Here is a 60,948-nt window from a genome sequence, read left to right as displayed (position 1 = left end):
GGAGGATGGAGAGAGATCATCTAATATGAAGGTTCTCTCTCCTAATATGGATGCCATATGATTGGATGACCGTTCTGTTAGAGCTCAATTTATAGTTTTCATCCTCTATTTTCAGGATAGAGGATGTGATAGATGAGCTGTTGGAATGCTCTAAGTCTAGAATTTTTACCCGAGAGGTCTTCTAAAGTCGTGTGGCAATAGGGAGTCAAGAAACTCCCTCCGGTTTCCTTGTTGGTAGCAGTTGACTTTTTATTTACATTTGACCCTCCGTATTATTAAACTTTTTTTTGTCCAATATACAAAATTATAAATCATACTTAAAATTACTTTACTAATAAATCAAATCACAATAAAATAGTCAATAATTATATAAATTTTTTAAATAAGATGAAGAGTCAAAAAGTTAACAGCGTCAAAAAAGAATCGAGTAATAAATATGGATGTATTGACCTAAGTGTGTAGAATAACATTATGGGTTATGTTGTTTTGTTAGATGAAGATGAAAGATTATTTATTTTTATAGCTATTTTATAAATAGTAATATTAACAATACAAAATTAAAAATTTATTTTAGAAATATAAGATGGACAACTTCTGTATAGAAAAACTTTTATAAAAATACATAGTTTAGCAGTTGGGAAACGTGTAGCAAAAGCCAAGTAATAATTATGGTGTAATGATAGTATTATAGAAAAAGTTTAACCATTGATTCATAATTTTTACTCTTAGTAGAAAATTATATTTTACTATTAATAGTTAATGTAGTAGGGTAAATTGATATAAGACTATCTAGCATTGTTAGATTCATATATATGCTAATAAATCTAGACATGTAATACAACTAATATAAATTGAACAATAGCTTAATTTAGATATAGCTTAAAAAAATATTACAATACGAAAAACGGAATGAGCAGGATAAATGGTTTAGATTGATTATACTACCCATATAAAGCATTCCAAAATACCACAAATTCCAACCGTGCCTATCCATTCTCATAAATTTACACTCATATTTTCTCTTTTGCTTATGCTTATAAGCCAAAATATAAATTTTATACCTTAAATTTGTAGTTATTTTTGTGATTTTTTCATCGTAATGTATTTTTCGGTGTTGACTTTTAGATCGCTAAATACTCATATATAAAAGGTTTATTCATAAACTATTTGTCTTTTGTAAATATATTGTTTTGGTAACCACCTGTTAAGCCAGATCGTTTCGTTTGTAATGAGCATAAACGAAAGGATATATTTATAGTTAAAGGAATAATTTATAGGTAAAAGTTTTATATTTTCTTATAGTCCTACGAGCAAATACTCTAAATTAAACTACTATCTATACTACTCTCTCCATTTCCTAATATAATAATATAAGATTTTGACTTTTTTTGCTTTTAATGTTTGATCATTTGTCTTATTCAAAAAATTATGGAAATATCATTTATTTTGCTTGTGACTTACTTTATTATTAAAAAACTTTAAGCATGACTTGTTATTTTTTATATTTGTACTAAATTTTTGAATAAGACGAATAATCAAACGTTACAATCAAAAAATCAAACATCTTATATTATTAAACGGAGGTAGTATTATAAAATAATAGTGGTGACAGTGAATCTGCCATCCACCAACTATAGTATATTTCATCCTACCAATTACCTTTCTATGTATATAAAATATTTCAAAATAGTCATGTATACGTTAGTTCTATTTTTCATCTCCTAAATACAAGTTTCGAACAATACTAACATACGTATAATTCATATTTCTGCATAGTAAATTACGTGTATTTAGCTAGTAACAAAAAAAACTCAAACCTATTTCAAAATCCAAGGAGACAGAGAACCAACGCTCGCTTGCTCAGTTGCTCACAGAGGGGGCACGGGCACCACAGACGCGGCACGCAGCCGCCGCACACCGCCTTTTCAAAGAGCTCTCTACAAATACTTCGGTAGTAGTATGTTCGATAGCTTCGATTCTAGAAGAAACCCCGTTCCACCGCCACCGCAGGAGGGGACGGTAGCGTCGTCGGCAAGCCACCGCCACCGCAGGAGGGGACGATAGCGTCGTCGGCAAGCCACCGCCACCGCAGGAGGGGACGATAGCGTCGTCGGCAAGCCACTTCGATTCTAGAAGAATGGCGGTCTCGGGCTCCTCCTCGCCGTCGTCCCCCAAGCGCCGGCGACTGCTCGCGGAGGAGGCGCCGCCGCCGCCGTCGCAGGAGGGGACGACGGACAAGCTGATGTCCCTCCCCAACGAGATCCTCGACATTATTCTCGCGCGGGTCCCCTTCGAGAGGCTGGTCCGCTTCGGCTGCCTCTCCCGCGCGTGGCGCCGCCGCTGGGAATCCGTCCCCGAACTCCGCGTCGAGCTGCCCCCGCGGCTCTCCTCCGCCCGCGCCCTCTGGCGGTGCGCGGCGCCGGTCCGCAGCTTCCGCGGCCGCTTCAGCCACCTCCTCGGCACCACTACCTCCCGCTGGCTCCGCGCCCTGGCTCGCAAGCGCGTCCAGGAGCTCACCCTCCAGTTTGAGAACATCCCCTGGTTACTACTCCCCAAGCGAGACGTCGTCCTCGGCCCCGCCTTCTTCTCCTGCGACTCGCTCGTTCATCTCCACCTCCAGAACTGCCGCATGCCGCCCTCGCAATCGGGATTCCCGGGCTTCCCCAAACTCGCCTCGCTAACCCTCGTTGATGTCGCTCTCCTGTTCAAGGGCGGCGGCGTGCAGCTCCAGCACCTGATCGCTGCGGCGCCAGACCTCGTTGTGCTTAAATTGGAGGACGTAGTCGCCCAAGCCTCGGCCGACCGCTTCGCCGTTGAAGAGTTTGTTATTCGGGCGCCCAAACTTAGAAATCTCTCGCTCACCTTCTTTTCTCTCTGCGAAGACAACGGCTGCCGGATTGCGCAGGAACTCCCGTTGCTGGAGGAGGCGTCCATCTCAATTGATTGCCTCGTCGGGAGTTTCGGTCCCCAGGACTTCCTCGATATTTTCAGACCAATTGCTGCTGTCAATACACTTTGGTTCGACGCAAAGGCAACCTCGGTACGGAATCAAATCCTTGAAACAGTTGGTTAAATTTCAATCACTGTTAATTATACACACCTATCAGTAGTTGCATTCCTTTTCAATCACAACTACATTCTCATCCAGCTTTCCTAACTATATTACTGAAGGGATTTTTAAAGGTAACCTTGAATGATTATGAGTCGTCAATTAGTTTGAATCCAACTTTTATTTGCAGCATTTCAGTCTCATGTCTTTGACGGTCTGATCTGATTGTTTTGTCCGGTATTAGAACTTGAAGGCTGCCCTATGCTCAGAAAAAACTTGAAAATGTTCTTCTATGGAATGGGACTGATGTTAGGTGCTTTGCCTTTTGTTCTGAAAATACGGTAGGAGTCTGTAGAGAGGTCTCTGTTACAGATGAAATAACCAGATTCAAGACATGCATTCAGATACACTGCAAACAAAACGAAACTTCTAAAAAAGTCAGCTTCAAGAACACTTATAACTACAACACTACGGTATCCAAGTATATGATTCTTATGTCAATGTATGTATGTCTCAATATAAACTTGCATCATGGACCATATGTCAATCCTAACCATGTTCTTATGATTTTCAGTGTACTGTAAATCCATTGGAGGGGATTACATGGAGGTTTGAGAATCTGAGGAAGGCGTCCCTGAGAGTTACCTTTTGCAGACTCCCAAGCTTTATGGCGATAGTTTCTTTACTGAGATGTGCTCCTCACATTGAAGACCTTGATATTGAGGTAATATTTGCTAAGCCCCTTCATTGTCACAATTCGAAGCATTTCTTGGCTGATTGAATTAATCAATTGCACTGCAATCTTTGGGCTTCATTTTGTAGACATGTGATACTAAACGGTCCACAAATGAAGTTGAAATTGATGAAGATTTTCTAAATTCGGAGATACAGGATGACTTGATTTCAGGCCTCAAATGTGTGTCTCTGAGTGGTGCCAAGTACTTGTCAAATCAGATGTGCTTTATGAAGTTTATACTGTCCAAAGCAGGATCTCTTCAATCATTTGTTGTCACTTTCGACTACCCTGAAAGAAGCAGACGGTATAAAAAGGCATGTAAAGAGTTAGCAGAATGCCAAATAGCATCGCCCCAAGTTATAGTCAGACAAAATTTTACTGATGACAAAATTCAGCAACAGATGTGTCAGCAACGGATGATGACCCTTAAGTAATATTTTTTCTGTTGTACAAACAGCTGCTATTGCTCCTTCTCGCAGCAGAATGCCTCCTAATTCAATCTATCAGTGAATGATTTTAGAGTTGATTGAGATGAACAGTTCCATCAAAGTATGATTGGACTTGTTATGGAACACTACAGATTCGGGATAAGGTGGTATAGAGGATGGTATTTTTGAATGACTGGCTGATCCAGTATGATACTCATCAAAGGGAGTTGTGAATGTACCTAACTAGAAATGTATCTCTCTTTTTCCCTTGATCATACAAACCTAGCTCTAGCCTCTTGATGGAAATGTTGTCAATGTATTTTAGAGTCTATTAAGGATGTTGCAATAGTCAGCTTTCATGTCTGTCGTTTTGATTATAAATCAAACGGCTGCATTTCAAATTGCATAACTAAATGTTGTCAACAGCCAGGGTTCAGAATTTGGTGAGTTTTTTTTAAATCTTGTGGCAATTGGAGACGTCAGTGTGCTACTTCAAATCACCGCATGGCTTTCTTTGCTGGGTTGATGTATCCTCCTGAGTCCTGATTCACTTTTATGTATAGCCTCTTGACTCAAAATATGAAAATATAACTATCTAGCATAATATTTGATTCATATTAGTACTATGAATTTAGATAGAAGACATATCTAGATTCGTAGTCATATGATATATTAAATTTTATTCTAAATAGCTATATTTTTGGACGGTGGGAGTAGTAGTTAAAATGTGATATAGCCCGGTTGCCATCGGGTGATCGGGATTAGGATGTCACTGCTGGACATTGGGTTGGACTTGGAGCCCGCAACATCACATGATTCCGTTACGATGTGTTCTAGAATGGGAGTAACTAGAATTATCCTCGCAAAAAGAATGAATTATATTAAAATTTCATAAGTTTTTCTTTTTTTAAGTAAATTCCGATAAACCTTTTCCCCCTAAAATTTGGTGTGCCATTAGGAATTTTTATAGCTTTTGAAGACTGATAAATGTTGAAATAATTTTATTGGATTATTTATGGTTTGTCATGGTTACCACCTTTGCCAGGGTTTAAACGCTAATGCTCCAGGTGACTTTTCGTAAGCAAATGCATGTTTGTAAAATAGTTCTTTCAGTCAAAAAATAATTTATCTATCTTTTAGCGAACCTAAAACCTCATGTGCTACTAAAGCCCTTGTAACTACTAGACTGCATACTCTGCCCTTGTAACTACTAGACTGCATACTCTTTCGCTCATAAGATCATCCTTGACTATGAGAATATCAATACTTCCCAATATATTTTGTACAATCCAAACGATATATTTACAAATAAAAATAATTTGTAAATAAAAATTTTATATATGAATTCTTAGTTGTCACATCCAAAAATTACTAACACGAATTTTAGAACTTAAATGTGTATTAAAAACCCCTCTCCAGGACTAGCCATGGTATACAAATAGATAATGTTGATTATATAACCATCGTTCTTAGAAACAACTGAAAATGAATAAATAATCTAGTCTCTAATTGTGTTTCTTGGAGTTGGTAGCTAGTTGTCTGCTTCTGGTTGTATGAGTTGGAGGTAAAATCTTGTGATTGTTCTGTAGTTTTTGGACACCTCGCTACATTGTAAGATGGTAATCCCAGCACAACCGTCTTTTGCTTTATGAAAAGCAGGGCTTAAAAAGCCTTTTCTCAAAAAAAAAATATTCCCTCCATTTCATGCGTTAATTTTTTAGTTATCTATTGATTAATATATATTAGTTATATATATATATATGTCTAGATTTATATAACATAGTAAATTCTAGGTGGTATGTTTTTTCATGAAAAAACCAAACGACATATTTGCAAACGAAAAATAATTATAAATAAAACTTTTATATTCATGTTCTTAGCGATCACAAATTCAAGATAAAAAATAATTATAATGAAAAAGTTTAGCCATAGATTTATAACTTTTACTCTCAACTGAAAATTATATTTTACTATTAATAGTTAATATGGTAGGGTAAATTGATAGTTACCACTGTTTCATATTATAAAACTTTATAGCATTGTTAGATTCATATATATGCTAATGAATCTATATATATAATATAACTAATATACATTGAACAATAGATTAATCTAGATATATCTTAAGAAAATCTTACAATATGAAACGAATTGAATAAGATAAATAGTTTAGATTGATTATACTATCAATATAAAGCATTCAAAAATACCTCAAATTCTTACCATGCCTATCCATGCTCAGAAATTTATGCTCTCATATTTTCACTTTGGGTTATGGTGGTAAGACAAAATTTAAATTTTGGATCTTAAATTTGTAATTATTTTTATCATCGTAATTTATTTTCCAGTGTTAACTTTTAGATCGCTAAATACTCATATATAAAAGTTTTTTTAACAAACTATTTGTCGTCAGCAAATATATTAAATATATCGTTTGGTAACAGCCCCTTAAGCCAGATTGTTTCGTTTATAATGAGCATGGACGAAACTGCGAAAGGACACATTTATAGTTAAAGAAATAATTTAGAAGTAAAATTTTTGTATTTTCTTATAGCCCTAAGAGCAAATACTCCAAATCAAACAACTATAGAAAAAAACTCAAACCTATTTCAAAATCCAAAGAAACGGGGGAGTCAACATGAGGAGGCACCACATGAGGGCTTGTTCGGTTGGCACGCACCCGCCGCACACCGCCTTTCAAAGAGCACTCTATAAATATTGCAGAAGTTTCTTCGAAAGCTTCGATTCTAGAAGAAACCAAACCCCGTTGGATGATACATGATAGCGTCGTGCGCAAGCCACCTCCAAATTTGCGCAACCTCCAAACAATGGCGGTCTCGGTCCCCAAGCGCCTGCGACTGCTAGCGGAGGAGGCGCCGCCGCCGTCGCTGGAGGGGACGACGGACAAGCTGATGTCCCTCCCCAAGGAGATCCTCGACATTATCCTTGCGCGGGTCCCATTCGAGAGGCTGGTCCGCTTCTGCTGCCTCTCCCGCGCGTGGCGCCGCAGCTGGGAGTCCGTCCCCAAACTCCGCGTCGAGCTGCCCCCGCGGCGCTCCTCCGCCCGCGTCCTTTGGCGGTGCGCGGCACCAGTCCGTAGCTTTGGCTCCCGCTTCGGCCACCTCCTCGGCACCACTACCTCCCGCTGGCTCCGCGCCCTGGCTCGCAAGCGCGTCGAGGAACTCACCCTCCAGTTCGAGGAACTCGCCTGGTTCCTCCCCAAGCCAGCCGTCGTCCTCGGCCCCGCCTTCTTCTCCTGCGACGCGCTCGTCCACCTCCACCTCAAGAACTGCCGCATGCCGCCCGCGCAACCGGGATTCCCGGGCTTCCCCAAACTCGCCTCGCTAACCCTCTCTGATGTCGCTCTCCTGTTCAAGTGCGGCGCCGTGCAGCTCCAGCACCTGATCGCTGCAGCGCCAGACCTCGCTGTGCTTAAATTGAAGGACGTAATCGCCAGACCCTCGGCCGAGCACGACGCCATTGAAGAGTGGGTTATTCGGGCGCCCAAACTCAGAAATCTCTCGATCGACATCTTTTCTCTCTACCGAGACAACGGCTGCCGGATTGCGCAGGAACTCCGGTTGCTGGAGGAGGCGTCCATCTCAATCGATTGCCTCGTCGGGACCCAGGACTTCCTCGATATTTTCCGAGGAATTGCTGCCATCAATACACTTTGGTTCGACGCGGAGGCAACCATGGTACGGAATCACTGTTAGTGTTACATTCTCATCCAGCTTTCCTAACTATTACTGATAGCATTTGTAGCATTTCACAGTTCATCCACCTTTTATTTGCAGCATTTCAGTGTTCTTCTGAGTTTCGGTCTCATGTCTCTGACGGTCTGATCTGAATGTTTTGTCCGGTATTAGAACTTGAATGCTCAGAGAAACTTGAAAATGTTCTTCTATGTAATGGGACTGTGATGTTAGGGGCTTTACCTTTTATTCTGAAAATACGGTAGGAGCGTGCAGAGAGGTCTCTGTAATAGATGAAATAACCAGATTTTGCAGTGTGATCAAGACATGCATTCAGATACAGAGCAAATAAAACGAGACTTAACACCTAAAAAAGTCAGCTTCAAGAACACTTGTAACTACAAGATTACGGTATCCAATATATGATTCTGATGTTAATGTATGTCTCAATATAAACTTGAATCATGAACCATATGTCAATCCTAACCATGTTTTTACGATTTCCAGTGTACTGTAAATCCATTGGAGGATATTACATGGAGGTTTGAGAATCTGAGGAAGGCATCCCTGAGAGTTACCTTTTGCAGACTCCCAAGCTTTATGGCAATAGTTTCTTTACTGAGATGTGCTCCTCACATTGAAGACCTTAATATTAAGGTAATATTTGCTAATCCCCTTGATCTTAACAATTCGAAGCATTTCTTGGATAATTGAACTGATCAATTGCACTGCATTCTTTGGCCATCATTTTGTAGACACGTGATACTAAATGGTCCCCAAATGAAGTTGAAATTGATGAAGATTTTCTAAATTCGGAGATACAGGATGACTTGATTTCAGGCCTCAAATGTGTGTCTCTGAGTGGTGCCAAGTACTTGTCAAATCAGATGTGCTTTATGAAGTTTATACTGTCTAAAGCAGGATCTCTTCAATCATTTGTTGTCACTTTCCACTACCCTGAAAGAGACATATGGTATAAAAAGGCATGCAAAGAGTTAGCAGAATGCCAAATAGCATCGCCCCAAGCTATAGTCAGACAAAATTTTACTGATGATTGGATCTATCCATTCGCTGATTCAACAATAGATGTGTCAGCAACGGACGATGACCCTTAAGTAATATATCATGCCTACCTTTCGGAGTATTATGGAAGAATTTCTTTTTCTGTTGTACAAACAGCTGCTATTGCTCGCAGCAGAATGCCTCCTAATTCAATCTATTAGTGAATGATTTTAGAGTTGATTGAGATGAACAGTTCCATCAAAGTATGATTGGACTTGTTATGGAACCCTACAGATTTGGGATAAGGTGGTATAGAGGATGGTATTTTTGAATGACTGGCTGATCTAGTATGATACTCATCAAAGGGAGTTGTGAATGTTCCTAACTAGAAATGTATCTCTCTTTTTCCCTTGATCATGCAAACCTAGCTCTAGCCTCTTGATGGAAATGTAGTCAATGTATTTTAGAGTCTATTAAGGATGTTGCAATAGTGGGCTAGTGGGTACTAGCAGAGTAGCAGGAGCAGTTTTCATGTCTGTCGTTTTGGTTTTAAATCGAACTGCTGCATGATCAAAATTTGATGACAGCCAGGGTTTCAGAATTGCATAACTAAATGTTGTCGACAGCTAGGTTCAGAATTTGGTGAGGTTTTTTGAAATCTTGTGGCAATTGGAGACGTCAGTGTGCTACTTCAAATCACTGCATGGCTTTCTTTGCTGGGTTGATGTATCCTCCTGAGTCCTGATTCTCTTTTATGTACAGCCTATTGTCTCAAAATATGAAAATATAGCTATCTAGGATTGATCCATAGTATTATGAATTTAGATAGGAGACATATCCAGATTCGTAGTCATATAATATATACTCCCTCCGTTTCATAATGTAAGACTTTCTAGTCTTGTCTAGATTCATATAGATGCTAATGAATCTAAACATATATATAAATTATACATACTTATCAATCGATGAATTTAAGCTAGAAGGTCTTACAATATGAAACGAAGGTAGTATTAAATTTCATTCTAAATAGCTACTATCTCTGTTTTATATTTTAAGACTTTTTAGTCTTGTTTAAATTTATTAATTAATGAATATATAATTTATATATATGTTTAGATTCATTAGTATATATATAAATATAGACAAGACTAAAAAGTCTTACGTCGTGAAATGGAGGGATTATATTTTGGACGGTCGGAGTAGCGGTTAAAATGAGATATAGCCTGGTTGCCATTGGGTGAGCGGGATTCGTGATGTCACTGCTAGACATTGGGTTGAACTTTGGAACCCGCGACATCACATGATTCAGTTACGATGTGTTCTAGAATGGGAGCAACTAGAATTATCCTCGCTAGAAGGATGAATTGTATTAATATTCATAAGATTTTTCTTTTTTAAGTAAATATCGATAGATCTTTTCCCTCGAAAATTTGGTGTGCCTTTAGGAATTTTTATAGCTTTGGAAGAGTGACAAATGTTTGAAATAATTTTATTGGATTATCTACCAGAATGTTCTTAGTCGGCAACTATTTCTAGAATTTCTTTATCCAGTTATTCATGGTTTGTCGTGGTTACCACCTTTGCCATGTGAGTACCGTGCTTATAGCCAAGGTGTGATTACCCAAACCCCGGCGGGAAGCTAAACCCTGGTTTAAATGCTAAGGCTCGAGCCTCCAGGCGACTTCTCCTAAGCAAATCTGCAAATGCATATTTGCAAAATAATTCTTTCAGTCAAAAAATAGTTTATTTTTTAAGACATTGATCAAACTTCTAAACTTCCAAATAACTGGATACGAGTGGCTCATTTACTTTGTCGCCTAGCAAAAGAGCCTGGTTTGTAGTCAACAGTATCACGGAGAGTCTCTCTTCATAGTGTTTGTGAATCACCTGCATAAATAAGATCATACTTGACTATGAGAATATCAATACTTCCCAATATATTCTGTAGAATCCAAACCATATATTTGCAAATAAAAATAATTTATAAATAAAAAAAATAATATATGTATTCTTAGTGATCTAAAAGCTATGGCTAAAAAATAAACTTCAGTGAAAATATGCCACGCCCTAAGTTTTATCCTAGCCAGAAATCAATTAAATAATACATTGAAAAAAAATTGTTTAATTAAGTTCAGGAGAAAAACCCAGTGCAGTTAATTTAATTTAATTGGAAGCTCTTTGGAATATTTTAAAATATCCAAAAAGCGTTTAAAATAATTAACAATATTTAAATTTGAATTACAAAGTATAAAATTTGCCTAAATAATTTAATAAAAATCGGTAAAAATTGGAGGCAATTTTTTTTTCCTTTTTTCTTTTTCTTTTTCTTTTTCCCCTTCTTTCTCTTTTTTCACTCTTCCTTTCTCTCTTTTCCTTTCCTACCCTTTCGGCCCAGGCCGCCAGCCCAAGCTCTTTGGAATATTTTAAAATATCCAAAAAGCGTTTAAAATAATTAACAATATTTAAATTTGAATTACAAAGTATAAAATTTGCCTAAATAATTTAATAAAAATCGGTAAAAATTGGAGGCAATTTTTTTCCTTTTTTCTTTTTCTTTTTCTTTTTCCCCCTCTTTCTCTTTTTTCACTCTTCCTTTCTCTCTTTTCCTTTCCTGCCCTTTCGGCCCAGGCCGCCAGCCCAATCCCTCTCTCCTCGCCAGCCCGCCCTTTCCTCCCTCCTCTCGTTCCGTCGCTCCCAGCTAGGCCGACCGCAAGGCCGCGGCCCAATCCCTCTCTCCTGAAGTCCAGTCTCACCCCCTTCTACCGGTACTCCGACATGTGGGCCCCACATGTTGGAATCGTGTCACGCCTAGAAATTTACACCAATTTCTGAACAATAGCATGTAGTAAATCTCGGTCCAGAAATCAGCCCGAGTACACACTATGACAAATTAATACATAGTTCCATGACTTAAAAACAAATAAAAACAATTATCTATCGAAATGCAGTGGAAAAAGAGAAACAAGACTAGAACCATCTAATCTTCAGCTTGGCGATAATGGCTCCACTCCACAGTCATTCTTGACGGCGGACTGAACCTCACTTCATCCTTCGGAACAACCCCCTTCTGATAAAGGCTCTAGCTCTTGCTCTGGTGAGAAAAAATTAAGCAAGCCTGAGTACAAACCACGGTACTCGGCAAGTAACACCCAAGAGAGGAGAATAATGAATGCAATAGGGTAACAAGGATAGGCTAAGGTTAAATTACACAAAGCAACATTTATTTAACAAAGTAGTAAACAGACTAAATAAGAAGTAAAGTAAAGTACTTGAAAATAATGTTACACCATGTTGCAACAGGCCTAAACCGCTGTCGAACATCACACCACGTAGCGATAGGGTCGACCCTTTGCCCAACGTTACACCATGTTGCGGCAGACCCAAAGCACTGCCCAATGTTACACCACATTGCGCAGTTTCAAACCAGTTCCAAGTTCATCAATTTATTAAAGATTTGACTAATCCTAGTGAATTTGGCAGTTCGCCCCATAACCACGGGCACAGCTATTTGAATAGTTTTACTCTGCAGAGGTGTACAACTTTACCCACAAGACACATCTCCACTACACTTGAACGTGCGCCGGTGTATCACTACGATACCACGGAAAGGAAACTGTGATAGGACCCGTCCCATAACCCTCCCTATTCAATCGCACGGCACTTTAGGTTTCACCCCCTTCTTTACATCAAGTCGGGCAGTCCCCTCTTGTGCCTTGGTGAATCCGAAAGCATCATAGGCCATCATTACACCATGACTCCCATCCATACTTTATCATGCCCACCTTGCCTTGGTACGTCAAATAGTTCGAAGCCATGCTTTAAATCCCACCTTACCCATTTCGGCATGTGGTTAGTACGTGTAAGACCTCCAGGATTTCCCGAGAACCAGCCCTTAATTGCCATAGGCGTGACTCTCAAAACCATGCACCCACAGCCCACCATAAGCAATATTTTAGTTATTATTAATCCACATCAGGAGATTACTCATGATCACAACCATTAAAGGTCTATCAAGTCTAGCAGTAATTAAATGATAACAGGTAAGCTAGGTGAACTAAGCATGGCTAAGCATTTCGTAAACCTATTTCTAGTCAAATTAACCCTAGGGTAACAATAAGAATAAAGGGTAATCAACGGATATAAATAAAGGTAAATGCCCAATAGATAAATAAATAAAGTAAAGTAAATTTGCTAAAGTAATGCATGTTTGAATGTAAAGCGGGGGAATTTTATAAACATAGGTTCAATATGATCAAAGAATGGTGTCACTTGCCTTGCTCTGACCCACAAGAAAATTCGGCGACAACTTCGAGGAAGATCAGTGCTTCGACGGGCGAAAAACCTACGACAAACAGAGCAACAGACAAAAACAAGCTATAAAACTACTGAAACAGAGAAAGAGACTATTTTTATTGGATTATTGGCATTTTTCTAGATTTAATGAAATTTGAATGGACCTAAACAGGGATTAGATGAATTAGTTATGAATTAAACTAAACAGGAAAACCTTAATTGATTTTTCGCGCAATTAATTGGAGGCGCTGACACAAGGGGCCCACTGGGAGGGAGAAAGGGAGTGAGTGGGGGAACCGGCTGACACATGGGACCCATGAGCCGGAGAGGGGAGATCGGGCTGCCAAGCAGGGCCCACGGCTCAGAGGGAGGTGGTGGCTGGTGTGCGGGCCCGTCTGTTAACACCAGATTTTAGCAAATCGCCGCTATGGATTAATCTGTGATTAAAGACCGAATCAGACAGGAAGCAGTGCAATCGGATAGAAGGCCAGGAGGAATACGACTCGCATTCAGCCGATGGAGTCCGGATCGGATAAGAGGTAGAGTCCGATTAGGCCTCGAATGTTACAGATAGATTCGAGAATAATCAGAGTCCGTGTAATTTAATTTTATCTGTTAATTAGAGTTAGTTTAGATTATTCCTTTATCTCTAAGGTTGTTAGAGTCCGATCGGGACTTGTGTGTTAGAGATAGAGTCCGCATAGGACTAGTTTGTTATTTCTTTTTATCTATTAAGAGTTGTATGTCGTGTCCAACACGGCCTAGCCTCAACCCGAGGGTATAAATATGTATGCTCGGGGTCATTATTTTTCATCGACATCATAATTAGATCAAATATTTTCGGTGCATCGCCACCCTCTTGTCCGAGGTTTTCAACTCCGGCGGAATTTGGCACCTGACGCGGGGCTGCATCGTCTCGATATCCAGTGGAGGGGTAAGTCCATCGTTCCGCCAGACCACGGCAATCGTTTGGCTAGATTAGAACTGTCTCGGTTCAGTCTGATCTTCTAATATAGTTATGCGATTGCTAGTTATCGTATCAGTTTCAACTTAGATCACTTTCGTTGATCTGGTCGACCACTTCGGGCGATCTATATTGGTTTGATATTCGCTGTTTGACATATTCAATCTAGTACTGTCTCGGTTCGGTCCGATCTAGTAGATTGCGTTTGTCAGATGGTTTATATCATATCAATGTATTTTGTTCATTGTTCTATCGGAGTACCAGCCGATAGGTTACCAGTCATCGGCCCATTAGCTTGATAGCAATCTAGATCTGTTTAGTATCTATCTTGAGATTGCTAGGTTTAATCTTGAACTGTCTCGGTTGTGTCCGATCTTGTATGATTATTCTTAGCAATCTGGGCTAGATATTTTGTAGATCTTGGTTGTTTGTCCGCCGTCTATAGCCGATGATCTTTGCCGATCTACATGTTTATCATATTTACATCAATATAGTAGCCAATTGCTTTACTACATTATTTCTATGCCCATCGGCTTGATTTAGTTAGATCGGCAATTATTTATGTTGCATCGGCTTATGAGAATTACATGCAAGTTGGGTTTAGCTAATCGTAACATATGATTCATTGTTTAGTCCAAGTAAGTCGTTGGTTTATTTATTAGCCTTATCGATCTTCATGTTTCCTATAATCATATTGTGCTCGACTGCATACTGTCTTGGTTAAGTCCAATCTTTGTATGTCTGGTTCGATCTGGTTATAGGGGCTCATCCGATCGACTGAGATTAATAAGTAATTTGGCGGATTATGTTGGTCTAATATTTAATTTAATTCTATTTCGGTCGAGTTTCTAGCCGATCCATGCTTTTTACAGCCGATTACTCTGCCTATCGGCTAACCGTCGCAGCACCTACATCCGATCGGCTGGATATTTATTCACCTATCGGCTCGATAGCCGATCAACTTGCTTTACTGTTTATCTTATCAGTTGCAGGATCAAACTGACTGGCACACCCGTGCATCATTCTAAGAATTTAGGTCCTGCACTGGAGCTGTCTAAGATTGACTCCCAGGCCTTCGTGTGTGACACGTCAATGTTCACATTTTGACGTCAACACCGTCATGGCAGTGACAGAGAGGGAGGAGGGGGATGACATGTGGGCCCAGGGCGGCAGCGAGAGAAAACAGAGAGGGAGCAGGGACGGCTCGGCTTCAGCTGGAGGTGAGGAAGGAGAGGGCGATCGGATGGCGGAGCCACGGCTGGCGACGGCGTCCCAACGACGACGAGGGAGGCGAAGCGGGGAACGGCGGCGCGGAGGCACGGCCAAGAGGGAGAGCGGGGCGGCGACGCGAGGGAGGGAGACGCGACCACGTTGGCCAAGTGGCACAGCAAAGGCAATGCCGCCGAGCGGCGGCGGTACAACTATAGCAGCGGCGACAGCGCGGAGACGGCGACACGCCCTAGCGGTGGCTACCGAGCGACAACTGCTCTAGGCGACGGCAACGGCGACATGACACCACGGTGGCGCGGTGGAAAGCAGCGGTGTGGCGGCAGCGGCTTAGCCGCGTTGGCGAGACGGTGAGGCGGTGCGGCGTGGCGAGGCAAAGGCGAGCGGCGGCACGACGAGCAGACGGGCAGACGGGCGGGCGTGTGCAGCGGAGGTGCGACGACGACGAAGCACGGGCGTGAGGGCGCAATGCGGTCGGCGGCGGTGCGGCGACGATGCAGGCGCACCGCGGGCGAAGCGGCGCAGCGGCTAGTGCGGGGCGACGGTGACCAAGCGGGGCGGCGACGCGGTGCAGCGGAGAGGAGGCGGCGACGGCGGTCGGCGAGAGAGGCAGCGACGGAGCGGCGCGGGGGCGACGCGGTGGAGAGGAGAGGAGGCGAGGGGATCAGGGAGAGGACGCGGCGCATTCCGTTGGCGGCGGCGACGGCTTGCGCGCGCGGAGGCGATAGGAGAGAGGAGGGAGGAGGAAGGGAACGGGAGACCGAGGCGGCGGCGAGCACGGCCGGGGAAGAGCAGCAGCGGCGGCGCGGCGCCGGTGCACTCGGCGACGACGCACGGGAGCGGTGGCATGTGCGGTGGTGACAGCCGAGGGAGGGAGATGCGCAGCCTCGGCCGGACGGCGGCCGAGCGCCGTGGGATGATGGCGCGGCTGCGCGCGCACAAAGGCGGCATACGGCTGACGGCGGCGGTCGACGAGGAGAGGAGAGGCACGCAGCTGACGACTCGATGGCGCGGCACCGCAAAACAAAGGAAGGGAGAGAGGAGGAAGGAGAGAGAGCTCACCGGGGTGGAGCGGCGGCGGAGGGGACAACGGCGTTGATAGAGGGGATGACGGCCAGTGGTGGTGGAGGAGACGGTGCCCGGCGGCGGTGATTGGCGACGCGATCTCGACGACGGTGATCCGACGGTGAAGGGACCGGCGGCGGACGACGGGTTCGACGATCGCGACGTTGGCAGCGGCGGCTCGGGTTGCGGTGGAAAAGACGGCAACGGCGAGCGGCAAAGGGGTTTAAATAGGAGGGGGCATCGCTCATTTGGAAAGTGTGGCAAACAAGGAAAGCGGATATTTGGGCATGATTCGGAGCATGATTTGTGGTGGAATTGGTGGCGGAAGTTATGGCACTGATTGTGGGCTGTTGCGCGGCATGGCGATCGCAGCGCCAATGTGACAGGACATGGGCACGGGCGCAAACGCGGTCGTGCAAGCGCAGCATGGCAAGGACGCGGGATGGCTGGGAATACGGCGCGACGTAGGGAAGCGGCAGCGAGGGGCAGCGCCAAATTTTTGGAAGGAAGCGGGAACATGGAAAGCGAGAATTTGGGCAAGGTTTGGGGTAGTGATTGGTGGACTCGATTAGGCAGGAGATGGAGCAATTAGTGGAGTGGTGATTAAGGAGGGGATTGCGGGATGCACGCCGACGATTGCGGGCGCGGCAGAGACGCGGCGACCATCGGTGCAATCGCACGGGTAACGACGCGACACGGGTAAACGGGTGGCGCAGCTGCGCGGGGAGGCATTGTCTTGGGAAAGCGTGAACAGAACATGTATTCACAAAATAGAACCAAAACGTGTACGAATCAGAGATTCGCACGACGAATTAGAACCGTGAAGCGAAACCGTGAACTGTTAGCGGAACAACGGCAGGAGTTAGCGACCCATTAAATCGAGATTTAATGATTCGCTAAACAGAAACTAAATGACTTTAGCGTAAAATAAATCTTACACGTACAAAATTAAACCCCGCACTGTAGATCGATGTAGATCGATCTCACGCTAGCTAATTAGATTAGAAAACCTAAAGACTTACACGGTAGATCAAAATAGATTGATTCACATGAGTAGAATGTATGCGAAACTAAGATTCGGTGGAGAAAAATAGGCGGACCGCTGCTTACTGTTTGGCATGGCAGAACCACGCCGAAGCATGGCAGCGAGGGAGGATCCGCCGGGATTTGCTTGCTAGACAGAGGTGGAGAGGTGGGACTTACGGAAGGGGGAGGAGTGCGTCCACGAGGGAGGGAGGCAGAGATCGCACAAACCAGGGAGGGGAGAGGAAGTGCGACCAGGGAGGAGCTGGGGGGAAGGATGTGCGACAGGGAGGGGGAAGGGGTGGAGATCGTACAGGGGAAGGAGGGAAAAAGGAAGAAAAGAAGGAAGGAAGAAAGAAAAGAAAGAAAGAAAGAGAGGAAAAAAGAGGAAAAAAAAAGAGAGGGGAAAAAAGGAAGGAGGGAAAAAGGGAAAAGGAAAAAAAAGAAATTACCTCCAATTTTGTTGATTTTTATTAAGTTTGTTTAAACAAATTTTACTCTGAAATTCAAGTTTAAATCCTGTTAATAATTTAAAATACTTTTGGGAGATTTTAGAATATCCAAAAAGCTTCCCATTAATTAAATTAATTTATACACGGTTTTCTCTTGAAATTTAATTAATAAATTATTTTTAATATATTATTTAATTAATTTTTAACTACGGTAAGACTCTGGTCATGACAAATCGTCCCCAACCTCCGCCCGCATCCTCCGGCCTCGCCCGCGCTCGGGGCTGTCGCGCCTCGCCCGTAGTTGATCTAAATTATGATGTAGATCATTTAAAATGACCCTAGACATACATATTTATACCCTCGGGTGGATGCTAGTCCACGTTGAACACGACATACGACTCCTAATAGATAAAACAGTTAATTTGATTCATGCCATCGTAAATATGTGAAATTAGAAAAATTCCATTACAATTCGTTTATTTTTAGCCGTGCCACTCAAATTTTATGAAATTAGAAGCATGTCATCGCCGTCACGTTTTCCATCTTGCCATCTGCCTTCCCTCCCATCTTCACATGCGGCATGGGAAGATCTATGGTAGTGGGAACCAAGGGATGTGCGACACACTGGTAGGGCAATGAGGTCAAAGGCCTCGCCTTCCAGGTCGGCGACGAGCTTGAACCCAAAGGCAGCCTCGAGCAGGAGGCCATGGTCCCCCGCGGCGTCAACCATGACGACGGTGATCCACGCACCGGTGCGGTTGAGGATGTCAGCGGTGGCTGCCGCCTCCACTTGCTCCGTGCCGGCGACAACCGGCACGAGCACCCGCTTCGGCGTCGCGGCACCGACGCAGAAGGCGTGAGAGAGGAGGAGCCTAGGCAAGGACGTGGCCCACCTCGCCATGGCCAAAGTCCAACCGGCGGCCATGATCCCCGGAGATCTCCTTCCGACACGGCCGACGCCGCGGAACAACGGTTCACCACTGATCTGCACGGCAGCCTCTGCTGGCTTCCCCGGCTGTCGCCGCCTCCTCCTGCCGCCGAACCACCGGTTTCACCGCATGTGAAGGTCCCATCATCACAGAGGGGTGGGGAAAGTGAAGATGGGAGGGAAGAAGTTGAATTTGACGAGTGGGTCCCACGTGCAGATGGCAAGAAGATGGAAAACGTGACGGCGATGGCATCATTCTAATTTCGTAAAATTTGAGTGGCACGGCTACGAATACACGAATTGTAATGACATTTTTCTAAAATTCACATATTTGCGATGGCATGGGTCAAATTAACCCTAGATAAAAAGAAATAACAACTCTTATGTGGACTCTATCTCTAATTCCTACTGAATACAACACAACTTCCAATAGATAAATGGAAACAAATAAGTCTCGATTAGACTCTAACTCTTTTAGAGATAAAAAAATCCTAACAAACTCTAATTAATAGATAAATTTACGTCGTCATGCCTTGATCTTCATGATTCCCTGTTGAATTCGAACTGCTCCAGATAAAATTTATGTTGGTGATTGTGCCTTTCTTTATCCGAATCTAATAAGGAAATTTATCAAATTTTGGTGTTAACACATGCCCCCCAGTTTTGAAGTATGAGAACTCATGCTTCAGAATTATTTCTCTACTCCGACTTTGACGACTCCAAAATTTTTCTTCTTCAGGCTCTTGTAATCGGCTTTCATGAACCGATGTCGTTTGAATAAGATGGGCCAAACTTGCAAACTCGTGACAAAAGAATTTGTCTTCGATAGGTTCTAGCAGTCCTTCGAATGCAAGCTCTGCCAACTGTTTATCATTTAATCTTAAACAATAGCATCGGCTACGAACATTACAAAACCATTGTATGTATTCCATAGCCGATTCTACTTCCTGCTGCTTAACAAGAATTAAGTCTTTATGTTTCATCTCATCCGTGCTAGCAAAGAAGTATTTGTGAAATTGTTTCTCTAGATCGGCCCAACTTCTGATAGAATTTGGAGGTAATGATAAAAACCATGTGAACGCCGATCCAGATAGTGACAGTGGGAACAACTTAACCTTTAGAGTATCATGGGCGATGCCTCTCCACACTATGTTAGGAATCGACTGACATGTTCAACTGTAGAAACATTATCCTGCCCTGAAAACAAGGAGAATTCTTGGATCCTATATCGGTGAGGCAACGGAACCCTATCAAACCACTCAGGATATGGTCGCTGATACATATATATCTCCTCCTTTGGCCTGATCCCAAATTGTTCCCTCATGATCTCAAAAACTCTATCGGCCCACTCATCGTCCCTTGAATTGTCTTTATTGTGCCAATACTGATAAGGTTCTTCTAGCCGATATTGCCCCTCGAGTCGAATACCTTGAGCAATGAATCCATCGAGTGTTATCTTGATTAAATGTTGCAATGTACTCACCAAAACTCCAGATCGATCGAACAAGGCAGGGCAAACCGATTCATCAACTGTATCTTGAAGTGTCTTAACCATCGTCTTGGGGAATTGAATCTTCTGAATTGGTCCTTCTTGTGTCATGACAAAAGATTGAAGGCAACGCTTCTCGAAATCTGTCACATGTTCCTCCACCAGTCGCCACTGTTCTTCTGTCAAATCCTACATCATGAGTGAGTTCTTGGCATCTATTTCTTCGGAAGACATCTCTGGCTTCTGATCAGACGATTGCTTGTGAGTAAATTTTAGCACGCCTAGTCCCACCAGGCGTGCCAAAAATGTGTTGATGTCAAAATGTGATCCGATGACGTGTCACTCACGAAGGCCTGAGAGTCGTTTCTCATAATGCTCCAGTGTAGGACCTAAATTCTTAGAAGGTGCACGGGCGTGCCAGTCAGTTTGATCCTGTAACTAACAAGATGAAGAATAAAACAAGCCAATCGGCTATCGAGCCCATAGGTAACAAAAAATCCAGTCGATCGGATGTTGATGTAGTAGCTTTTAGCCAATGGACTAAGCAATCGGTTCTTGAAAGCTTGGATCGGTTGGGAATCCGATACAAATATACTTGAATAATAATTAAATAAACAATTAGTACTTTGCTGCGATCGGCCAAAACCAACTTGCATGTGATTCCTCTTAAGCCGATGCAACACAAAATAATTACCGATCTAAATAAATCTAGCCGATTGGTATAAAAATAATGCAGTAAGGCAATCGGCTACTCTATTGATGTAAATATGATAAGCATGTAGATTGACAAAGATCATCGGCTATAAATGATTGACAAACAACCAAGATCTATAAAATATCTAGCCCAGATCGCTAAGAATAATCATAGAAGATCGGACCAAACCAAGACAGATCAAGATTACGCCTAGCAATGTCAAGATAGATACTAAACGGATCTAGATTGCTATCAAGCCGATGAGCTGATGACTGATGTAAATATTGATGTAAACAATGAGCAAAATACATTGATCTGATATAAACCATCTGATAAATGCAATCTACTAGATCGGACCGAACTGAGACATTATTAGATTGAATATGTCAAATAGCAAATATCAAACCAACGTAGATCGCCCAAAGTGGTCGACTAGATCAACTCAAGATACAGAAGTAACTCAAGGTGAAACTTATACGATAGCTAGCAATCGCGCAACCAAATTAGAACATCGGACCCAACCGAGACAGTTGCTAATAATGAGTCAAGTTGGAGATAGCTTGGTCTTGGAATATGGTTTCTTTGTTTGATTCATGTGTAGGTGACTTCATGCCTCGGGAGAGTATACCGGTGATGGATCGGGAGTCAACTTGGAGATAAGGTGACGTCCAACGGTCGAGATATCATGCGGGATATTTAGGCTAGAGTTCAATGCACGTGGTTGGTGAAGATTCCATATGGCATACGATGGAGATATTGTGTGCGTATGGGATATGGAAGTTGAATTGGGATAGAGTCCGGATTTGAGAGATTTGTTGTATTAGAGATAGAGATATGGTTAGTTACGGATAAGGATTGCTTTCCCACGAGATTGGGAGTCCTAATTCGTGCTAGATACGTGGGCTTTGCATGGCCACGTTGAGGTTATAAATAGGTACCGAGGGGTATGCCCCCGGTGAGCTTTTTGTGCCGTTTGAGAGAGAAAATTAGGTTTTCGACTCTATTTCGATATTAGATTAAAAGTTTTGTTAGGAGTGCTTTCTATGCACTTTGTAAACACTGGTTGATCAATAAAAGTCGAGAGATTCAATCTACATCTTGAAGCTTTATCGATTGGCGTTTTTCTAGGATCCCGATGGTCTAACCGCAGGTAGGTTGGCGGTTTGACCGACCACACAACGTTAGTCTGACCGAGGTTATGCGAGCGGTCTGACCGGCCACATAACGGCGGTTTGACCGGTGGTACATTCGCAGTGCGACCGGAGGTTTTGGTAAGGCTTTTGTGAAGGTAATCTTTTATTTCCGTGAAAAGATTTGTGTTTTTGATCTACCTACCATTCTCCTCCTCTCTGGTAGTTGTGTTACTCTGTTGCCATCCTACATTTACATCCATCTATTGATCAATATATACTAGTTATATATATATATATATATATATATATATATGTAGATTTATATAATCTAGTCAATTCTAGGGATGTTTGTTTGTCTTTTCAGGGAAAAAACCAAATGGCGTATTTGCAAAAAAAATATAAATAAAACTTTTATATTCATGTTGTTAGCGATTTAAAAGTCAAGATAAAAATAATTATAATAAAAAACTTTTAGTGTTGATTTATAATTTTTACTCTCAATAGAAAATTATATTTTACTATTAATAGTTAATGTGGTAGGGTAAATTGATAGTTCAATTGTTTCATATTATAAGACTTTCTAGTATTGTTAGATTCATATATATACTAATAAATCTAGACATATAATACAACTAATATACATTGAACAATAGAATAATCTAGATATAGCTTGAAAAATATTATAATATGAAATGGATTGAGTAGGATAAATGGTTTAGATTGATTATAAGCATTCCAAAATACCTCAAATTCCCACTATGCCTAAAGAAATTTACGCTCTTATCTTTTCACTTTTGCTTATGGTTATGAGAAAAATTTTAAATTTTGAACCTTAAATTTGCAGTTAATTTTGAGGTTTTTTCATCGTAATTTATTTTTCAGTGTTGACTTTTAGATCGCTAAATACTCACACACACACACACACACACATATATATATATATATATATATATATATATATATATATATATATACACCCCTTAGAATAATCTATTGTATGACCCCTCTCCTCATAAGGCCCAAACCATCTTCCACCCCCTTCCAAACGCCCAAAACCCCTCTTCTAGTCTAGTCAAAGCTCTCTACCACCGGTCAAACCCGTTATTCTACCGTCCTCCACACCTCACCTCTGTCAACTCCCGTCTATCTAAAAAGTACGGCATACAGTAACATGCCTTATAAAATATAGTAACAACGTCAAAATATAGTCATGACGGATCTAGTTTTTCAAATCATATTTTTTAACAACTGTGGTGAAATCGGTTTTGAAAAATAATATAAAACACATGAGATATTTCTCTCTAAAGATTGGGAATATAATCTTTTTGCTCTCTCACATGCATTAGTTGTAATGTAGCAACATTATGCAGTCATGATGTTACTGTAATTCTATCTTAATGTTACTATACTTCTATCACGACGTTACTGTAATTGTGCAACACACATGTTACTGCACGTATACCGTGATGTTACTGTAATTATATCACGACGTTACTGCAATTGTGCAGTAACTATACACATATTTTATAGCAACATAGTGTTATTAGTACATAGAACACATCGTTACCGCACTTATAGATATTTCTTATGATTTTAAACTTTAATCAACTTTATCTCTCACCTCATATATCATTTTTTAAAAATGTTTGTACCACATTGTTAGAAAACAGTGCTTTAAAAAAGTAGATCCCTCATGGGTATGTTTTGACACTGTTACTGTAAATTAGTTATCGTGTTACTATATTTTTGCCTTCGTGTTACTATAGAATTTCTATAAGTCGAGTGCTGGGCTTAGATAGATATGAGGGAAAGCCCAAAATGAGGTTGACCCACGGTGGAAACTTTTTGACCAACCTTTAATTGAGATGGAGGTGATTTTTGGACCTTGGAAAGAGAGTTGGGTGATGGGATGGGCCTTGGGAGGCATTCAAAATGAGGGATATAAAATAACTTATACTAAGGGATGCACATATTATATATATACTAGAAAAGTGCCCGTGCATTACAACGGGAGAAAGCTAAAATTAATTCATATTTCAACATCGGTCGAAAAAATTACGGAAGTTATAACCACCAAATATATTCCCTTTGTCTCGCTCTTCTATTTGAAGCTATTAAATTTTGGATTTGCATTTGACCGCTCGTCTTATTCAAATTTTTTTCATCCAAATATGGAAAACTATACCTTATGCTTAAAATTTATATAGTAATAAATCAAATCATAAAAATAGTTAATAATTACGTGCTTTTTTGAATAAGATGAATGATCAAACATAGACTTAAAAGTAAACAACGCCAAATAAAAAAAAGATGGGGTATATGTACAAAATCACTATCGGAAAAATATCCATATGTATGTGTACATGTTAAAATAGATTGATTAATGTGGTATTAGCATCACAATGAGATATATGAGTAAGAGTGAATTAATAACTTGACAGGAGTTTAGATCGACTCAGTTCTGTGAGAAACGTGTAGTGAGAAAAAATCAACCTGATCATGCGCTCACGGATGACAGCGCGTAGCCCACTCAAGCGAGGCTAGCCCTGTGCTCACGCGTGGCCCACTCGGGCGACGCAGACTACGCGCATGGCCCACTCACTGGTCTTGCGCTCATGTACGACGAACGACGCTCGCAGAGAACGAACAAAAATTTTCTAGCAAAATTTTTACTCTTTTTTTATAATAGTAGAGAAGATATATGAATTCTTAATATAATTATGGCTACCTTACTGTATATTAATTACGATCTACTCACCTCTATTTGGATGGTGTGTGATCTAGGTCAGCTTATAAATAATTTAGATCGCCAAACATAATTACGGCTACCATAATATATATTAATTACGACTTACTCATATCTGATTAACAAACAAATCCACCTATAATAATTAGGATGTGTGATCTAGGTCAGCTTTATAAATAATTTACCGATCACCCAACTGTGAAATTTTAGCAGAAATCAACGATCATTAATTGGACCTCTAAACTACATACAGAGCTATATATGCCAACAAAATAACACGAACTGCTTAATTAGTTCTTTTCTTGGCGAACAACTATATTAGTTACCTTATCTTCCATATTCACGGCGGCATTACCTTGACATTGAGGGCAGCCGCGCCTTGATCATAGATGATATATTATTTATAAGTAATACTACTACATATATATTGATCTATATATAGGTAGGTGATTTGGTATGTGGGCAAAAATGATCTGGTTGCAACGATTGATCGGATGGCGGGGGTGAGGCGGTACGGCACCGGCCTGGTGCAAAGCACGCGAGCGTGGCTCAGCGTGGACAAAAATAATATAGTTGCACGTGATTGATTGGACGATAGGCCCATGAGTCCAGGTGAGGCGGTACGACACTAGGGCGCCAGCCCAGCGCAAAGTGCGCCCGAGCGTGGCCTAAAGCAGATGACGTCAGCGACGGACGAAAAAGTTAGACAGAATCTTTACCCCTTTTTATAGCATAGATATAGATATAAAAGGTTTATTTATAAACTATTTGCCTCTGCAAATGTATCAAATATATCGTTTGGTAACCATCCCTTTGTTTTGTTTATAAGAGGGTGAACGAAAGGACATATTTATAGTTAAGAAAATAATTTATAAGTTTCTTATAGGCCTAAGTGCAAATACTCTAAATTAAACTACTGTAGAAAAAACACTAACTTATTTCAAAATCCAAAGAAACAGGGAATCAACGCTCGCTTGCTCGGGGGTGTTTTGTTGGTGAAATAAAAAATTTTGCACGTTATATCAGACGTTTGATTGGATATTGGAAAGGGTTTTTGGACACGAATGAAAAAACGAATTTCACGGCTGATGTCGAAACCGCGAGACGAATCTTTTGAGCCTAATTAGTCCGTCATTAGCGCATGTGGGTTACTGTAGCACTTATGGCTAATCTCGTAGTAATTAGGCTCAAAAGATTCATCTCACGATTTCTCACATAACTGTGTAATTAGTTTTTTGTTTTATCTACATTTAATGCTCTGTTTAGGTCTCTAAAAATTTAATACGATTTTTTTTGACAAAAACTTTTGCTAACTAAACAACACATCAGTTGCTCTGCTCCTCGGGGCAAACCTCGCGACGGCACACCGCCTTCCAAAGAACTCTATAAATTCTCCGGAAGTTTCTTCGAAAGATTAGACTCTAGAAGAGACACCGTCGGATGATAGCGTCGTCCGCAAGCCATCTCCAAACAACGCGAAAACAATGGCGGTCTCGGGCTCCTCCTCCTCCTCCTCCCCCTCGTCGTCGTCCACCAAGCGCCTGCGACTGCTAGCGGAGGAGGCGCCGCCGCCGTCGCTGGAGGGGACGACGGACAAGCTGATGTCCCTCCCCAAGGAGATCCTCCACATTATCCTCGCGCGGGTCCCCTTCGAGAGGCTGGTCCGCTTCTGCTGCCTCTCCCGCGCGTGGCGCCGCAGATGGGAGTCCGTCCCCAAACTCCGCGTCGAGCTGCCCCCGCGGCGCTCCTCCGCCCGCGTCCTTTGGCGGTGCGCGGCGCCCGTCCGCAGCTTCGGCTCCCGCTTTGGCCACCTCCTCGGCACCACTACCTCCCGCTGGCTCCGCGCCCTGGCTCGCAAGCGCGTCGAGGAACTCACCCTCCAGTTCGAGGAAACCACCTGGTTCCTCCCCAAGCCAGCCGTCGTCCTCGGCCCCGCCTTCTTCTCCTGCGACGCGCTCGTCCACCTCCACCTCCAGAACTGCCGCATGCCGCCCGCGCAACCGGGATTCACGGGCTTCCCCAAACTCGCCTCGCTAACCCTCTCTGATGTCGCTCTCCTGTTCAAGGGCGGCACCGTGCAGCTCCGGCACCTGATCGCTGCAGCGCCAGACCTCGCTGTGCTTAAATTGAAGGACGTAATCGCCAGACCCTCGGCCGAGCACGACGCCATTGAAGAGTGGGTTATTCAGGCGCCCAAACTCAGAAATCTCTCGATCGACATCTTTTCTCTCTACCGAGACAACGGCTGCCGGATTGCGCAGGAACTCCCGTTGCTGGAGGAGGCGTCCATCTCAATGGATTGCCTCCTCGGGACACAGTACTTCCTCGATATTTTCCGACAAATTGCTGCCGTCAATACACTTTGGTTCGACGCACAGGCAACCATGGTACGGAATCAAATCCTTTGAACAGTTGGTACCTATCAGTAGTTGCATTCATTTTCAATCACAACTACCTTCTCATCCAGCTTTCCTAACAATTACTGAAAGCATTTGTAGCATTTCGCTGTTCATCCACCTTTTATTTGCAGCATTTCAGTGTTCTTCTGAGTTTCAGTCTCATGTCTCTGACGGTCTGTTCTGAATGTTTTGTCCGGTATTAGAACTTGAAGGCTGCCCTCTGCTTAGAGAAACTTGAAACTGTTCTTCTATTGAATGGGACTGTGATATTAGGAGCTTTGCCTTTCGTTCTAAAAATACGGTAGGAGCCTGTAGAGAGATCTCTGTAACAGATGAAATAACCAGATTTTGCAGTGTGATCAAGACATGCATTCAGATACAGTGCAAACGAAACGAAACTTAACTCCTAAAAAAGTCAGCTTCAAAGACACTTGTAACTACAAGATTATGGTATCCAAATATATATATTTTTTGAAGTAAGGGTATGCAAATATATGATTCTTATGTTAATGTATGTCTCAATATAAACTAGCATCATGGACCATATGTCAATCCTAACCATGTTCTTATGATTTTCAGTGTACTGTAAATCCATTGGAGGGGATTACATGGAGGTTTGAGAATCTGAGGAAGGCATCCCTGACCGTTACCTTTTGCAGACTCTCAAGCTTTATGGTGATAATTTCTTTACTGAGATGTGCTCCTCACATTGAAGACCTTACTATTAAGGTAATATTTGCTAAGCCCCTTGATATTGTCACAATTCGAAGCATTTCTTGGCTAATTGAATTAATAAATTGCACTACAATTTTTGGGCTTCATTTTACAGACACGTGATACTAAATATTCCCCATTTGAAGTTGAAATTGATGAAGATTTTCTAAATTCGGAGATACAGGATGACTTGTTTTCAGGCCTCAAATGTGTGTCTCTGAGTGGTGTCAAGTACTTGTCAAATCATATGTGCTTTATGAAGTTTATACTGTCCAAAGCAGGATCGCTTCAATCATTTTTTGTCACTTTCGATTACCCTGAAAGAAACATCTGGTATAACAAAGCATGCAAAGAGTTAGCAGAATGCCAAATAGCATCGCCCCAAGCTATAATCAGTTGGATGTTGTCATACGCTGCTGATTCAACAACAGATGTGTCAGCAACGGATGATGACCCTTAAGTAATATGTCAAACCTCTTGTCTTTTCCATGCCTACCTTTCGGAGTATTATGGAAGAATTTCTTTTTCTGTTGTACAAACAGCTGCTATTGCTCCTTCTCGCAGCAGAATTCCTCTAATTCAATCTATTAGTGAATGATTTTAAAGTTGATTGAGATGAACAGTTCCATCAGAGTATGATTGGACTTGTTCTGGAACACTACAGATTTGGTATAAGCTGGTATAGCGGATGATATTTTCGAATGACTGGCTGATCTAGTATGATACTCATCAGAGGGAGTTGTGAATGTACCTAACTAGAAATGTATCTCTCTTTTTCTCTTGATCATGCAAACCTAGCTCTAGCCTCTTGATGGATATGTTGTCGATGTATTTTAGTGGTCTTAGAGACCCTTTAATGGTTCAGCCGTTGAGGTATGCTTTTACACCATGCTGTATTACCAGCTTTGTCTGCTTAGATTAGTTTTGCAACAAACAGTTAGTTTTTTGTTTTATGGAACTGGTCTGGGACATTAGGCTTTCCCTCTTCCAAAAAAAAAGCTGGAGATTGTGGAGATGATATGCCGTGCTTTTCCAAAGTTATATTACATAAAGACATGCATTCTGATACAAATATTGTTAGCAATGCTAACAATACTAGCTTCTAAAAAAGAAGCTGCAAGAACCTTTGCAAGCTCAAAGATTATGGTGTCCAAATATATGAACAATTTTTTATGCTACTATTTGGATGTAAACTCTCATCATGGACATATGGCTAGGCTAACTATGTTCTTATGATTTTCAGTCAAATAATAATCTTCTTGAGGGCATTACCTGGAAGTTTTAGAATCCGAGGGAAACTCACCTGAACATAATTTTGGCAGACACTTAAGGGAGTGATCATTTCGCTTTTTCATGAAAAAACCAAATGACATATTTGAAACGAAAAATAATTTGTGTATACTTTTTTTATGTGTTTTTAGTGATTTAAAAGTCAAGGCTAAGAAAAAAAACTACGATGAAAAAAGCTCAAAATCTACTTTAAATTTAATGCTAAAAAAATTAAATTTTGATTTATAGGTATAAACATAAACGAAAAGATAAGGGGTTCCCTGATTAGTTTTTGCTTTATTTGGAAGAACAACTTATGTCTTTATGCATAGGTTAGGACCGTGGAATGAATGAATGATCTAGGTTTTGTTTCAACTGAAAGTGGTTTAATTTCAGTACCGTCGGTAGCTTCCAGATTACATTACGAGCAATTTCTAACGGATGCTAACGGTAATAAGGGGTTGGCTTCACATTATTAGCATCCCAACACATTGGCTAGCTTTTCTCTCGATCTTTTCCACCCCGTCGATCAACATGGGTTAATTACTCTCTTTTTTAACATACGTTGGACTTTTTGCGCAATATTGGATCATTTGGCTGAATTAAAAAATAACACATATATGAAAAATAAAAGTCATATTTAAAGTCCTTTAATGATAAAATAAATTACCACAAAATAATACTAAGGATTAAACATCATGAAAAAAAGTTAATGAAGTCATGAAAAATTGTACTTAAGTCTACCAAGAACAATTGAATGAAAAAAAGTTTGTTTTACTCCCTCAGAATATTTTACAAAATCACCTAGCCCCTCAAAAAATAGGTACACCTATTTTTTCGCTTATGCATATACTTATAAGTCAAAATTTAAATTTCAATGTAAAATTTAGAGTTGATTTTGTGGCTTTTTACCATAGTTTATTTTCTCGCCTTCACTTTTAAATCACTAACAATACACATATAAAAGTTTTATTTTGCCCCAAACAATCTGAGAAACGACATATTTACAAATAAAAAATAATTTATAAATAAAACTTTTATATTCATGTTTTTAGTGCCTAAAAGTCTAGACTTAAAAATAAACTAGGATAAAAGAAACCTAAAAGAAAATTCAAATTTTTGTTTATAAACCTAAGCAGAAGCGAAATCACGGGGACGTGGTATTTTGGTCAGGAAAGGTTCTAGCAGATGGTCGTTGCAGCGTAGCGTCATTGCCAAGCTACGGGAACAAATGGCGACCCCAGCGGAGGCGCCGCCGCTGCGGCCGGCGAGGGTCTCCCGACGGGCATCCTCGCGCTGGTCCCCTTCGAGGAGCTGGTCCGCACCTGGCACCTCTCCCCGCCCGTGGCGGCGCCGGTGGGAGTCCGTCCCCAAGCTCGATCGACATCCGCTTCGACTGGGGCTCCCCGGCCCGCCGTGAGGTGCCCCCGCCGGCGCCCGTCGGCGGGTTCCGTGGCGGCCAGTTCGGCGCCCTGGCTCCTCTCCCTGGCTGTAAACAGCTACTCGATCGTAACAATCCACAGACGAGAACACAGAGAACAACACGATCAAATGGGCGAGAGGTAGGGATTAGTATTACGAACCAACGAGACCAGCACACGATACAAGTATGCCAATCCAACAGGATCGGCCTTCCGCCGCCGTCGCCACCGTCGTGTCCCAAGCCGAGTCCAATGCTATGATCTTTACAAGTATTTAACCCTCCACCCCATAGCTATCGCCAGCTGGCGCAGCAGCGGCATAGCTAGGCAACCCAGTTGGGCCCGGTGTATAGCTGGTTCGGCCTGCGAACGCGCCTGCTTCGTGGGCCGTCCGTGTCGGCTGGTTCCTGTAGCGTATCTGGCTCCGCGCGCTCCTTCTGCAGCTCCTCGCACTCCTCCTCAGGTATCTTGACAATCCCCTCCCCATCAGAATCGGCTTGTCCCCAAGCCGATGCAGCTGGAAACCGGCGACGGAGATCGTCCATTCCTTCCCATGTAGCTGATGTAGGAGACGTACCCGACCATTGCGTCAGGAGTTGAACGCAAGTCCGGTTGCCTTGACGAACTGTGCGACGATCCAGGAAACGCCAGGGCACCTGAAATTGGTTAGCCGTGGGTAATTGAGACTGACTGATACCTTGGAAACCACTAGCCGGCCGTAGTTGCGATACATGGAACACAGGATGAATCTGACTGGTAACTGGCAACTGTAACTTGTAAGCAACAGATCCTACACGATCCACCACTAGAAAAGGACCGAAGTATCGAAATACCAACTTGTGATTAGCTCGATTGGCCACAGACGTCTGCACATAGGGCTGCAGTTTCACATAAACCCAATCGCCAACAGTGAATTGCCGAAAACTGCGTTTCTTATCAGTGTATTGCTTCATCTGATTCTGGGCACGCTGCAAATGCTGCTGTAACAACGCTTGCATTAGATTCCGCTCTTCCTGCCAAATCTGCACGTCTGGATGGGGACAGTCAGAAGTAGAAATGCCCAGCTGAGTTGGAGTGGTCCCATACAATACCTCAAAGGGTGTCTTGCCTAGAGCAGAATGATATGCACAATTATACCAGAATTCAGCCAAGTACAGCCAATGCGACCAACGCCTCGGAGTAGCATGCACAAAACAGCGAAGATAGATTTCCAGGCACTGGTTGACACGTTCAGTTTGGCCATCTGATTGAGGGTGATATGCAGTACTCATTTGAAGTTTAGTACCAGAGTGAGCAAAGAGATGCTGCCAGAATTGGCTGGTAAACACACGATCCCTGTCAAAAACTATGGCCTGAGGCAAACCATGTAGCTTGTATATATGCTGCATGAATAACTGGGCAACCCCACCCAGGGTTTCCCTTACAGTGCAAGCCGCCAAAACCGCGGTACTGTGCTCCCCTGGATCCCGCACGGTAACCGCAAAAACCGGGATGAATTTGAATCCAACAAATTTAAATTTAAACTCACGCAGTTTTCGCGGTTTGCCGCGGTTAACGCGCGGTAAGCCACGAAAACCGCGGTATCTATTTGCTGAAACAACACATGAGAACGGCGGTTACCGTGGCTTATCGCGCGGTTTTTGTAGCCGAAACCGTGGTTACCGCGAGGAAACCGCGGTTACCGCAAGGAGACCGCGGGTGGGATGTCAAATGCAAAAAAAACTTTAAAAAATCTAAAAAAATACATGAAAAATAGAAAAATATTTTGTGACTATATTTATAACAATAGGACATGTTATAGGGAAAACAAGAAAATTTTCGCATAACATTTTCTAAATTCTTAATATTGCAACATACAAACATACACCGGCATATCACCCTTCACCAAATAATTCACTTCAATAACAAGTAATAACAACTTCATTTTGATTGTTGCGTCACAACTATATCTACTACCCATTATTACGAATAAAACTATTATGTACTTACTAAGATGCACGTATAATTTTTCTCTATACATATTTTCCATATATCTATCACGTATAATTTTTCTCTATACATATTTTTCATATATCTATCGTTGTATATTTGTATTTCAACATTATGTACTCTAGTGTCTAGTGTAAATTAATAATGACTCAACACAAAATATTCTTTACCATCTTCCTATGAAATATTACTTGCAATAGACTATTTTTTAATTTTGTTTCCCGAAATACTCGTTTATGATTTTTAATTACGCTGAGAATACATTTTTTCATTAATTTCTTTGACAAAACTACACTATATATATCAACATATACCACATATATTTTTTCATTAAATTTCCTCAAATTTTTTAAATTCTCCTCAAATTTAAACTCGGTTGCCACGGCTTACCGAAACCATGCCTCCGCAGAGAGCACGATTACCGCCGCCGCGGTTTTCGCGGTTTTGCAAACCCTGACCCCACCAGCTGAGAAAGGGTGTGAAAGGGGCAGGAAATGGCTGTATTTGGAAAATTTATCAACCACCACAAATATACAATTATAATTGTTGGAACGAGGTAAGCCTTCAATGAAGTCCATGCTAATCACTTGCCAAGATCCAGCTGGGACTGGTAAAGGTGGAGTAAACCCGGGTACCTTGATCTGTCAGGTTTAGCCTGAATACAGGTTTGGCACTGTTGGACATGCAATTTGACTTGAGATTTCATACCCTTCCAGGCAAACAACTGCTTCATCCTTCTGTAAGTAACAGGAAAACCGGAATGGCCTCCTAATGGGCTAGCATGGAGTTCAGCAATAAGTTTCAGCTGCAGTTGTTTGTTGTTGCCAATCCATATTCTGCCCTTATACCTCAATAGTCCAGTCTGCAGAGTATAACGAGGCCGTGCGTGGGGATTAATGGCTAGTTCAGCCAAGATTTGCTTAGTTTGAGCATCCTGATTGTAGCCTGCTAGCACCTCCTGCAACCACAGTGGCTGAACTGAAGAAACAGCCATACATTCCTGGATGGGAACTGCAGATTCATTCCTTCATAAAGCATCAGCAGCAGAATTAGTAGAACCTTTTCTGTAATATATCTTATATTGCAAACCCAACATCTTTGTAAATGCCTTCTGCTGCCAGGGTGTGTGCAGCTGTTGTTCATTCAGATGCATCAGACTATGGTGATCTGTCAGAATAACAAATTCCTGGTGTTGTAAATAAGGTCGCCAGTATTTCACAGCAAGTAGAATTGCTAAGTATTCCTTCTCATAAGTAGATAGCCCCTTGTTTTTTGGACCTAGTGCCTTGCTTAAAAACGCAATGGGATGTCTGTTCTGTGACAACACAGCTCCAATGCCCAAATCACTAGCATCAGTCTCCACTGTGAACTGTTGAGAAAAATCAGGGAGGGCTAAAACAGGTGCAGTCACTAAAGCTTGCTTCAATGCCTGAAAAGCAGCTTCAGTGGCCTCAGTCCATTTATAGGGTACCCCTTTTCTGAGTAAAACTGTGAGAGGTTTACTGATAATACCAAAATTCTTGACAAATTTTCGGTAGTAACCAGCCAAACCTAGAAATCCCCTTAGTTTCTTAACATTAGTAGGAACCACCCAGTCAACCACATCTTGAATTTTCTTGGGATCGGTTGAAACTCCAGCCGCACTAATAATATTCCCAAATAACCCACTTGTTGTTGAGCAAATGCGCACTTACTAAGCTTAACCTTCCACTGATGTTGCTGCAAGAGTTGAAGAACTTGAGTTACATGTGACAAGTGGGTGGCCAAGTCAGGGCTATAGATCAAAATATCATCAAAGAAAACTAGTGCACACTTCCTGAGTACAGGGGCCAATGTGTCATTCATGGCCCCAAGGAAAGTAGCAGGAGCACCAGTTAGTCCAAAGGACATCACTTTGTATTCATAATGACCCGAATGTGTCTGAAATGCAGTCTTGAATTCATCTCCAGCTGCCATTCTTATCTGATGATAGCCTACTCTCAAATCCAATTTGGTGAACCATTTGGACCCAGCCAACTCATTCAACAAATCTTCCATGAGTGGTACAGGGTATTTACTCTTAATAGTCATAGCATTCAGGTTCATATAATCAATGCAAAGGCGCCATGTGCCATCCTTCTTTTTGACCAAGAGTGCTGGGGAAGAATAAGCACTCTTGCTATGCTGAATTACTCCCGATTGCAGCATTTCGGTGACTTGCTTTTCAATTTCATCCTTGAGAGTAGGACTATAACGATATGGCCTCAAGTTGACAGGTTTGGCTCCTTCTATTAAAGGAATGGCATGGTCACAACTCCTTTTTGGTGGTAATCCAGTTGGTTCTGCAAACACTTCTGTAAATTGGTCCAGAACTGGTTGCATACAATCAGGAACAGAGTTAACTAATTGAGTTTCTATTGTAGACAAATGAAACATACACATGAAAGAACCTGTCTGAATCATGGCTTGCAGTTGATCACCAGATACCATTTTACACTGATCTACTTGATTAGTGATGCCCTGCAGCTTAATCACCCTGTTCATATACTTGAATTCCAAAGTTTTGCCCAACCAATCCATTTGCATAGGGCTATGTTGCTCTAACCAATCCATACCCAAAATGATATCATAAGTGCCCAATGGAAGTAATCTGAAATCATTTCTGAAGGTGTATTGCTTCTGTGAGAAGATTGTGGTCCAGAAGTAATGGCTCGGTTGATAGGCCGAATGAAACTAGTTGAATCTTGTTTTCTGACTGTTAAAGCAGTGCTGCTATATTCCAGGGCTTCCTCCTGCAGTAAGGCCAGGGCACAGGCTGTATCCATATCTCTGGGTCTCTGTACCATCACCACCGCTCTGATATCTCCTCTCAGACCCTCCACAAACCGGGTAACAAAATACAAAGGTTCCAGTTTGTTGTCATAAGCCAGCATCTGATGCATGATGATATCAAAGTGCTCCACATAGGACATGACAGATGCAGTTTGCCTCACATTGAACCATTGTCTAATCAATGCCTCATGTTTATCCTTAGTGAACTTGACACAAACCTTGGTGCACAACTCTTCCCAAGTAACTCCATCCATCTCTGTGATCACTGACTGCAACCAGAAAGCCGCAATCCCTGTGAAATTCAATGTAGCTACCTTCACCCAATTCAGAGGATGTACCCCATACACCTCAAAATATTTCTCGCAGTTAACACGCCACGGGTTTTCACCAGTGAATTGCGGGCAAGTCATAGGAGGAACGTTTCCGCCCATACCCGGGGACTGGAAACCACTCATGTTCGTATCATACCCATTAGGAGACACAGGTGTAGGGTCTCCGTGTACCTTCTTCGAAGCTTGATTCTCCAGTTGTTCAACCTTAGTGCTCAAAACGCTCAAGGCTGCTCCCAGTTCATCCACTTTCCTCTCAACCTTAGGTAATTTCACTTCTATAGCTTTCTTCAGATCAACAAAATCCGCTCGGCTACGCTCCTCCGATTCTCTCCGCTTCTTCTCATTCTCCTCGATCATCTTCATAAGGGCATCCAGCTTCTCGTCTTGTGCCATGATTTTAGCCGCTTGCTTCGTGATATAGCGTGGTTTATCCAGGATTCAAAACTACTAGGTTCGCTCCGAATTCAATCAACGGTGAAAGGCAAGTTACCTTTTCGCGGTGACGATTGACGATCGCCCCCAATCCTTCCACCGAGTTTTACGATCGAATCAAGCGGGTGTGAACCCAGGTGAGGCTCTGATACCAAATTGTAAACAGCTACTCGATCGCAACAATCCACAGACGAGAACACAGAGAACAACACGATCAACTGGGCGAGAGGTAGGGATTAGTATTACGAACCAACGAGACCAGCACACGATACAAGTACGCCAATCCAACAGGATCGGCCTTCCGCCGCCGTCGCCGCCGTCGTGTCCCAAGCCGAGTCCGATGCTATGATCTTTACAAGTATTTAACCCTCCACCCCACAGCGATCGCCAGCTGGCGCAGCAGCGGCATAGCTAGGCAACCCAGTTGGGCCCGGTGTATAGCTGGTTCGGCCTGCGAACGCGCCTGCTTCGTGGGCCGTCCATGCCGGCTGGTTCCTGTAGCGTATCTGGCTCCGCGCGCTCCTTCTGCAGCTCCTCGCACTCCTCCTCAGGTATCTTGACACTGGCGCGCAGGGGCGTCGGGGAGGTCGCGCGCCCTCGAGGTTCGACCGCCCCTGCTGCCTCCCCGGCCCCGCCCTCTTCTCTCGATCCTGCCCTGCGCCGCCACGCTCGTCCGCCCCTCCACCTCCAGAACTGCGACATGCCGCCCGCGTCACCGGGATTGCCTCCCTCACGCTTTGCCATGCATGTCACTCTCCCCGTTCGAGCGCGGCGCCGCGCCTCGCTGAGCTCAAGCTGCACGACGCAGCCACCCCACCCTTCAGCCTCCGGGTCCTAAGGATCGCTATGACCAGCTGCTGGAGGAGGCGTTCATCAAACCCTGATTTCGGTCGAGAATTGCTTTCGTTCATTCGATCGGTTTTTTTATCATTCTTAAAAAGTATCAAGGTAACAAAAATTTTATTATAAATTTTTGATGTCTTAAGATACAATGTACGTTAAGATACCTTACTAGATAGTGTTGTATATTAAGATACTTTGTAAGGATGGTAAAAAAGCTCTCATTCGACACTCAAAAGGTACGTACACTTTACGTTGCAGCTTATTAAAATATATTTCCTTGCAAGAATTGGCTGAGTTCTTTCTTTCTTTGCCTGCATTTTTAATCACATTGAAATGTCCACTCACCTTCATTTAACTGCAATTACCTAATATATGCAACAAAGAGAAACAAATTTCAGTAAAGTAGCATGCGTGCGCAAAGTCTAACACGTAGGCTTGATCAGGATTACTATTGTGTTTCTCTCTTTCATGTATTATGTATAATCATCAGTATTTTCATTGACATTTCAGTAATTGACCCTGCCTATGCTTAAGAATTAATCCCATTAGTCGCGCCCTTTTACCTGATTACTTTTTAGTGCTTAAGAATTAAACTGTTATTATGTTATACTGTATTGTTTTCGCCTGATAATGCTGTTTAGTGCAAATATCGTGGTTAAAGTACTTTTAAGGATAAATCAAGTCACCACAAAATAAATTATGCTTCTAGAATAATGAAATAAAATAAATGATTAAAGTTAAGACGTCACATATTTAAATATGAAGGCAGTACCATCGTAGTGCTTTTGCATTATTACAAAAATTTTTATTTTTTAAACTTTTTTAATAAATAATTTTATTACTAAACCTCCGGGGAAAAAATTTCACCCTATGAACCTTTTGCCCGCGCCACCAATATTAACGTGGCGAAACGGCTTGCCACGCCATTGTCAGTGGGTGGCAGCATTGTCTTGCCATGCCACTAATACTGGCGTGGCAAGACTGCCACGTCATGTGATGCCAACCAAGCAGCGTATTAGCGTTGTCTTGTCACGCTATCAACACTGGCATGGCCAAAAGGTTCAGTTTTTACAAAAACTTTGCCCGATGGTTTAGTAATAAAATTACTTGCTAAAAAGATTTATTTAATAAAAAAATTTCCGTTATTACCCACTTGGTGTCCAGTGATGTCAACTCCATTTTAGAGTCTCCATACCATAGTCATCACATCCAAAGGCTTTTAAATGCATTACATCAATTTGAAATGCCATGTAAACTCGAGATCATGGCCTCCCATAGTTGGGTATATATATATATGCTTTTAACTTCTACTGGGTAAGCGGCCCAGTTATATATGTTTGTTTGCTTCAAAGTGATAGTCAATCACCTGCATAAGCTCAGCCATAATAAGCTACCAATATATTCTGCAGAATAGGCTGACAAATACATCTACATTAGGTGCCTTCTGTAGTTCTCCTAATTCAAGTTCTCTAACTCCTTAATATTAGATTTACGACAGTTATCAGCAAAAAATTCTTTCACCATTTCATTTTTACCTTAATTGGAAGAGCAACTGGCATTTTTCTTCCTAGCTTTAGGCCATCCGGTATCTAAATTGCATTCCGATCAAAGAGATGTTTGATTTTTCGACTGCCTTGGGTGGCTTCTGGCCTATATAAACCAGTGTCAGTATCTTAAAATTTAATGCTGGCTTTACCTTACAAGCATCCTGATTCCTGACACAGTGTACTCAAGCTTTTGAATGGATAAAGTGTGTTGACTTGCTTTGTCTGTTTTGTTGTTCAACATTCGAGGATTATTCAAATATGAGCTTTCAAGTTGTATTAAGCTTTGCATCGCTGCCTGGAGAATTGTCCAGTTATTTCAGATAGGAAGAAGGCTCCATTCTGTTAAGCTGGATTAAACGGGTATGCTAGGTTTATCCAGTACGGTGAGGCTGCCCTCTGGCTACGCTCACCAAAATAGTTATGTGACATCACTGCTTAAACTAGTTGAACCGAACAGTTCAGTTTGTTTGAATGATTGGGACTGGGGTCCGAGACCCTGGGGCTTTCCCTTGTGTTCTGGAAAAGTATTAAGATCATCTTCTAACATAGTAGGGACGGTTTGTGATCGCCACCAAAAAACTTTTTTCACTTTAGAGCAAGTATAATAACAGGCTATAAGCGGGCTGAATGCTTATGTGGAGTAGAGAGGGGATGAGAGAGAGTGGAAGCTAACAGGCTATAAGCTTATAGCCAGCTCGGGCACAAAAACCAAAAAACTCTGTGAGAGTGACACGTGGGTTCTGTATTAATGATGAAGAGCTAACTACTATATGGGTAGGCTAAGCACTATATTTAAGAGCTCAGTTTAAGTATAGTGCTTAGTTTAATTAGGTTGTTAAGCACCTCACTAAGCACCCTTCATTGGAGGTGCCCTAAGAGCAAGTATAATAGCATGCTATAAGCTGGCTAAATGCTGATGTGGAAGAGAGGGAATGAAAGAGAGGAGAAGTGGACTATAAGCTTATAGCGAGCTCAGGCACAAGAAACAAGATACTTTATGAGAGAGACATATGAGTCATGTATTAAATACGAAGAGCTAACCACTGTATGAGTGGACTATAAGAAGACTACAAAGATTTTTATAGCCAACTTGTTGGCTATATTATTAGCCTTGCTCTAACAGGATTAACATACCCAAATAAACATGTCAGATATGTAGGCCCGGGGGTATCTCCTGTGCGCGGTTGCCACGCGGCAATTGTGGGCCCAACACCCAAGCCCCTGAAATGGAAGGGGTAAGGGAGACGGCCCCCTCAAAGTCACACGCCCTTGGGGTCAGGCCCAAAAGGGAGGTCATGGGCAAGAACGGAGGGGTCGGGGCGCCCCGACCCCCTCGGGCACATGGTTTACGGCTACAGGGCTCAATCCACGTCGAGCGTGACCTCAGCGCCTCAAGATCGCATCTATTACGGCGGAGGGGTGCCTAGTGCACCGTGTCGCCCTCATAATGGGCTCAGGCGCGCGCCTCAACCGCCTCTCCCCTAGCCTCCCGCGGAAAAAGGCGGACAGGGACAGACCATCCTGATGACACAGTGATATCCTTGTCATTTAGGGGATAGCCTGCTCTCCCACTATCACCATCGTATTAAATGTGATTGACAGCTGTGGGAAGGCAAGGGCGGTCGCTCGACTCAAGTTGGCGATTTCCAAGGAGCGCCCCCTCTCACGCCTACCCACTAACAGACAGGACCGGAGGGAGAGAATGTGGCTGCCACATCCCACCTACCCTCTGACGGATGGGACCAAAGGGATGAGGGGAGGCTGCTTCTCCCCACCGACCTGCTGACAGATGGGACCAAAGGAAAAAGGGGATGGCTGCTCATCCTACTTACCCTCTGGCTGACGGGACTAGATGGGAGATAGGGTGGCGACGGCACAATTTCGCAGCATCCCTGAGGAAGATAATGACCTATTCCCAGCAGGAGGAATGATGGCCTACACAACTGTTGGTAGGATAGGTGGGCGTTGTGGTGTCCCCTTACCCATATAAAAGGAGGCCCTGCCCAACATGGAAAGGGGGGACTTCTCTAGACAGAAATTTGTAGCGCATTCACCCACATAGTGCTCAAACAACATGAGTAGGGTATTACGCATCCTGGGTGGCCTGAACTTGTATAATTCTTCCTTGTCCCCTCAGAAGCCAGTTGTCGAAGGGCTGATTCTTGCATTTACTCCCTCTTTCACACCGAAGCCTTTAGGCCCCAACTCTGCACCCCTGGGCCAAACTCATAAAGGGGTCTCATAAATCTCCGCTTGAGGAGCTCACACGTCGACAAAACACATAATTGGTTACATTATTTTATCATCTCAATGTAAACTTCATCGGGAACCAGGTCTTGCTCGGTTGGCTAGCATAGTCGGACTGCACGTAGCCCACCCGGTTCTGTTGAATACATGAGCATATAATGATTTAATTTATCTTATACATAAATCATAACATTAACCATGTAAAGTATGATACTCACATCATACGATCTATACATATAAACTAGATATTAAAACATGAACAAATCATATAAGAAATATAGTGAATTTGTACCGAGTGTTCTAGTTTTGTTGCAGATCGTGTTGACGAGGAACAACGCGTAACAAATGAACAACGCGTGGTGTCAGATGTTATCATCGGCATGCAGCCCTCAAGTGTAGAGGAAGATGAGTCGTCATGGAAGATTAGCGAGTAGTCATGCGACGTGATACCCAAAAACCTTATAGTTGCCTTCTCCCTATGCAGGATGTCATAGGCGAATTTTCTGGAGACCTACTCTCCCGATCACCGATGAATTCCAACAAGCGGGATGGAGTAGACTGTGAGCAACAACGTAGTACAAAGAAGGAGGTAAAAAACTAATTGTTTTTTATATTTGCCTTCTGTGGAGAGATGATGGCTTGGTATATACAGAGGTAATAGGATGCGTGATCAAGACAATTGCCTTATTTTTAATTGAATTACAGCAAATAAAACTATAAAAGATAGTTGAGTCTATGTAAGGATGATGACCCAATTTGGTGAGTCATTCACGTGTACATGTCGCGTACGTGTGCCAGGCCACAAACGACTGTTTTTTTCTCCAACTCTTTCTCTCTGAACTCTCCCTATTTCAATATATATCGAGAGAGTTTTACTAAAATGAATCGCGACTCATGGGCTGCTCTGGGGTCCAAAACATAATAAATCAACTCAAAATTTTGATTTATATTGCTCAATACATTCTTTATATCAAAATCTTATAGCATGTAAATTTTTTCTATTTTTGGAGATTATTTAAGTTTTTATTTGATATTTTTTAAAATATTGAATAGTGGGAAATCTAATGATTGCATACTGACCCTAGTAGGTTAGCATACATAGGAGATAAGATACTTGTAATGCAAGTCAAATATTATATCGTATCTCTTTAAGATTCTATTTTTATCTCTAGATATTCTATTGGACTCATAGTAGATATTTTATAAATAACATTATAGCATTTCTGTCCATTTAACAACAACAAAGGGCCCCTTCTCTTACAACCCTTTTGCCTTCGATGTTGGTGCCCCTTGTTACTTACCTTCCGACCTTTATGCAAGATATTTCTGGCTATGGATGTTACACCATTGTGACCATACCATAATAACAACTGATATATGATCTATATCCACATATGTGCATACAAATCAACATCTGTAATGATATCGTTATTATGGCAGATGATATAAACCCAATTTAATGAATTTAATGAATCGTTATAATTCATCAAATCTTATAAACAAATGTATGTAGAATTGTAGACTGTCATCCCTCCCTCCGTGCTCCATCCATCCATCCATCCCTTTTCTCCATGAATTTTTTTATTTTTAAAAATTTTTTACTAAATAATTTTATTACTAAATCTTGGAGAAAATGTTTTACCGTATGAGTCGGTGTTGGTGACGTGGCAAGCCTGTCACGTCAAATACTCTGTGTGACAAGCCACATCATTAATATTGATATGGTCAAAAGGTTCATATGATGAAAATATTTTTCTCCAAAGTTTAATGATAAAATTATTTATTTAAAAAATTTTTAAAAAAAATTATGGATGGATTGTTAGGCCGGTAGCTCATGGGAGCAGCTGTGTGCGTGCGTGCCGCAGTGGTGCTAGACAGGGCATCCTGCTTGCCCTGCTCCCATCCTCTCCACAACCAAACAACACAACACATGCATGCATAGATACATACAAGCGAATACTTCTCTCTATCTCTCTCTCTCGTGCGTGCTTGCTCGTGATTGCAAATAATTCGCTAACGCTACAGTACACTCCCGTGTTCCCCTCTCCATCGATGTCTATCTCGTTTAATCCACAAATACTATCTCAGTCGTCTGCTTGTTCGATCTATCCTAGTTGTCGTTCGGTTTTTTAAGAAAAAAATAATGAAACTTTATATTTATAAATAAAAAATAATTTACTAATAAATCTTTTATATAAGTGTTCTCCGCGATATAAAAACAAGTTTAAAAAATAAATTATAATAAAAACACCGATCAACTCTTAAATTAAAGTTAAAAATTTAAATTTTAAGTTATAAACAGAAGGGAAAAGACGTCGTCGTCGTGTAGCTAGCTAGCATACATGCAGCAGGTAGCTTCACATTCTCTTGTCTCTTGCACTCTCTCCTTCCTGCTTGGTCTCTAGCTACGCTACTTACCTTCAGATCAGCTTCACTTCATCTCTCTATCTATCTAGAGCTAGCAAGCGCGCGCTTAGCGGGAGCCGGGAGAGCAGAGATCTAGTACCTACGCACGCGTCGTCGAGAGATCGTCGGCGATTGATAATGGAGGCCCGCCTCCGCCTCCGCCTCCACCTCCTCCTCCATGTTATTGTTGCGGTGGTGGTCGCGGCTCCTGGCGCCGCCACCGCCGGCGTCGTCGTTGGCGGCAGGGAGAGCGCGGTGCTGCGGCTGCGCGAGCTGCAATGGCGCTCCGGATCCGCGGGGAAGATCACCGGCCGCGGCCGGGACGCTCAAGCGAAGCACGCCGAGAAGATCATGACAGGTAATTAATCAGAGTATATTTGTTGTTTAGGATAAGATTTGATTAAAATTTTAAAATTTCAATGAAGGATTTATGTTATAATAAATTTAATAAGTTTATGATATCATGATAGCACTTTTTGAGAAGAATATACATGTATCATTTTTCTTGTATTTTACTAATAGGTAATTGTCATAATTTTAAAATTTTAACTAAATCTTGTCCTAGCCCAGAAGTAACCGGACTAATTTGCAGTTGCATGCACTCTGACTTTCCAAGCATGCATTGTTGATAATTTATATTTAAAAATAGGAAAATTTCATCCATACCACAAACTTTTGACCGGTACCAAAAATACCATAAAATTTTTCACCTCCCCAACAATACGACAGAAGAACGGGAGTGAAACAGAACGGCATGGAAAATAGGGGTGCTAGACATGTTTACCCCTCTATAAAATCGTCCCAAACCCGTTCAAAAAAAAAATCATCCTGGCCGGCCGACGCCCCTCCCCGCCCCGTCGGCCTACGCCTGCACGGTGACCGATTTGCTGCACCGCCGGTCGACGCCCGCCCGCCGGCTAACGCCTCTCCCCGCCAGCCGACGCCCGCGCCCGCCCGGCGGCCAACGCCCCGCCTGCCGACGCTCCGCCCAGTGGCCTCCCTCTTTCTCTTTCTTTCTCGAACACAGGGGTATTTTGGTCCTACAAAAAGACGACGTTATTTTTCGTTCCACTTCCACTGAATTCTGTGGTATTGTTAGAGAGATGAAAAATTTTATGGTACTTTTGGTACCGATCAAAAGTTTGTGGTATGAATTGAAATTTTCCTTCAAAAATCTGTCGCAGCTGAATTGTGTTCAGGGTCATGTTTTTGTAATCCTAATTCTGGCGAACTGATAGATGTCTATGTAGTCTCTACTCTATATTGTTTATAATTTTTATTTCAAAATCTTCCATAACCACTTCTAGTTACATTGCATTTGAAAGAAGATTGAATACAGCCGCCATCCTCTGGAGAGATTGTAAATTTGTAATCACCTTCTATGAACCAACGGCATGCTGTGAAAAAAGTGCACACGCATGCACGCGACTGCAGGGGTAAAGAAAATAAGCTTGGCAGTAAAAAAAAAAACCAGATTTCATCAATTTGTTGGTTACCTACCAAACCTTCTCCAGATATGTAGTTTTTGTCCCATACAAGTTTTTTACTTTTTCACTTTTTCCTGTTAAGTTTCCTTTTTATGAATTTTATGTGTTTTCAGCAAGTTAATTTCATTCACATTCAACTTGTCTTCAACATCTGATTTGGCCTTCCCTAAAAAGTATATTTGAACTTTATAAAATCATCTTAATTCTGGCATGGATTTTATATATTTTTTAACATCCCTAAGCACCACAGTATCTTTTGATCACCACACCATGATCAATCTAGATCCACTCCCATGTTTTCGTCTATACTTATCAATCAAATTTTGAATTTTCAACCTTAAATTTGGAGTTTTAAATTTAAAGTTGATTTTAAGGTTTTTCAATAAAGTTTATTTTCTAGTTTTGGCTTTTAGATCGCCAAGAATACATATATAAACGTTTTATTCACTAATTATTTCTCATTTGCAAATATACCGTTTGACTTTTTCAATAAAAACCCAAACAATCACCCCTTCATGTCCAACTTTTTTGATTAATTTTATAAACCAACACGAAACTTCACTTTTTTTAACGAAAACTAAAAATCATCATCATTATTTGCTTTACATTTCTACACCGAATTTTCTACAATTTCAAAGTAAGTTTCCAATAACGCTTCATCTTCTTCAATCAGGGCAACACAAGAAAGAGGCGGCAGCAGCAGCAGCAGCAACAACAAGAACGACGAGCACCGTCCTAGAGCTGAAGCACCACTCGCTCGCCGCCATCTCCGACCACCCCGCCGCGCAGGAAAGCTATCTCCGCCGCCTCCTGGCCGCCGACGAGACGCGGGCTAACTCATTGCAGCTCCGCAACAGGGCAGCGTTCACGCAGTCCGGCCATGCGGCGGCCGAGGTTCCCCTGACCTCCGGCATCCGCTTCCAGACGCTCAACTACGTCACAACCGTCTCGCTCGGCGGCGCCTCCTCCCGCGCCGCCAACCTCACCGTCATCGTCGACACCGGCAGCGACCTCACCTGGGTGCAGTGCAAGCCCTGCTCCGTCTGCTACGCGCAGCGCGACCCGCTGTTCGACCCCGCCGGCTCGGCCTCCTACGCCGCCGTCCCTTGCAACGCCTCCGCCTGCGCGGCCTCCCTCAAGGCGGCCACCGGCATGCCGGGGTCCTGCTCCAGCGGCGGCGGCGAGAGGTGCTACTACGCGCTGGCCTACGGCGACGGGTCGTTCAGCCGCGGCGTGCTCGCCACGGACACGATCGCCCTCGGCGCCGCCAGCCTCGACGCCTTCGTGTTCGGCTGCGGGCTCAGCAACCGTGGCCTGTTCGGCGGCACGGCGGGGCTCATGGGCCTCGGCCGCACGGAGCTGTCGCTGGTCTCCCAGACGGCGTCCCGGTTCGGCGGCGTCTTCTCCTACTGCCTGCCGGCGACCACCTCCGGCGACGCCGCAGGCTCCCTCTCCCTCGGCAGCGACACCTCCTCCTACCGCAACACCACGCCGGTGTCCTACACCCGCATGATCGCCGACCCGGCGCAGCCGCCGTTCTACTTCATGAACGTCACGGGCGCGTCCGTCGGCGGCGCCGCCGTGGCCGCCGCGGGGCTCGGCGCCACCAACGTCCTCGTCGACTCCGGCACGGTGATCACGCGCCTGGCGCCGTCCGTGTACCGCGCCGTGCGCGCGGAGTTCACCCGCCAGTTCTCGGGGCGCTACCCGGCGGCGCCGCCCTTCTCGCTGCTCGACACGTGCTACAACCTGACCGGGCACGACGAGGTGAAGGTGCCGCTGCTGACGCTGCGCCTCGAGGGCGGCGCCGACATGACCGTGGACGCCGCCGGCATGATGTTCATGGTGAGGAAGGACGGGTCGCAGGTGTGCTTGGCCATGGCGAGCCTCTCCTTCGAAGACCAGACGCCCATCGTGGGCAACTACCAGCAGAAGAACAAGAGGGTTGTGTATGACACTCTGGGCTCTAGGCTAGGCTTTGCTGATGAGGATTGCACCTATGCATAAATAGTTAGTTAATTAATTACCTATATGTCATGTCACTACAATTTGGAATTTTGCAAATCAGGTGTTTGAGTAAAAATAGACACTTGATAATGGAGGTGATGATGAGGAAATGGCTTGATCCTCTTACACTATTTATTGTAACCTCTTTATTTTTATTTTTTTTGGAATGTTTGAAAGATTGCTCGTTTGCGGAACGAGCATCTCCTCAAGATTTTTTTTATTTATTGCATATTTTTTATATTTATTTTTAAAAATAAACTGTGCCAAAACTTATTTCTAAAATCTGCACCATGATTTTGGAAATAAGTGACGATGGATTACTTTTAAAGAATAGATATTAAAAATATGCCAGAAATTTATAAAGTTCCTTGACTCCGCCGACCACCAAAATTATAACTCAAGTCCATATGTAATAAATTAATACTAATACATTTGGCACCTATTATAAAATGTAACTGATTTTTCCAGCTTATGCGGAAAAAGTAATAATTCCTACGAAAATCCTCTAAATTCTATATAAAAATTCAGCATTCCAAAGAAGACGTTTGTCTCCTCCTAAAATTCAGCATCTCCGGAATTGCATATCAGAACATGATATTTCATCATCAGGTACAAGAACATCTCCCTTGTCTACTGCATGCAGCCTAAGTATACTAAATCACACACAATCAGGCATGTTTACACAACAATTTTCATAAAATTAAAGCAGTACCACAATTTATCCAGGTGCTGCATCTGAAGCAAGCTCACAGCTCACAAACATGAGTATCAGAGACACCCACCCCTTATGGAACAAACAAAAGCAAAAACACAAGTTTGTGCGACAACATCCATGCATCTAGAGAACCTACACAAAAGTTCTGCAAGATTCAGAGAAGCTGTTCTTCCAATTTTATTGGGGGGGTAATCCTCATATCATCGACTCCCAAATCAAGAGACTATGTTGAAAGTTCCCATGCCACCGTGCACTTCGAACTTCGCCTTGGAAGCCGCGTCGTTCTTGTACATCGCAAACTGAATGCATGCCTCTGGGCTCGGCATCATGCTTTCCCAGTACAGCATGACCTGAAGTGATTCGAGGGATGTTGCCTTGGCTAGGAGAAGCTTGACGAAGAACATCTCACTTGGGAAGCACTTGGCGAAGGTGAGCATCACACGCTTCAGAGTTTTAACCGAATCATCAGGCATCCCTGCGTCCAGAATGGCTTCACTGATTTCTTCACCCATTGTTTCCTGCCGATCCACCTACAAACACACAGTCCAAGTTAATGAAATTGCAAACTGCAATAGTACAATCGACCAAGAAATTAAAGTTTTCAATTTGTGATGAACAGATGGATGCATCCAGTATTTACCTCAATGTGAAGTTGCTCAATCTGTGGAGCACGGCGCAGTAATGTCAGCATTGACATGATGCTTGAGATTCTGCCAAAATCTACGGTCAGGGTTGAAACCCTCAAGTTCTGGAACTTCCATCTAATTCCCTGCAGCGGATTTTCATTGAACTGGAAATCGTAACACAAAGTTAGACTGATAAATGATGTGCAATACGGCTTGATCTATTTGCTTACAAATTAAACATTGTATGTAATTGGAGTACATATCATACTTCTGTAGATGAACTGAAATTTCATTGGAGTACATACTTCATGCAAATATGAATAATAGAAAGCAAAGTAACAAAGGAAATAAGCTGACAGCATTACTGGCTACCTTATTCCAGCATGACTAGGTTGCCCGAATTCAGGGTTGACAAGTAAAAACACTTGAGCAATTACGACAATAACTCGATAATGACATCAACAGGAACAGACAAATTAAGACAGATTCACCCAGTCCTTGTTCTATATGTTTCAGTAAAAGATGATAAGGCAGAGTGGCTGATGCAAATTGATTTCAAAACTCACTGCGTTAATACTCCCACCGTTTGTAAATGTATAATAATGCTGACTTTTAACATCACATTTAATCATTCTTCTTGCTAAAAAAAATTAGTACAAATATAAAAAAATATAAATCATGCTCAAAGTATTGCTAATGATAAAACAACCACAACAATATAAATGATACTTATCTAGTTTTTTCTAATATTATGAATGAGTCAAATGACATGTCTAAAAATCAACGTTGTCATATATTTGACAGCAGAAGCAATTCATATCGGAGTGAAAGAATCATACAGGGGAGTATTTAATTTTCCAAACATAGAAAAGTGTTTTCATAGATTATAAGTACTCAAACCTTCTGAAAAAAAAATTCCTGGATAACCAGCCAGGACTTTTTTTACGGAGTAACCTTGTGCAAGAAATCCACTAGCTCCAAAAACAGGTCAAAAATTATGAAACTTTATATACCAAAAAAGAGATCAAGAAAATAGGGCACTGTGTTGATGAGTGAGTGTTTTTCGACTACTGTCTCTCCATCCATGTGGGATGCAGAGTTCGACGTAGAATTTTAGTCGCAAGTGATCTAACTAGTTGTAGTTACTCCACATTTACTTTTGAAACATTTTGTGATCGGTTGGTGTTTGTGCAACGAATGATTTGTTAAAAATGCTCGTGTTGTTACGTATTTTCCCTACAATAGTTTCTGGTTCGAATTCTGTGAATAGAAAATACCGGGTGGCTAAAAGGGTTTAAACATGTGATGTTATAGTGCTACATGCAAAATAAAGATGGCAAAATATAGGTTCGTATGAAGGATGAAAATGTGTGCCAAGTAAATCCAAACTACCCGATAATATAATCATTTCAAACATGTTGTTTTGTTGTAAACAAGGAACCACATCTCTACTTAATAGATATTAATATTTTAATTCCTCTAATATTTTATACATAGTGTGGATAATGAGATTAATATTTTAATTCCTCTAATATTTTATATATAGTGTGGATAATGAGATAGCTTGACTCGACTTGTTAACTCTTAACTAGCTAAAAGTCTAGCTTGGATTCACAAGCTAGCCTCAAGGTTGTTGGGCTCATTGGCAGACTTCAACTCTCTTATACCCATCGGTAATTATAATATTTATTGATTTATCATATGTGAACAAAATAACAAATACCAATTAGCAAGGTACTAATTAAAATATTATTGGATTATAAGTAACTTTTAAGATTAAATCCTAATTAAGATGCATATGGTATTAAAAGATATCGTAACGGAAACTAGGGTTGTAAACTTGAGCTTGGCTTGTTAAGCTAACGAAAGCATGGCTTGGCTCGTCATGACTACGAGTTCGAGTCAAGCTTGAAATGAGCTAATCTAAACCATGAGCTATAATCCCACTTCTCAATAAGGTGTGTACCCATGTATCAAACAAAAGACTAAAAGTTGGATATGCAAGAGCTGAAAAGCTCCAAGGGAGCATTAGGATGAAGTCAGTCATCCTGAACACCACAGGAGGATCAAGGCCATTGTCCCATTACTAAGTTGGAGGACCATGAGGAGAGAGGGAAATAAAAGAGTTAAAACATATTGTGAAAAGGAGAGTTGGTTGGGGATGCTAAACAAGGAAAACATCTCTATAGCATGCAACATAAGATATTGGGTTTGTGTTGCATGGTATTTGATTGAACATGTTCATACTATATTTATTGGCTATATTATTAGTTTCCTAGTTTATGTTGATCTTATGAAGCTTTTGTTGTTAACTTTTATATTTGAGAAAATTCTTTGCGCAACTATGAGTTTTTTTGCCGTATTTTCCATATCATTCGGTTTTCTCTCTCTAATTGCTTGCATGCTCATGAATTTTTCTATCACTCGTATGCTCATCTTATTAGTTCATCATTAACCGATCATTAGTTTTTTATCAAAGATTATATTTCCACTCATTTTTAACCATAAGTCCTAGCCATCCCATTAATATTGTAATCCTCACAATGAAAATAATTTTAGTTACAAAAATTTAAGGGGTGCAACTCTTTCACCAAAAATTGAAAAAAAACATAATATTAATGGATTTACTTTAAATTTAAAAATCATTAGTTTCTTAAAATTTTAAAAATCCAAATAATGAAGATATCTTGAATGAGGGTGGTGAAATTATCCTAACAACTACAAAAATACTTGTTTTCAACCAAAAAATGAAAAAATGAATTTAAGTGAACTACAAATAAATTTGATTCCATCCAAATCTTACTGAAATTTAGACAATGTGGTAATTTCAATTTTTGAATTTGGTCGACCTTTAAAATTTTGGTACTTTATGTACTTTTGGCTCCTTAAAAAGGGATATAACTAACATAGTTTTGTTGTGAGGGTTTTATTTTTAGTTTATAGGCATGTTAGTTGGTTGTGAGTGAGGGCAATATGGTCATTTCACTAAACAGTGGTCAACTCAACTGCAAACCAAACATATGTGAGGAATAAAATTGAAAACCTAGTATCATGTAGGGGATGGAGTAAAGCTCATATCACATGGCACCTAGCTTTTGCAGACACGGATAGATTCGCTCGCCCTTGTCTTTGATCAACTTTTCACATGTAGGAATACATGAGACACATCAATGTGCCCATCTGACGGTAGGCGTAGTAAATTCGGTCATGTCTCATTGTCGTAGAATTGGTGTCTTAATAAGATTCTAACCACACCATGTGACAAAAGGGTGAATGGCCTATATCGAGGGCAAAGCCACTTTTCCTTAATTAGAGCTGAGGTGCCAAGTGCACAAGGAGAGTCATGATCCGTGGGTTCTTGCTCTTCATTCAATTAGATGATTGCCCTGACGACATTGACCACTTAAACACCCTACTATTCGCCAAACTACTGACAAGTTCTCTCAAACACATTGGCCTCTTGGTCAACCTCCAATCTACAAATTCTAGTTTCGCCCTTGTGTTGGTGCCATTGGTTGTGCTTAGTATGGTAGGCTAAATGCCATAAATGGATAGTGGTGTTGTCCGTGTCATTCCTCGCAATTTTATGAAAGCATCATGTAAGTACAAAAGGGGCAATTCCTTATTTGCATCTATGATATTCATGCAATCCTCCATTTTCCCGTATGTCTCAATGAAACATGGGTCACGGACCACATGACATTAAGCAAATGCATGGAAACATATCACAAGCACATACATCAACCATATGTAACATATGATACCACATGTGTTACTACAAATACTAAGCATACAATACACATCACGTTATGTCAATATAAATTTTGATGTGTACATAACACAAAGTTAAGACATGATTGGTCCACAATTAACCTTTATTTCCCTTTCACAAGGCATTTGTATTGAGGATATATCACATGGTTGTTCCTGTCTATTGTGCATGCATGGTGCAAGATTTTATCCATCTCCATGCAAGTGGCCAGTTGTCGATGACAATAAGTCACAATGACTGGGTGTATTGCCAGCATATCTAGCAACTACTACATGCCAAGCTAGAGGGGGTTGCCATCATTAATTACCGTCTTCTTCAATGTAATGGTCATGATGATCTACATATAACTTTGATCCAGTTTGAGCGCCTGACACTGAAAATAACTCGATCTTCTTAATGCTCTTTCACTTGGTCCACCAAAGTAGATAAGATAGCATGCTTCTCCAAAAAATCAACTCCTCTTCTTACATTGTCATAGACTATAACTACATGTTCTTGACATGCTACCTTCATTTTACAACAGTACAATTATGTCCATCCATATGCAATGACTAGCACGGACAACACCTAAGAAGCCAAGATTATTTATCAAGTCATAAATGCATACTAAATGAAGTGAACACTTCATTTACATAAGTCCCCTCAAATATATATGTTGCTAAGAATTGCATGGATATTGCACTATTGTACGGAGCAAGCCAGTAAAAGCCACTAGGACTGCTATTTAGTGAACGCTCATTCAGAACCCAATTAGCGAACACCTTATTCATACCTTTCCACCATATGCTCCTCTCCACCATATAGATTTATTCCCCACCTTTGGTTCACATAATCGCATCAGTGTGAGTTAGTGATGGATCTACCCATTGGGTAGAACGGATCAGCCCACCCAGCTATGACCCACATCACCAAACACCTTTAGAACCCACTTCTAATATTAGACCACACACATTAGCCATCATCTAGCAACCCATAAGAAACACATCGAATCAATGAAGCACTACAAGCCATACATGAGGCAATTCATTGTTGTTTCATCATCTTCCATTTTCGTGACTACACGTCCCTATGTCCCAAGCTACGGACTGTTCATTTTAATTTCTTGTTGCTAAATGCTTGTCCCCTTCACCATGTCGGTGACTATGTCAGTTGCTAGTGCTAGCCTACGTGTGTTGATGCCCTGTCTTGCATGAGTCAATAGCCGCATGACCATGCCTCTGTCTGTCTGCCATGCAGCCAGGCAAACAAGAAATTATACTCTATTTTATAGTTTTGTGCCTTAACTAGTGGCTGACTAGGGCTAGGTAACTCCATAATTATACTCTATTTTGTATTTCAATTTTTTTAATTTATTGATTGTAACCTAATTTATATGTGATTTCAACATAAACATGGTATGTTATATGTAGCATTCAGTTATGTTTATTAAGTATTTTTGCCCCTATCTTTATTTTATAGTTTTGTCCACCGATGGGATGTGAGTGGAGCCGTGGCACTCTTTCTCCTAGGCAAGATGCAGTGAGCAAGACACCCTTCGACAATTTCTCTTCTCCACTCAGATTTCTCCTCTTGGGATCCACCTCGATTCCTCCTCATGGCAAGATGTCGATGGCCCTTCACCCCAATTTCTACTCTTGGCGAGACAACAACCAGCCTGATGGTACCCCCTCTACCTCTATCTATCTATCTATATATATATATATATATATATATATATATATATATATATATATATATATATATATATATATATATATATATATATATATATATATATATATCTCGGATGATAGCTATGTGAGACGCCAGTGGACCATTTGCCCCTCTTTGCTGATGAGCTCCTAGTTTCATCCCCAATGACATTGAAGAGGTACTGGACCTTCTTATTTTTCAAATCCTGATGCAACGTTGTTGTCCTCTGCCATGTTAATCATGCACACTTCGATGGGATTTCTGATTTGAATGTTTTCTAGTTTGGGTTAAAAGTTTGAGTACATGAGTTGAAACTTTCCAATGATTTGAGTTGAAATTTTTAAAGTTCCTAATAGACAGTTTTGAAAATGGTGTGAAAGTTTCTAGATTTGGAAGGCTGATTTGAATGTTCAAGGTTTTTCAAATAATGTTTTTACTTGTCAGATCAAAGCTTTATATTTCGAACACAAACATTTCGTTTAAGTTGAAAGATTTGGTGGGAAGTTCTGTTATTTCAATTTGGAAGTTTTTGGAATTTTTGTTGTACTTTATTTCAGTTCTAGGAGATTTCTGCAACTATCTGGTCTCTGTTCAAAAACATATGGGAACGAGACTTTAAGGGAAAAAGCTAACACATGGGGCGAGAGGAACTCGGTAAAATTGCACTAGTAGCATCGATAGGACCATCAGCCTATGTGGCTCCACATAGCACACTGCTGCAAAGTAAGCATGTGCTTTATTTTGTCTTGACACCAAGTTTATGGTCCATTTGTTGATAAATGTGTGCCACGGAGTCCATTTGCAAAAGACCAAATTGAAATAATTTCACTCCATAATTTTTACAATGCATTATTTATTACTATTGGTTTGGCTGGAACAAGGCCTTATTTATTGTTCATGTTATTGCATTTAATCAATTAATAAACTCTTGCCCATTGATAAGTTTCTATAGTTTATAGTTTTTAGAACTAGTGGATTTCGTGCCCAAAGGTTTTGATTGACTCACTCAGAACACTAAATTTACTACAATAATCACCCGAAACACATTAAAGGATTCTGGTTGATTCACTGGTTTAAAGATTCACTGGTTGATTCACCTAAACCCTCCCAAATCATCAAACTATTAACACACTAAAACTAGCCAATCACCCGATTAACATTAAGCAGACTGATGCATGGCCTAGTGAAAGATCGATGAAAATTATGGTTAAGAGGATCAGTTTAATACGTCATGTTTTGTGTTGGCACTAAGCTTAGAGTCCATTTAATACGTCATGTATTGCGTTGGCATTTAGTCATTTACTAAACTGTTCTCCATTAATAAGTTACTTTACACTGTACTACCTCCGTTTCATAATATAATATGTTTGATTTTTTTTAGTTGTAACGTTTGACCATTCGTCTTATTTAAAAATTTAGTACACATATAAAAAATGATAAGTCGTGCTTAAAGTTCTTTTGATAATAAAGAAAGCCACAAACAAAATAAATAATATTTTCATAATTTTTTGAAATAGTTTTTAAAACCAGTAGTTTCACTGCACAAATTACCTCCTTAGAATTAATATCCAATAAAAAAAGATTTCGGTTTGATCAATTCACAATGTTTCAAAATGTGACTTTTACCTTAAAAAATTTCCCAAATTAACCCACTAAAATAAACTAATTACTACTTGATTATATTAACAGTAAGCAAACAGATCCATGGAACGATTCAAGCAATGCTGATAAAAAAAAGTAACGAAAAATTGGAGAAAATCGTGGCGAAGATAATGAAACAATGGCGTACCTCCCTGTTATTGATGCAGAGGTGGAACACCTTGACGCCGGAGAGCCGCCGGAGAGTGTGGAGAAACTCTTCGGTCCCGAGGAGGCAGTCGACGGAGATGTGCGCCACCTCCAGCAGCGGCATCTCTCCGGCGACGCGGCCGCCGTTGTCGCCGCCCATCCAGAGCGTCAGCGTGCGGAGCCTGGGCGCCCGGATCGCCCAGGGCTCCTCCTCCTCCTCCTCGCTGGCGGCGACGCCGACGGACACGTCGGCGAGCAGCAGGTCGGCGAGGGCGCGCGCGGAGGCGATCACGCGCTCGAGCAGCGCGCCGGCGCCGGCGAACGGGAGGTTGACCCGGTTGAGCGCGAGCCTGGTGAGGTGCGGGAACCCGGCGAACTGGCCCTGCGGCGGCGGGCGCGGGAGCTCGCAGTAGCTGAAGTGGAGGTCGGTGAGCTGCTCGCAGTCGTAGATGGCGCGGCCGACGCGCGGGAGGACGGCGCCGTCGTCGTCGTCGGCGTGGGAGCTCTCGTAGGCGAGCTTGAGCGACCGGACCCGCTTCTCCGCCAGGGCGCGCAGCCAGTAGGCGGCGCGCGGGCGGAGCCGCGGCCGGACCTCGATCTCGAACCTCCGCACGAGCGCCGCGCAGCGCGCCAGGACGTCGCCGACGACGGCGCCGGAGTAGAGCCCCACGAAGCGGAAGCCCAGCCCCGACACCGCCTCCCACCGCCGCGCCCACCCGCGGACAGGCAGCACGTGCGGATCACCTCCTTCGGCGGCACCCGCGTCAGGATGTCGTCCAGGATCTCCGGCGTCAGCGACAGCAGAGCGTCCGACCTGGCCGCCTCCTCCACCTCCGTCGAATCCACCGGCGCCGGCGGCGACGACGACGACGCCGCCATCGCTCCCGAGTGACGTCGTCTCCACGACGCCCACGCCGCTTACTTTATGCTGCACCCGCATGCACCGAATGAACTGCGCCTTTTGCACTTACGTCCTTCGCTAAAACAAATATCACGTTTTCGTTCCGTTCAGGGGACTATTTGTAATTTTACAACTTGAGGTATAACGCCTATTGAGATATATGGAATTTCTAGGGTGTTTTTCTGCAAAGTTTCTGGGCCGCTCTGGTAGTGTGCGGGACAGCCGGAAGCGTTCACGTTTTGAATGTAAGCAGCAGTGACGTGGAATCTCCGGTGGACGGAAGAAGGTGCCAAAGTGGCCACCCCTGGCCCTGCTTGTAGACAAGAACACTTTGCATGCTGAGCACGAATCCAACGTGGCATTGGATTTGGAGCCTTGGATTTGAGGCGAAACGAAGATAGCATGATTCGCTCTATCTATCTACATCGACAACTGTTATATGTGACGTCGCCAAACACGGTAAAGTTATTCTGCGCGAAAAACATGATAATATATTAGTACATGATTGATTAATTATTAATTATAAAAAATTTAAAGATAGATCGATATGCTTTTTTAATGAAACTTTTTATAGAAAATTTTCATAAAACATACCGTTTAGCAGTTCAGACAGCGTGCGCATGAAAAACGAGTAAGAAGGGGAAAGAACGGGGCCTGATTCTAAATATGTTTTACATCGGTAGGAAAAGTGGAGAGAGTATTAGCTGATTCTCAATCAAGTATTACCACTTTCATTTCACAATATAAAACTTTTAATATTTATTAGATTTATATAGGTTTTAATGAATATATAGGTATATACACACCGATCAAAATATAAAACAAAATATAAAACAGAGAAAATATGTATTTGCATGTTATTTATAGCTTTTAGATCGGTTTATTGGCAAAAACTCGATAATAAAACATATCACTACTGCTTAAAGGTAGTTCGTTCTACTTCTTATCCTACGTCAAAACCATTACTTAAAAAATCAAAATTTAAAGTAGTTCGTTGTAACCGTTTCTTTTATGCATGGACCATGTTCCTATGCAATCTATCATCGGTTATATGAGTCAATTGCAATGTAATACACAAACCAGACATCGTCCGTCCACCGTCCAACCCAAGTCCAAGCAATTCGATGGTTCATCCACCGTCCAACCCAAGTACCGTTGCTCTGTTTTAGGGCTGGTAATACATAAATGGTTCATAATTTTCTCTCACCTAGCTCCAAATTAAAATTTCTTTTCACTCTTCACTTTCTACTGCCTCCGCCCTATAATAATTTCATTTTTCGATTTCTATGTCCAACGCTTTGACCATTTATCTTATTTAAAAAATTTATTAAAAAAACTTTAAAAAATTAGTCACGCATAAATTACTACTCATATTTTACCATCTAATAACAATAAAATTATTAATCACAAAAATATTTCATATAAGACGAAGAGTCAAAACTTTATATCTAAAAACTAAAAAAATTACCATAATATAGAACGGAGGTAGTACTAACGTTAAAATGCAATAATATGTATATGATACAACATCAAACACAGTTGCTACTTTTATTCTAAAATATAAATATTTATAGGTTGAATCACAGGGATTAAGAACAAAAATACTAAAAATACTATGATGTCTCTTAATAAATAACATAGGTACGTAAATGAGAGAGTAGTTAGGATGAAATGAAAAGGGTTTATAATAATATTAGTGGTTGATGGAACAAATAATGTTAGAAAAATACTTATATATTTTAGTATATAATGGATGGAGTATTTTTTTTAAGAGGAGGTCGTCGAGGATCTCCGGTGTCAACGACAATAGGACTCCGGTGGGATATAAGGAATTATTGAGGTCCTTTTTGCAAAGCTTTTTCCGTCGTTGGGACTGCAAAGTTGTTGCAAGGAAGCGTTACGTTTTGAATTGTAGCAGCAGTGACGTGGAATTTCGTGCTGGCAAAAGAAAATGCCAAATTGGCCAACTGCTTGTAGACAAGAAATTAAATTTGATGCTGCGTACGAATTCAAGACTGTGAAATATTTCACCGAAGTATTCGCGCCATGGATTTGAGATGAAATTAAGACAGCACATATGAAAATAAAACTGATTTTTTTTAATTTTAAAAAATTATGATTAAATCCATACATTAGTTGAATCATAAAATTGAGAACTAAAACTATATGTTATTTAGGTTTAAATTTTTAGGAAGATGTATGAAATTCATCAAATTTGATTTGAAATCTATTTAAAAATTTTAAATATGTTGTTAGTTTGTAATGAAATAATTTCATCCCCTTTGCTTTTTTACAACAAATCTTTTTTTCACTGCAAATTCGAATATGAAAAGTATTTTTTTGAATTTTTAATGAAATTATGTTTTTTTAATTCATAACAAATACTTAGTAATTTATCTTTTATTGTTTTTCACAACCCAAATAATTAACACATTAAGCATTTCTAGCTTTTAGCAATATATCAAGAACAATAAAGTTATTTCTACTATAACTAATGATCAAACTAATGATCAACTAGTAAAATGAGCATATAAGGACATGTTCAAAGATAGAGCCTATGTTGACTCTTATATCGTCCACGTCAGCAATACTGACTTATTTTATTAGCATGTATAAAGGTAGAGTCAAGTGTGGTTTCTTCATTAATACAATAAGATATTTTTATTACTCTTCTTTCCATTTAATTTGTCTCGTGCAAAAAGTTCCTTAAATAAATGCTAAGAGTCAACTCTAAGCCGTTGTGATGCATAACAATCATTTTTCTCTCTCCTTTACTCTTTTTCCTCCATGTCAGTAAATTTGCATATATGGTATTTAAGAGACTCAGCTAATAAACACCGTTATACGTGACCTAAGAGATCCAAATAAATACTCAGAGATATATACGAGATCAAGTAAATCTCAGGGACGTAAAGAAATTAGCCCAATTTATTTTGATATCCACACATTTTAGGCTATGCCACCTTGTCACACATTTTGACCCATGCCAACTTGTCTAACATAGAAAAATAACACGATCACGCCAACTCCTCTTGTGTGAACTAGGGAGTTTTGGTTCAAAATTAAAAAAATAAAATATTCATGTTTTTTTTCAAAAAAAATCCTAAGATCATGTAGAAAAACCTTTCTTTTAAGACTCTGAGCCTCTATAACTTTCCAATACCTTTATTTTAAGTTTGCATGCAGGGAAATCCTTGTCGGTGAACTATAGTTATTTTTGGATCTCGTTGAAACAATCAAATCGTGAAGCTAGGATAATCATAGAAGGGAAAATGTCAGGCTAAATAAGCATATAGAACTAAAAGGGTAACCTTGGGCCAAATGATCTCTTACATGTTGCGTTGAACTGAACACAGCTAACAAACGGATGGTGAATAACGGAACTTAACAGACTGTTGGATTCTGGTACGCTCAAGATATCAGACTATAAACACTAATATTTATAAAGTTGATTAAATGTCGCACATTAGCCATCCAACATTTCAACTAATGTTAACATATCACTACCATGCAATTAAACAGCAAATGCACAATTTTCTTGTCTTCATTTGATTCCTTGTTCACTGCGCTTGCTGCCAAGAAAGCATAGGCATGAAGTCCTAACTGAAGATGTATTGGCTTTAGATATCTACCAGGGCTACAGCTTTACAACTACAGAATTTGCAACCTCAGCCTAAATGAAATGGAAAGCCACTTGCTCTAGTAATTTAAGTGCAAAAAACTGGAGTAGACTAGCCAGCCATGTCGCATAAGGGCATTCATTATTCAGGCCATCGCTGCAAATCCCACCAGAGATCCTCCCCGCGGATCAAAACAGATCTTTTCTATATGATTATAAGCAGCTGAGTTGGTTAAAGTTTGGCTCCTGAGAGTGAGGGTTTAACTGAAACTGCTATATCACCATATGCTTCGTCTTGTTGTACATCAATATAATCATAACTTTTTAGAACCTGTAGAAAGAGAAAAAGTTATATGTCAAGACACAATAACACATTCAGCTAAACCAAAGTAATTACGGAAATTATGTCAAAAAGCGAAATATATAGCTAGAAGTTTGAATGGTACCAATGTTTCAAAAAACATCCGTGCAGCTTGTTTTCTGGCTCTCCCTTCCAAGATTTTGTTCAGACTAAATTTACCAGGTTGGTCATCTGATGTAGCTGAAGCCATGTGATCTTTGAAGTACTGCGCCACAGCCCTATAATGCAGTATGAAACATATTACAAATAACAGTCAAATGGTAACATATAACTGAAATCACCCATTAGAACTTATCTCATACCGTGTCCTAGCAGACATGCTTCCCAATCCTGTGGTCCCAGTACCCGCTGTAGATATTACTCCAGGAGTACTTATGAGGCTTGGAATCTCTGGCAAATCTCCATCAAGTTCATCATTAAATGGAAAAGGAGAGAATTCAGGATGTGAGTCCTGCACAGGTGACATGTAGCTCATATCTGCTAGTGGTGTTCCAGTAGCAGCAGTTCCTCCAGGTCCAGATTTCGGAGTTCGAGTAGCACCAGGAGTTTTGAAAGGAGAATCATCGTCTCCTGCTGGAGATGGAATATTTTGCGGCGAGAATCGAGGGATCTCAGGCATATCTTCAAAGCATGATGTGCCTGCATC

At 41.6% G+C, this 60,948-nt stretch overlaps 5 protein-coding genes and 1 pseudogene across 5 annotated transcripts in view; 4 read left to right on the top strand and 2 right to left on the bottom strand.

Moving 5' to 3' along the window:
* Nucleotides 1-2,137: 2,137 nt before the first annotated feature.
* Nucleotides 2,138-4,805, top strand: LOC102702210 (FBD-associated F-box protein At2g26860-like). The gene is made up of 3 exons (XM_015840065.2): nucleotides 2,138-3,040; nucleotides 3,624-3,773; nucleotides 3,872-4,805. The coding sequence occupies exons 1-3, from the start codon at nucleotides 2,138-2,140 to the stop codon at nucleotides 4,217-4,219; spliced, it is 1,401 nt and encodes a 466-aa protein (XP_015695551.2). The 3' UTR covers nucleotides 4,220-4,805.
* Nucleotides 4,806-7,041: 2,236 nt separating this feature from the next.
* LOC102701933 (FBD-associated F-box protein At2g26860-like) lies at nucleotides 7,042-9,620 on the top strand. Its single transcript, XM_015840064.2, has 3 exons — nucleotides 7,042-7,911; nucleotides 8,416-8,565; nucleotides 8,664-9,620. Exons 1-3 carry the CDS (start codon nucleotides 7,042-7,044, stop codon nucleotides 9,021-9,023), a joined length of 1,380 nt encoding a protein of 459 aa, XP_015695550.2. The 3' UTR covers nucleotides 9,024-9,620.
* A 16,647-nt stretch (nucleotides 9,621-26,267) lies between these two features.
* On the top strand, nucleotides 26,268-29,162 carry LOC107304783 (FBD-associated F-box protein At5g60610-like). The gene is made up of 3 exons (XM_015840375.2): nucleotides 26,268-27,311; nucleotides 27,903-28,052; nucleotides 28,153-29,162. The coding sequence occupies exons 1-3, from the start codon at nucleotides 26,409-26,411 to the stop codon at nucleotides 28,495-28,497; spliced, it is 1,398 nt and encodes a 465-aa protein (XP_015695861.2). The 5' UTR covers nucleotides 26,268-26,408; the 3' UTR covers nucleotides 28,498-29,162.
* A 14,237-nt stretch (nucleotides 29,163-43,399) lies between these two features.
* On the top strand, nucleotides 43,400-46,904 carry LOC102701374 (aspartyl protease family protein At5g10770-like). Its single transcript, XM_040527016.1, has 2 exons — nucleotides 43,400-43,692; nucleotides 45,495-46,904. Exons 1-2 carry the CDS (start codon nucleotides 43,473-43,475, stop codon nucleotides 46,826-46,828), a joined length of 1,554 nt encoding a protein of 517 aa, XP_040382950.1. The 5' UTR covers nucleotides 43,400-43,472; the 3' UTR covers nucleotides 46,829-46,904.
* Nucleotides 46,905-47,758: 854 nt separating this feature from the next.
* Nucleotides 47,759-56,258, bottom strand: LOC121055146 (annotated as a pseudogene).
* Nucleotides 56,259-59,684: 3,426 nt separating this feature from the next.
* LOC102700823 (sister chromatid cohesion 1 protein 3-like) overlaps nucleotides 59,685-60,948 on the bottom strand; it is a 5,378-nt gene continuing 4,114 nt past the window's right edge. The window contains exons 9-11 of the mRNA XM_040526927.1: nucleotides 60,605-60,948; nucleotides 60,388-60,520; nucleotides 59,685-60,272 (exon numbers count right to left, since the gene is read on the bottom strand). The exon at nucleotides 60,605-60,948 is cut by the window's right edge and continues 347 nt beyond it. Of these exons, the coding sequence (XP_040382861.1) occupies nucleotides 60,174-60,272; nucleotides 60,388-60,520; nucleotides 60,605-60,948 (576 nt within the window). The 3' untranslated portion in view covers nucleotides 59,685-60,173. The remainder of the gene's footprint in view (nucleotides 60,273-60,387; nucleotides 60,521-60,604) is intronic.

Source organism: Oryza brachyantha, chromosome 8 (assembly GCF_000231095.2).
Source record: "Oryza brachyantha chromosome 8, ObraRS2, whole genome shotgun sequence".
Classification (NCBI taxonomy): domain Eukaryota; kingdom Viridiplantae; phylum Streptophyta; class Magnoliopsida; order Poales; family Poaceae; genus Oryza; species Oryza brachyantha.
The sequence above is the reverse complement of the archived record's forward strand: the minus strand, read 5'-3'. Positions and strand labels throughout refer to the sequence as shown.

Coding starts and splice junctions, on each gene's coding strand:
- LOC102701933 (XM_015840064.2), top strand. CDS start 7,042: ATGGCGGTCTCGGTCCCCAAGCGCCTGCGACTGCTAGCGGAGGAGGCG. Junction 7,912..8,415: donor TCGACGCGGAGGCAACCATG/GTACGGAATCAC, acceptor TACGATTTCCAG/TGTACTGTAAATCCATTGGA. Junction 8,566..8,663: donor TTGAAGACCTTAATATTAAG/GTAATATTTGCT, acceptor ATCATTTTGTAG/ACACGTGATACTAAATGGTC.
- LOC107304783 (XM_015840375.2), top strand. CDS start 26,409: ATGGCGGTCTCGGGCTCCTCCTCCTCCTCCTCCCCCTCGTCGTCGTCC. Junction 27,312..27,902: donor TCGACGCACAGGCAACCATG/GTACGGAATCAA, acceptor TATGATTTTCAG/TGTACTGTAAATCCATTGGA. Junction 28,053..28,152: donor TTGAAGACCTTACTATTAAG/GTAATATTTGCT, acceptor TTCATTTTACAG/ACACGTGATACTAAATATTC.
- LOC102702210 (XM_015840065.2), top strand. CDS start 2,138: ATGGCGGTCTCGGGCTCCTCCTCGCCGTCGTCCCCCAAGCGCCGGCGA. Junction 3,041..3,623: donor TCGACGCAAAGGCAACCTCG/GTACGGAATCAA, acceptor TATGATTTTCAG/TGTACTGTAAATCCATTGGA. Junction 3,774..3,871: donor TTGAAGACCTTGATATTGAG/GTAATATTTGCT, acceptor TTCATTTTGTAG/ACATGTGATACTAAACGGTC.
- LOC102701374 (XM_040527016.1), top strand. CDS start 43,473: ATGGAGGCCCGCCTCCGCCTCCGCCTCCACCTCCTCCTCCATGTTATT. Junction 43,693..45,494: donor CGCCGAGAAGATCATGACAG/GTAATTAATCAG, acceptor TTCTTCAATCAG/GGCAACACAAGAAAGAGGCG.